The 72,089-nt window shown below is 41.0% G+C and overlaps 1 protein-coding gene across 2 annotated transcripts; it reads right to left on the bottom strand.

Moving 5' to 3' along the window:
• Window positions 1–22,006: 22,006 nt before the first annotated feature.
• PUB4 (RING/U-box superfamily protein with ARM repeat domain-containing protein) lies at window positions 22,007–62,378 on the bottom strand. 2 transcript variants are annotated; one of them, XM_010245618.3, is made up of 5 exons: window positions 61,673–62,378; window positions 41,874–42,151; window positions 29,869–29,985; window positions 22,933–25,002; window positions 22,007–22,487 (listed from the first exon to the last, which is right to left on the bottom strand). In XM_010245618.3, the coding sequence occupies exons 2-5, from the start codon at window positions 42,144–42,146 to the stop codon at window positions 22,428–22,430; spliced, it is 2,520 nt and encodes an 839-aa protein (XP_010243920.1). In that variant the 5' UTR covers window positions 42,147–42,151; window positions 61,673–62,378; the 3' UTR covers window positions 22,007–22,427. The 2 variants fall into 2 exon arrangements, with proteins under 2 accessions (XP_010243920.1, XP_088747423.1); XM_088891297.1 differs by having other exon boundaries at window positions 62,275–62,295.
• Between the last annotated feature and the right edge of the window lie 9,711 nt (window positions 62,379–72,089).

The raw sequence follows: 72,089 nt of genomic DNA, 5'->3' as shown, positions 1-72,089 counted from the left end.
AGTGGCACTGTCGATTTGTTCATCCTTCGCTGAAAGTTTTGAAGTCTTTGGTTCCTTCATTGAGTCATCTTTCTATTTTGGATTGTGAGTCGTGTCAATTGGGGAAACATCATGTTGATAAATGTATGTTCAGTCCTTTTTTTTTTGTTCATTCAGATGTTTAGGGTCCTTATAAAGTAATGTAATACAAATGATATAAGTACTTTCTCATTTTTGTTGATGATTATTCAAGGATGGCGCGACTTTATTTACTGAAAGAAAGGAGTGAATTGTTTACCATTTCCCAAAAATTTTAGGCTGAAATTCGCAACCAATTTGCTGTCTACATTAAAATTTGTCGTTTCGATAATGGCCATGAATATTTCTCTACATCATTTCAAGAATATTTGGACCAACATGGGATTATCCATCAGACTTCATGTACCTCACCCCACGACAAAATAGGGTGACTAAAAGAAAGAATCGTCATCTTTTGGAAACTGCTCGATCCCTCATGCACCACATGAATGTACCCAAACCTTTTTGGAGTGATGCAGTGCTTACTTCTTGCTTCCTAATTAACCAGATGCCCATGTCTATCCTTAATGGTCATTCTCCATTCACCACTTTGTTTTCTACCATGTCTCTGTTTTCCCTTTCTCCTCAGGTTTTTTGGTGTGTTTGCTTCGTTCATAATCTGGGACCAGGAAGGGACAAGTTAGATGCATAATCCATTAACTGCATCTTCATTGGCTATTCCCGGATTCAGAAAGGGTATAACTGTTATCAACCTAGCTCTCAACGTTCCTTTTTGTGTGTTGATGTTAATTTCTTTAAGTCTACTCCATTTTTCTTGGGGTCAGGTGATGTTTCTTCCTCTTCCAGTTGCAGATTTTGTTCCTCATGTTCTAGATGTGACCAAATCCTTGCCTCTGGTGCCACCACCTGTTGAACGACCGCATATTTGTCAAGTGTATACACATTGCCAATGATGCGTAATTGCTACACTAGAAAGTGCACTAGCCGCTCAAGTAATAAAGTGATGAATAGATTATTGTTTCCCACAAGGACTTATGTAGCAACTACTAGTAGTATATCAATCTACTCTTATTTGATTAGTCGAATTGTAAATCTAATGCAAATCTGAAATCCTAACTACAAAACTATCTCTAAGGAATTGGATCAAACACCTTGCATGCAAGTTGAGAAGAAAAGCTAATTAAGCACAGAAATGATTCAGAAATTAGTTCTCTAGGTCATTCGAGTAGATTAGGATTCAGCCTTGGTTTGGTGAAACCCCAAGGCAATGAACAGCCTCTCTCAAGCGCATGTTCACTCTATGCATGAGTGATGATTCTTATATCTCTATCAAGAATCTAATCCCCATGCATGCATTAAGATCTAGCAATTCTAAGGCATCATTTTAGCTAAATGAACACCAACCGAATTGTGCAAGTTATCTCTAAACTCACACTCAATTCGGTTCTTGATTAGCATATCCAAAATTCTAGAGTCTTTCTCAAGCACTCTAAAACTTCCAAGAATGAAGAATAGTTCGGTCAAACTGAATTAATGTTGCCTGAATTCTTTCTCAAGCAATTCAGATATTATAAAATCAAGATATGGAGTTACAAATCTGAAATTACAACACAACAATTCAGCTAGCAGTTCTACAATAAAATTCCTAATCAAGAAACATCAAGATTGCATCTACTCTATTTGAATTTACATAGAAAGCTAATTACAGAATTCATGTTTCAATTATAGCAAGAAAGAAAAATTAATGGAGAAATTACACATAATTCCTAACTGAATTCGATTACCAAATGTGCAGAAATCAAGGAAGAAACAACCTAGATCTCCAATGGCTTCTTCTCCTTTCGAATTCAGCTTCTTCTTCTCTTGAAGCTGCTTGAATTTCCTTTCTTCTCCTCTCTTGCGCATATCTCTCTCTTCTCCCTCCAAGAATTCGAACTCAAGGTTTGAATCTCCCCAAAGGGCTGAAGTCTCAAAGTTTTTTAACCCCTTTTTCCGTCAAAGAAACCTCTTTAAATAGTTTTTCCTTCAGCTCTCCAAGAATTCTAGAAGTTGCCGCCCCTAGCCTCTCTTGAACCTTCTAGAATTTGCTGCCCCTATCTTCTCTTGAACTTTCTAAAAGTTTCCGCCCCTAGCATCTCTTGGGCTGCTCTTGAGCTACAAATGGGCCTCCTCCTTGCTGGGCCGAATATGCTCCCTTGGAGGCTACGGCTAGGCTCTCTCTTTGGGCATCTCCCAAAGAGTGTAGCATGGGCTGCATGGGCCAAATGACCATCTCTTGACCTCTCAGCTGGGCTTTTGTTCCAACTGGGCTGAATTACCTTCAATTTAGCTCATTTTTTCTTGTTTTATGCTTTCTTTCTCCTGAGTTGGTTTCCCTTGAAAATTTCCTGAAATAAAGCTAAAATGGGGTAAAACTCACACAAACTAGCATAAAAACCATGCATAAAGCCTCATAAAATATGTGTAATTTGTGCATTCATAAAATACCCCCACACTTAAGCCTTTGCTTGTCCTCAATCAAAGACATCAACCATAAACTGATCATCCCCCCTTATTCTCACCATTTACCGGATGAATTTTTAGGAGGAAAATGCATTGAGTGGTCGGGAAACTTGTATAAGTGTTCTGCTCCATTCCTATGAACTACCATTCTTATCACATACATAAGAGCTAAGGAAGGGGAGAATATGAGATTCTTCAAGTTCCAACTTTCACTCTCATTGAACATGTAGATCAGCTCCTTGACCGCCAAAATTACCCATCACTTTGAGCTAGGTCTCAAATCTGTAACTGCACCTCATTGAGTGTTCAACCGCATTTTGTCCCTTTGAACCTCAGCCGTCACTGATTTTTTTTCTTTTCTTTCCCCATTTTTTTTGGTGTGAGTGCATTTCATGCTCCATCTCACACGGGGTATTTTCTTCTTTCTTCTTTCTTCTTTTTCATTTTTTTCTTTTGGTGTGAGGGCATTTTATGCTCCATCTCACACTCTTTTTTTTTTCTTTTTGGTGTGAGTGCATTTTATGTTCATCTCACACTAGTCATAGGCTTGAGGCTGATAATAATACTCATATTCCAACTTGCTAGTTTTACTATTCAACTCGGAATAGCGGAGTCAATTGGACTTTGTCCTTTTTCTTTTGCAGTTGTTGAACATCATGCATTAACAGTACTTGGCTTCGGTTGTGGAGTCTTCCATGGACCCCTGTTTGCTGCTTTTCCAGCAAACAGCACACGATTCTATCGTGAAAACATACCCAGACGTAGACTTTCTATCATCTGGATCCGACTAGAAATCGGTATCAGTATACCCCAGAATTTGTAGTGAACTACCGTCGAATACCACACAAAACTCTTTTGTCCTTCGAAGGTATTTGAGTTTGTTCTTCATAGCAGTCCAATGCTCCTGTCCTGGGTTAGCCTGGAACCTGCTTACGACACTCACCGCCAGAGCAATGTCAGGGCGAGTGCACAGCATGGCATACATGATGCTCCCTACGACTGAGGCAAAGGGAACGTCTTTCATGCCCTCAATCTCCTCATAAGTCTTGGGAGACATCTTCTTGGAGAGAGTGACTCTGTGCCTGAAAGGAACGCTTCCTTTCTTGGAATTCTCCATGTTGTACCTTTTGACAATTTTGCCAATGTAAGCAGCCTAGGATAATCCAATTATCCGCTTCGATCTATCTCTATAGAGTCGAAGACCCAGTATATAGGAGCTTCTCCAAGATCTTTGATGGAGAATTGTTGCAAAATCCATACCTTGACCGAAGTCAACATTCCTACATCATTCCCAAAGAGTAGGATATCGTCCGTATACAACACCAAAAAGGTGACCTTATCCCCACTGGACTTCCTATAAACACAGGACTCATCCGGATTCTACTCAAAGTCAAACGATTTGACGGCAGAGCCAAAATGGATGTTCCAACTCCTAGAAGCCTACTTAAGTCCATATAGGGATCTATTAAGTTTACATACCATGTGTTCCTGACCACTAGCAATGAAGCCTTGCGGCTACTGCATGTAGATATCTTCACTAAGATCTCCATTCAGGAACGCAATTTTGACATCAATTTGCCAAATCTAGTAGTCATGGTATGCTGCTACAGTTAGCAGGATCCTAATGGATTTAGGCATGGCCACCGGCGAAAAGGTTTCCTCATAGTCGATGCCTTCTTTATGAGTATACCCTTTTGCCACCAAACGAGCTTTGTAGGTCTCAATCTTGCCATTGGGAGCCCTTCTTCCTCTTATAGATCCATTTGCAACCAATTGCTTTTACTCCGGAGGGCAGATCTACTAGAGTCCAGACTCCATTGGCCTCGATTGAGTCCATCTCAGCTCTCATGGTCTCCACCCACTTCTGGGAATCTATGTCCAGCATAGCTTCCGCGTAAGTCACGAGATCCTCCTCACAAGTCAAGGCTTCCACCAGATAACTATCCTAGTCATAACCGTAACGAACTGGTAGCCTGGATACCCGAGTGGATCTTCTAGGTTGGTCACTACCTGGAACTTGTGGCACATCTCCCACTGCTCCTGAGCTCTCCTCATCAATAACTATTTCCAGACGATGGGTGTCTAGGCTGTAATCAGTCTCTAAGAACTGGGCATTTTGACTGCAGAACACTTTCTGCTCACTTGGGTCATAGAAAAGATAACCCACTGAATCCTTTGGGTAGCCCACAAATAGGCAACGACTGGTCTTTGATTCCAACTTGTCTGCACTCGTTCTTTTGACGTGCGTAGGACAACCCCAAATCTTCAAGTGTCTGGCACTTGGTTTATTTCCGGTCCAAAGTTCGTATGGAGTTTTCGGAACCGATTTGGTTGGAACCCGATTCAGCATGTTGATAGCAGTCTCTAATGCATATCCCCAAAAGGATGTGGGTAATTTCGAGCATGTGAGAAGTGACCGGACCATGTCTAACAATGTCCTATTCCTCTCTCTAAAACACCATTAAGCTGCGGTGTTGTAGGAGGAGCCAACTGTGATATTATCTCGTTGTGCATATATGGAAGGAAAACAAAAGGCATTTCTACTAGCACAGGCAGACGCCATGTGGAAGGCTTCCAAGAAGATAAGGGTAACCGAGGGAACACCACACAAGCATGCTGAGGAAGAGATGGCAAGAGCAAAGGACGACGCCGAGGCCACTAACAAAAAGATTGTCACACAGAAGTGGCCTACCGATGAGGGTAAAGACACAAGATCCCCTAAGAGGGTAGCAGTGAAGGACCATCAGGCCGAGGGGCCCTCTAGCATCCCTCGGAAAGTTGTTCTTCGCTCCACTGAGTCACCCCAAGACTAGGAGTCTCTTGTTCATCGGTTCATCTTCCAGCCAAATTGGAGTGTCAAAGAAGGTGATAGCCTATCTATTGCAATCGTTGGCCGACAGCTTGTAGTAGGGATGGTCCTCCCTAGAGATCGCCAATCATGGACCCAACACTCCATCAACTCTGTCCGTGACTCGCTTCTAGACAAGGTGGCCAAGGTAAGCATCATTATTTTTCAATATCATTATTGAATGTACCAGGACTTTAGTGGGTCTAACTTGTGCTTATGCATATGGTTTCAGCTTCCGTCGACATCTACGGTAAGGTCAAGGTCTTGATCCAGCAACTAACATAGGCATAGAAGGACACTGATCATTCCAAGTGTGACACTACTAAGGCCTAGGTAACAAGGAAATTGGCCAAGGCCAAGATGAGGAAGGAGTACGATCACCAGAAAAGGGTCGAGGCCGAGGTCACGACCAAGAGGGATATGGTGAAGGACCTAAAGGTGCCACAGGAGTCCATGGAGTGAAAGCTTGAGGAGGCATCCACCAAAGTCAATGCTAACTACAAGGCCTTGGACCAACACAAAATGGACTTAGTTGACTTTGCCTCCCTATCTTACTTGGAGGGATTCGAAGATTGCAAGATTCAAGTGTTGAAGGTCTTCCCATATTTCGACGTCAAGCTATTGGATCCCTTCAATCAGGGCTAGAAGATGGTCAAAATTATTGAGAAGATCGAGGTCCAATGTTGTGACATTCTACACCAAGCAGATGGACAAGAGGTCACTGTCACGGGGACTGAGACTAGGGCCGAGGGGCAGATTGGGATGCCCAACCTTAAAAAACTTCTTCTTGATAATGTTTGGGCCTACATGCCCTTTTGATGTTCTATCTTTTTTTTTTTTTGTAAGGGTCGTGGTGCCATTTTCTAATACTTGTATGAAACACTCATTAATACAAGAGACCTTTTTGTTTAAGTGTATCCTTGCCATTGTACTTAGTGAAACAAGTAGTTAGTCTAGGCTCTTTGCCATCAGCCGAGGTGTTTAACCCAAGTCGAGGTTAGTTTAAGGCCCTTAACTACAAATGTTCAATCAAGTAGCCGAGGTCCCAAGGTCTCATGTCTAGCTGAGGGGCCTGCCAAGCATGTAACCTTGAAAAGGTTGTATGCCATGAGCCAAGGCTGACATCTGGGGGGACTCTAGATACATAAAGGTTTAGAATGGACACACAAGTAGAGATATGATAAATGGAGAGGAACATTTGCTTTCATTGACATTGTTTGTGTACAATTTACTGAAGGGAAGAGAGATCCATCGTATGGATGCCCAAATCTTGTGGAACAAAGGGGCGAAATTCAAAAAAAAAATTCTCTCCCTTTCAATTGGGAATCGCATTCCCAATTTAGAAAATCATATTTTCAATGATCAATCTTGAACCATAAACTGAACCAGATCTGAACCAAAAGGAGTAGGAGAGGATTATACCTGACACGGAGAAATAATATCTCCCAACAAAAGTGTTCACGCCCAAAGAAGGATCCAAAGACTGCTCACATTGAATATGGCGCAGTGTAGGATGGAGCAGAATCAGCAGTGTTCTTCTCCAAGAACTTTGTCCTTCGCAAAAAACAGCAGGATGGCACGTGAGCACAACTTCCTATCAATCCTTTCACAAAAAAACAGACGTCAAGACCGAATCTTGACTTCTCCCACAACTGGAGATCGAACTGGATGTCTGGTAGCTGCAGGAAGGAGGCGGCAAGAAAGATCTTTTGCTGGGATTGCAAAAATCTTTCTTCTCTGATTTCAGCTCTCAAGAGAATGTGATTATCTTCTCTGAAAAGACTGCCGCCCCCTCCTTCTTTTGTAAACCCAAAGGATCAGCTCCTAATCCAATTAGTAGTTGCTTATCCAAATCATATCTGGATCAGACCTCCATTTAGGTGATAAGGATAAACCCTTATCTTATCTACAGATTAGATCAGCCTTCACCTAATCTCATTACGAGGTTTTTAGATCTGAATCATATTCAGATCTGGACTCTCTGAGTGGATAGGGTTAAGACACTATCCTATCTACCGATCCATCTCAGACATCGCCCATATTTAACATATAAAATAAGTCCAGTTCGAAATGGGCTTTAGGCCCATTAAGCTTATGTGATCACTTAACCTCCCTAACTGCTACCCAGTTGGGCTTCCTAGTATGGCGTGGGACTCAAGCATTGATCTACACATCAGCCACATGGGTTCGGCCCAGCCTTTGTTACAAGGCCTGGCCGAATACACTATTATGGACAGTTCACCCCCTGAAACCCATCAAATGGGCTCTATGGGCCCAACACTTACCCTAAGTGGTCCCTGGGCCAAGCCACCTTGAAACACCCAGGGACTGTGGGCAGATGCAAGATTAGCCCATCAGGTATTATCCTCAAGGGTCTTACACTTAACCTCTCAGCCTATAATGATCATACACTGCCCAACAAGAGAGGACCTCTCCCTCGGCTGCAAGGAACAGTGTTGCACTCTCTACTTATATGGATCTCAGGAATTAAAACATTTTTGCAAACCTTTTAGAAACCATAATATATATACTTTTATATCTCATATAAAATATACTTTGCAAAACAAATCTCAATGATTGAAATCGACTGCTAGCAGTCTTGTTTTCCATCAGTGAGAGTGCATCCCCGATCATTACCTTTGTCCGACAAAGGGACCGATCCTGTCACTATGTTCACCCACTCAGATGAATTCTCAGACTGTCCCAACATACCTAGGTTTTGACCCCCGCTAAGGATCTCACTGATTGGTACATTAAAGACAGCCCAATCCAAAACCTAGTGCAATATCATAATCGAGTCTAGGGGTCGGGTGTAACTTTCCAGTTTTTGCCCATCAATCTCCAAGGTCTAGGGCAATACTAGAAATCTGGTTCAGTTCAAAGATTTAATTAATCCTACACTGTATGTGCCTAGGGTCTCACCCTGGCAGCAGAGACAGGCCACCCCAACTGACTTGGTGGCACAACAGTGTCAGCCTTATCAGGATAGGTCTCCCCAGACCGATCCACTGGCTATGAACATTCTAAACTAACACGAGTCTCATTAAGTGTCCAAGTTAAGGGTATTACACAGAAACATACCAAGGGAACATGAATCAAATATGCACTTTCATTCATTTACAATAAACTCATAAAGTACATCATTCTGATTGAAGCTAAGGGCATACAAAATTGTCCAACATTTACATCATTGATAGCACATTTGGAGGTTTTTGAGTTCTAAGTACGAAGTACCGGTCTCCCGTCAAGGTATTCTAGTTGAAAGGTGTCCGGTCCCACCACTCATCTAATTCTATTAGGCCCTTTCCAATTAGGGTCGAGCTTCTCAACGCTAGGTTTAGGAATGGTGATTTTCCTAAGGACGAGGTCACCCTCCTTAAAGTGATGTTCCCTAACGTGAGAGTTGTAGTATCGTGCCACTATTTGCTAGTAGGCGGCAACTTTGATCCGAGCATATTCTCAGACACTTTTCTAGCAGGTCGAGGTTGTTCTAGAGTTCTTCACTGTTCTCGGGCTCATTGTATGCCTCTATTTGAAGCACCGACTGGCCAATTTCTACTAGGATGACAACTTTTGTTCCATAGGCCAAGTCAAATGGGGTTTCTCCCATGGTTGTCCAAGGTGTTATCCTATAGGCTCACAACACACTAGGTAACTCATCTGCCCAAAGTCCTTTGGCCCTGTCCAATCTGGCTTTCAGTCCGCTTAGGATGGTTCTGTTAGTTACCTCAGCCAAACCATTTATTTGAGGGTAGCCAACCGAGGTGTACTGTTGCTTAATCTCCAAGTTTGCATACCATTCTCTAAACTTGGAGTTATCCAACTGTGGGCCATTATCGGTGACTAAGCATGTGTGGAATGCCAAAGTGGCAGATGATGCTCTTCTAGAATAAATTTTGTATGGTTCTTGTCATGATAGTTGCTAGGCTTCAACTTCTACCCACTTGGTGAAGTAATCGGTTGCCACAATGAGGCGCCTTCTATTTCCCATAGTTGGAGGGAAAGGGCCGAGGGTGTCCATTCCCCACTTACCAAAGGGCTAGGAACTACTAAGAGCTAAAAGGGTTATGGTAGGATGATGGGATATGTTAGAGTGTCGTTGGCATCAGCCACAGTTTTGTGAAATAGCCCTGCTTCACAGATAATTGCCCTAGAGGTCTTCATGAATTTCTCTTAGAACATACTCCCCCTCGTCTAGGTGTAGACATTTGAGATATGGCAATGTGAAAGATCTTCTATAAAGCTTGTCCTCCAATATGAAGTACCGAGCCAATTGGCATCTGATACTTCGGGCTTCATTCTTGTCTTGTGGTAGCTGCTCATACCGCAAGTAGGCAAGTATTGGGTTCATCCAACAAGGCTCATTTTGAATCAGCTACACCTGCTTCTCTTCAATGCTTAGGTATATTAGATCTTCTATGTATATTGTATGGCCAAGGGCCGATCCCGAGGAGCTGGCTAGCTTGAAAAGGGTGTCAACTTGGGAGACACTAAAGGCCTCAATATGCTCAAGTCCAATATCTTTAGCTAAAAGGAGGCCGACAAGAAAGGATTTGTATTCGGCTTCATTGTTTGAGGCAAGAAAACTGAATTGAAGTGCATACTCCAACTTGCTATTGTATGGAGTTAATAGGATGAGGCCAGCTCCGCTTCCTCTAGTGTTAGAGGACACGTCAACATACAAAGTCCAAGTGGGTCGAGGTTCTTCCTGTACTAGGCATTGTTGCAATTGAAGGTGCATTCGACTAAGAAATCCGCTAGCGCCTATGCCATGATTGTAGGTCTAAGATGGCAATGGATATCAAATACTAACAACTATATATCCCACTTCCTCATCCGATCCAAGGTCTCTAGTTTCTACAATATTTGCTTTAGAGGCTGATTGGTTAGGAAAAATATGGTGTATGCTTGAAAGTATGGTCTCAACTTTCGGGCCGAGATCACCAGTGCGAAGGTTGTCTTCTCCATGTAGGATACCAAGTCGCACTGTCATGAAGAACTTTTCTAGCGTAGTACATTGGCTTCTACAACCCCCTGTCCTTTCAAACCAGTACTAAATTGACTACCTCATTCCCCATCGACAAGTACAGGTAAAGGCTCTCTCCTGGATTTGGTTGATAGAGCAATGGTTGTGAGGCCAAGTATGCCATTAGTTCATCAAATGCTTTCTGACAATCCTCTAACCATTGGAAATCATTCAATTTTTTTATGGCCCGGAAGAAGGGAGAGCACTTGTCATCCAATCGATACATGAACCGATTGAGAGTTGTACTTCGAACCTGCGACTGGTAAGCTTCTGTCTCCCAAATTGACAACATTGGTTTCATGTCGAGGATGGCCTGAATTTTCTCAAGATTAGCCTCAATGCCTTGTTGAGTAACTACGAAACCGAGGAATTTGCCCGAGGTGACCCCAATTTGATGGGGTTGAACTTCATGTCATACTTTCTTAACATGCTGAAGGTTTCATCGAGGTTAGCAATGTGTCGGCTTTCCTTGAGGCTTTTTACCACCATATCATCAACTTTGGCCTTAACATTTTGGCCAATCTGATCCTTAAAAATATTGTTCACCAATCTCTGGTATGTGGCCCCAACATTTTTCAATCCGAATGACATCAACTTGTAGCAGTAGTTGCAATACTTAGTGATGAAGGACGTCTTCTCTTAGTTGACAGGCTGCATCCTAATTTGGTTGTAACTTGAGAAAGCGTCCATAAAACTAAGGAGTTTGTATCGTGTGGTGGCATCGATCGGATGATCTATTCTTGGTGAGGGAAAGTTATCTTTGGGGCAGGCCTTGTTGAGACTATGAAATTAATGCATATACACCACTTTGTGTTAGCCTTCCTAATTGTGACCACATTAGATAACCATTTAGGATAGTGTACCTCTCTGATGAAGTCAACGTTGAGTAACTTATCCACCTCCTCTCTAATCGTTTTCTAGCGCTCTGGTGTAAAATTCATCTTCTTTTGCCAAACTTTCTTATAGCCGGTGTCCACGCTCAACCAGTGAGTAATGACCAAAGAATAAATTCCTAACACATTAGTGGCAAACCAAGCAAATACGTTAACATTGGCTCTGAGGAAACTTACCAGTTTAGAAAGGTTGTGCCAAGGGAGGAGAGACCAAACATGTATAGTTTTCTTGGGTCTCGGGCTTGATATAATCTAGGAACAAAGATGCAGTCTTCAAAGGATGACCTCGGCTGGAGAGTTCATCCTTGAAGTCAAGCCCTAATACCAATAGGGCTTCTTTGTTCTTGCCTTTTAATGTTGCAACATAGCACTGTTTGGCGACCTACTGGTTTCCTCTAACCATACCTACACCGTGCACTATATGAAATCTCATGGCGATGTGGTATGAGGATATTGAAGGGAAGAGAGATCCATCATATGGACGCCCAAATCTTGCGGAATAAAGAGGCGAATTTCAAAAATTTTTCTCTCCCTTCAACTGGGAATCGCATTCCCTATTTAGAAAATCATATTTTCAATGATCAATCTTAAACCGTAAACTGAACCAAATCTGAACCAAAAGGAGTAGGAAAGAGGTATACCTGATACAGAGAAATATTATCTCTCAATGAATGTGTTCACGCCCAAGGAAGGATCCAAAGACTGCTCCTACAGAATATGGCGCAGTGTAGGATGGAGCAGAATCAGTAGTGTTCTTCTCCAAAAACCCTGTCCTTCGCAAGAAACAGCAGAATGGCATGTGAGCACAGCTTCCTATCAATCCTTTCACAAAAAAACTGATGTCAAGATCGAATCTTGACTTCTCCCACAACTATAGATCAAACTGGAAAACATGGGCGGCAAGAAAGAATTCTGCAGGGTTGCTTAATTCTTCCTTCTGTGATTTCAGCTCTGAAGAAGATGTGAGTATGTGTGTCTTCTAAAGGCTGCCGCCGCTTCCTTCTTTTGTAACCTTAAAGGATCAGCTCCTAATCCAATTAAGAGTTGCTGATCCAAATCATATTTGGATCAGACATCCTTTTAGGTGATAAGGATAAAACCTTATATTATCTGCAGATTACATCAACCTTTTCCTAATCTCATAAGGAGGTTTCTAGATCTGAATCATATTCAGATCTGGAATCTCTAAGTGGATAGGGTTAAGACCCTATCCTATCTGCTGATCCATCTCATATTTCGCCCATATTTAACTTATTAAATTAGTCCATTTCGAAATGGATTTTAGGCTCATTAAGCTTATGTGCTCACTTAGCCTTCCTAACTGCTGCTCAGTTGGGCTTCTATGTATGGCGTGGGACCCAAGCATTGATCTACACATCAGCCACATGGATTCGGCCCAGCCTTTGTTACAAGGCCTGGCCGAATACACTGCTATGGACAGTGCACCCCCTTAAACCCATCAAATGAGCTCTATGGGCCCAACACTTACCCTAAGTGGTCCCTACGCCAAGCCACCTCGTAGCTCCTTAGCCTGAGCAATCGCTCCATTGTTGTCACACAACAACGGGATGGGTGATGTGCTGGACAGAACTACTCCCAACTCGTGAACGAACTTCTTCATCCACACGGCTTCTTTGGCAGCCTCACTTGCGGCAATGTACTCGGCCTCGATCGTGGAGTCTGCAGTGGACCCCTGTTTGTTGCTTTTCCAGCAAACAACACACGATCCTATTGTGAAAACATATCCAAATGTAGACTTTCTATCATCTGGATCCGATTGGAAATCGGCATCTGTATACCCTTGGATCTGTAGCGAACTACCGCCGAATACTAGACAAAATTATTTTGTCCTTCGAAAGTACTTAAGTATGTTTTTCACAGCAATCCAGTGCTCCTGCCCTAGGTTGGCCTGAAATCTGCTTACTACACTCACTGCCTGAGCAATGTCAGGACGAGTGCACAGCATGGCATACATGATGCTTCCTACGGCAGAGGCATAGGGAACGTCTTTCATGCCATCAATCTCCTCAGAAGTCTTGGGAGACATCTTCTTGGAAAGAGTGACTTCGTGCCTGAAAGGAACATTTCCTTTCTTGGAGTTTTCCATGATGTATCTTTTGACTATTTTGTCAATGTAAGTAGATTGGGATAATCCTATTATCCGCTTTGATCTATCTCTATAGAGTCGAAGACCTAGTATATAGGAGGCTTCTCCAAGATCTTTCATGGAGAATTGCTATGAAAATCATACTTTCACCGTAGTTAACATTCCTACATCATTCCCAATGAGTAGAATGTCATCTTCATACAGAACCAAGAAGGTAACCTTATCTCCACTGTACTTCCTGTAAACACAGGGTTCATCCGGACCTTGCTTAAAGTCAAACGATTTGACAGAAGAGTCAAAACGGATGTTCCAACTTCTAGAAGCTTGCTTAAGCCCATAAATTGATCTATTATGTTTACATACCATGTTTTCCTGACCTGCAACAATGAAGCCTTGCAGCTGCTACATATAGATATCTTTAGTAAGATCTTCATTCAGGAATGCAGTTTTGACATCCATCTGCCAAAACTCATAATCATGGTATGCTGCTACAGCTAACAGGATCCTAATGGATTTGAGCATGGCCACAGGTGAAAAGGTTTCCTCATAATCGATGCCCTCTTTCTGAGTGTACCCTTTTGCTACCAGACGATCTTTGAAGGTTTCAACTCTACCATCAGGGCCCTTCTTCCTCTTGTAAATCCATTTGCAACCGATTGCTTTTACCCCGGAAGGCGGATCTACTAGAGTCCAGACTCCATTGGTCTCCATTGAGTCCATCTCTGCTCTCATGGCCTCCAACCACTTCTGGGAATTTATGTCCAACATAGCTTCGCGTAAGTTACGAGATCCTCCTCACTTGTCAAGGTTTGCACCAGGTAACTGTCCTGGTCATAACCATAACGGACTGTTGGCCTGGATACCCGGGTGGATCTTCTAGGTTGGTCACTACCTGGAACTTGTGGGATATCTCTCTCTGCTCCTGAGCTCTCCTCATCAAGAACTATTTCCTGACAATTGGTGTCTAGGATATAATCAGTTTCCAAGAACTGTGCATTTCGGTTGCAGAACACTTTCTGCTCACTTGGGTCATAGAATAGGTAACCTACAGAGCCTTTTGGGTAGCCTACAAATAGACAACGGCTGGTTTTAGATTCCAACTTGTCTACACTTGTTCTTTTAACATGTGTTGGACAACCCCAAATCTTCGAGTGTCTGACACGGTTTCTTTCCGGTCCAAAGTTCATATGAAGTGTTCAGAACAGATTTGCTTGGAACCCGAGTCAGCACGTAAATTGCAGTCTCTAATGCGTAACCCCAAAAGGATGTGGGTAACTCTGAGTGTATGAGAAGCGACCGGACCATATCCAATAAGGTCTTATTCCTCCTCTCTGAAACACCGTTAAGTTGTGGTGTAACAGGAGGAGATAATTGTGATACTATCCCATTGTCCTTTAAGTAGTCCCTGAATTCGTCAGAGAGAAACTCGCCACATCGATCTGATCAAAGGGCTTTAATTTCTCTCCCTAACTGTTTCTCGACCTCTTGTCTGAACTCTTTGAACTTTTCAAAGGATTCAGACTTGTGTCTCATTAGGTATACGTAACCATATCGTGAAAAATCATCGGTGAAGGTGATAAAATAAACGTGTTGATTCCATGTCCTAACACTCAGGGGACCACATACATCAGTATGTATAAGGTCAAGTGGGATTGTACATCTTTCAGGTTTACCGTTAAATGGTCATTTCGTCATCTTGCCTTGTAGGCAAGGCTCACAAGTGGAAAGATCTTCTACAGCTAGAAAATCCAAAGGACCATCCTTTATCAACCTTGTGATTCGGTCAACACCGATGTGGCCAAGTCAGTAATGCCACGGGCACGTGGGATTAACTGTATCACGGGCTCTATCCTTCGGGACTTCAGCCGACGTAGTTTCGGTTATGTTGGTTTCAAGAGAATGATGTAGAACATAGAGACCGTTCTCTAGTTCCCCGTATGCGATGAATTTGTTATTTCTTTTAATAGTAATCGTATTACTAAAGAAGACAGAATAACCATCTGCACACAGTTTTGAGACAGAAATCAAATTTCTTCTTAAATTTTGTACATAAAGGCAATCTTTCAGTACAAAAGTTCCTTCTCTAAAAAGTAACTCCACGATTCCTATGGCCGTGGCTGCAACAGTTGCAGTAGTCCCCAAGTAGAGTGTGACTTCTCCTTCACTCAGCCTTCTGCTTACCTTGAACCCCTGCAGTGACTTACACGCATGAGTTGAAACACCGGAGTCAATACACCAGGACGCAGAAGCTACCAATAAGTTGGTTTCTATAACACAAGTTTTGAGATTACCTTTCTTGGATTCCAGGTAGGCAGGATAGTTCATTTTCCAGTGGCCGGTCTTCTTGCAGAAGTGACAGGCATCCGATGCCTTGTCCTTCCTCTGCTTCTTGGGTTTGGCAGCCTTCTTCTGGGGTTTTCTCTTTGCTTTCCTTTTCTTGCCCGATTTGCCAGTTTCAGCAAGCATGGCAATGGGCTCATCCTTTTTAATCAATTCTTCGGCCCTCTGCAACATATTGCTGAGTTCCTGCAAGCTAACGTTCAGCTTGTTCATGTTGTAATTCATGATGAATAGATTAAAGGATGGAGGCAGAGAGTTGAGAATAGCATTGATCTGTGTTACCAGATCCAGCCCGGATCCAAGAGCCTCTAGTTCATTGATATAACCCATCATCCGGAGACAATGGTCGTGAACCTATTGGCCCTTGGACATTTGCGCGGTCATGAACTATTTCAAGACCTTCTGCCGAGTAGAACGATTCTGCACTTTGTACATTGTCTTGAGACTGTCCAATACGTCCTTACCAAGTTTGATCTGATCGAACTGCCTTTGAATTGGGTTGTCCAAGGAGACAATGATATAGGAGCGGGCAAGGGAGTTTTTCTCCACCCATTCTTGGTATTCTCTTCTCTAGGCCTCAGAAGCCCTATCTCCCAGACGATCCAGGGCAGGATTCTTAGCTACCTTATCCAACTTTTCAGAGGTTAAGACCAACATAAGGTTCCTGTACCAGTCAGCATAGTTTGGGCCATTCATCTTATTGTCATCAAGCAGCTTTGCAAATTGTCCGTTTGTCATTTTCTGATAAAAGAGCAAACATCAGTCCACAACCTAATTTGATTCATGTTCATTACATAGATATGGATTTTAATCTACGCTCCATTCTCATTTATTCATCTCTGAGATTTCCCTCATTTCTTAGAGACGGAGACAACGAGTTGTCTCTGGAAATGTGGGAAATCACATAGGGTGGATGGAGCCAAGTGTTTCAGCTGCATAATCCCACCACCTTTCTGTGAAGGATCATATCCACTCATCATATGAGCTTCCCCTTTGGCCTCTGTCAGACAAGGTTCAGAGCCGTTTTCAGGTAAACCTTTCTGTCCAGTGAGTGCTTACCCATCATATTCGTGAACGCCAAGGTACCGTGAGAGAGTTCCCATTTTCTGGTGAAGCCCCTCCCACATCGGTCTATGACGCCCCTATCATCTTATGAAACACTCGAACAAGCCCAACAGCAAATGGATAGCCCATTTTCTGGTGCGTTTCCTCATTACTGAAGGACTCATCCTCATGCTAATGATGGAAGGCCTTTAGAGAGTTCATCATATGAATCTCCCTATCACATGCACTCATATTAGCTAGAGGGAACAGTCAATTACGCCCTAGTTTGATCTAGGTCAAACCAAAGTAGCTCCCACTGACTTTCATAAAGTCAGATTTCGGTGGGCCTAAATCGATTAGGGTTCCGCATGTAACCTCTCCATGAGGTGTGGGGCCCACCATTGAGGAAGGTCATCCAATGACCAAAAGGGACACCATGGTAATGATGTGCATTCAACCATGGTGTGCGCAAGAGCCATTGTCCATTGAGCATGGGCCAAGTACTTATGGCCCATGTACGTGGCACATCACACCTCCATACATCACATGGAAGGATAAATTGATCCAATCAATTAGTTATCTGTAAAGCCCATTTGAAGCCCATTTTGAATCCATAATATTAACCATTAATATTATCTAAGTATATGGGCCGAATTAGGGTTGATGGCTTCGGCCCATATAACTTTATCCGTAGAGTGGGCTTTTAGCAATTTTAACCATTTAAAACTGGGCCTTTACAGGTTGGGCCGAATTAACCATTTAATTAAATATCAATCCTCAGGCCCATAAGTGGGAAAATTAGGGCTGACTTTCAGCCTTGATTGAACCCTAGATTTGGTCCAAATAATTTGAACCAATCTTGGTTTGAATGGGTCTAGGGTTTGATCTTTAATTAAATCTTTAATTCAAGAAAATAATCTGAAATTAAACACTAATAAAAGAAAATCAAGAATCAATCGAACAGGGCTGTTCACACAATCCATCCTGCAAAACAGAGGTTAGATCACAGTTTGCAGTTTCATAAACTGCAAATCGCAGATTGCGATTCTCCCATCTACGAAATCTCCTTCCTTGCGCCGCCATCTTCGATCCAAAATAAAATAAATAGAAATCCTAATTTCTATTAATAATTACATCATATCAAATACCTATACATTCAGTCTAAAAAATAAAAATATATATATTTTACAGACCAAATGTAATAAAAATAATCCATAATCTGCAAAATCGCAGGTTCCCTGCGCAAATCAAGACTTCGATCTCCTCTTGTACGAACAGCCCATAAATTAAGAAAACCATAAAGAACAATTCTAAACAATAATCAGATTTATATAAAAATTAATTTCAAATTATTCGCCCATAATTTTGGGAACAAATTTCCTAAAACCCTTATCTGCGCAAATCGGGTAGAACGCCTTCTGCCAATTTGCGCAGGTTCAGATATGAAACAAATTGGTTCAAGATTTAAACCATGGCTCTGATACCACTGAAGGGATGAGAGATACATCGTATGGACGCCCAAATCTTGTGGAATAAAGGGGGCGAATTTCAAAAATTTTTCTCTCCCTTCAATTGGGAATCGCATTCCCTATTTAGAAAATCATATTTTCAATGATCAATCTTGAACCTTAAACTGAACCAAATCTGAACCAAAAGGAGTAGGAGAGAGGTATACCTGATACAAAGAAATATTATCTCTCAATGAAGGTGTTCACGCCCAAGGAATGATCCAAAGACTGCTCCCACTGAATATGGCGCAGTGTAGGATGGAGCAGAATCAGCAGTGTTCTCCTCCAAGAACTCTGTCCTTCGCAAGAAACAGCAGAATGGCACGTGAGCACAGCTTTCTATCAATCCTTTCACAAAGAACTGATGTCTAGATCGAATCTTGACTACTCCCACAACTGGAGATCGAACTGGCAAACTTGGGCGGCAAGAACAAGGAGGCGGCAAAAAAGAATTCTGCAGGGTTGCTTAATTCTTCCTTTTGTGATTTCAGCTCTGAAGATGATGTGATTATGTGTGTCTTCTAAAGGTTGCCGCCCCCTCCTTCTTTTGTAACTCTAAAGGATCAGCTCCTAATCCAATTAGGACTTGCTGATCCAAATCTAATTTGGATCAGACATCCCTTTAGGTGATAAGGATAAACCCTTATTTTATCTGCAGATTAGATTAGCTTTCTTCTAATCTCATTAGGTGGTTTCTAGATCTGAATCGCATTCAGATCTGGACTCTCTGAGTGGATAGGGTTAAGACCCTATCCTATCTGCTAATCTATCTCAGAATTCGCCCCATAATTAACTAATTAAATAGCCCAGTTCGAAATGGGCTTTAGGCCTATTAAGCTTATGTACTCACTTAACCTTCCTAACTACTGCCCAGTTGAGTTTCCTTGTATGGCGTGGAACCCAAGCATTGATCTACACATTAGCCACATGGGTTTGGCCCAGCCTTTGTTACAAGGCCTGGCCGAATGCACTATTATGGACAGTGCACCCCCTGAAACCCATCAAATGGGCTCTATGGGCCCAACACTTACCCTAAGTGGTCCCTGGGCCAAGCCACCTTGTAACACCCAGGGACTGTGGGCAGATGCAAGATTAGCCCATTAGGTATTTCCCTCAATGGTCTTACACATAACCTCTCAGCCCATACACTACCCGACAAGAGAGGACATCTCCCTCGGCTGCAAGGAACAGTGTTGCACTATTTACTTATATGGATCCCGGGAATTAAAACCTTTTTGCAAACCTTTTAGAAACCATAATATATATACTTTTATATCTTATATGAAATATACTTTGCAAAACAAATCTCAACGATTGAAATCGGCTGCCGGTAGTCTTGGTTTCCATCAGTAAGAGTGCATCCCTGATCATTACCTTTGTCCGACAAAGGGGCTGATCCTGTCACTATGATCACTCACTCAGTTGAATTCTCAGACTATCCCAACATACTCAGGTTTTGACCCCCGCTAAGGATCTCACTGATTGGTATATCAAAGACAGCCCAATCCGACACTCATTGCAGTATCATAATCGAGTCTAGGGGTCGGGTGTAACATTTCAGTTTTGCCCATTAATCTCCAAGGTCTAGGGCAATACTGGAAATCTGGTCCAGTTCAAATATTCAATTTATCCTACACTGTATGTGCCTAGGGTCTCACCCTGGCAGTTGAGACAAGCCACCCCAACCGACTTGGTGGCACCATAGTGTCAGCCTTATCAGGATAGGTCTCCCAAACCAACCCACTGGCTGTGAACATTCTAAACTAACACGAGTCTCATTAAGTATCCAGTTTAAGGGTATTACACAGAAACATACCAAAGGAACATGAATCAAATATGCATTTTTATTCATTTACAATAAACTCATAAAGTACATCATTCTGATTGAAGCTAAGGGCATACAAAACTGTCCAACAGATATGACGGCCTTGAGTGCATGAAGAGTTGATCAGTCGATGATGGCGTTGTAGGGTGAGCGAAGTTTCATGACCAAAAACTCTATCATCTCGATAACGTGTTGAGGTTTTGTCCCTATAGTTAGAGGTAGGGTAATTCTTCCTTCTGGTCATATGGATGCCTTGAAAAGTCTGACCAAAGGCACATCAATAGGTTGAAGCCAACCTGAGGTCAACTGCATCCTCTCGAATGCCTTGTAAAATAAGACGTCGATTGAGGAACAATTATTTGCAATGATCCTTCTGACTTTGTAATTGGCAATTATCATTGAAGCTACTAATGCATCATCATGGGGTGTAGAAACTCGCTTCAGGTCAACGTTAGAGAAAGAGATGAGTTCCTCTGGCCTTTGTTTTCTCGATGTCCTGTGCTCAACATGTAGCTGTCGGGCATAGGCCTTTCAGGCCGACGTGGTCACACCTCTTGAAGATGAGCCACCTGAGATGACTTCAATAACCCCCCAAGGTTTTTCTAAGACGAGGGTCGACTAGTGTTGCTGACGGTGATGCTAGAATTTCACCGTTGACGTAGTCTTTCAGGTGTCCCTATTGGATGAGGGACTCAATCTCATTCCTGAGGTCATAACAGCCTTCAGTGTAGTGGCCAGTGCCATGGTGATACTTGCAATCATAATCCGACCTAAATCTGACATAGAATATCTGAAACCGTCTCCTATGTCCTATCCTCGTGAAGACAAAAAACTGTGGACAATATATGTTTTTTCAGAGATCACATCTGCGCTCCACACAGAACGCCCCACAAACACCCCCACATGCGCATCTCAGCATGCATTTGAAGAGTTCACATCTGCAACCCACAAGGGGGTGCCCCAATGTTCCACAGCACATCCCCGTCGTGTATTGGGAGCATCTACCAATGATGACATCATTGGAACTGATACCATCATCGGGAAATGTTCCCAATGCACGGCGGAGATATGATGTGAACTTGCATTCCACACATCTCCCCAAGTTATCAGTGGCGGAAATGCTGTGGGGCGGCGGTGTGAATTCGTTTTTTTCACGTGCCTAGATCTTGTTCTCAAGGATCGGCTCTTTTTTTCACTACATACATTGTTACACAGTAAACAACTCTTAGTTTGGCTTCGAATTCCTTGTGGTAGGCTGTAATCTTTTTTTTTTCCTATTCCTCAAGCACGAGGAAACATAACAATGAACAAAACTACTTGGCAGTTTAAGGATCGTCTCTGATACTTAGGCAAGTCCACAAGGTATAATCAAGGTTCAAGAATTGAGTATTCATATACAATTTACAAGCACAAAGAAACAGAACAATGAAGAAAGAAAGCTAAATTGGCAGTTGATGGTCATGGTTTGTCCCTACTGGTTAGTGAAGTCGAAGACTCGAGGTATAATCAAGGTTCAAAGTATTGATACGCAATTAGAATAATACTCATGGATGAAAAATAGTCCAGCTGCCAACCTTTAAACCTGAACATGTCTAGGAAGGCTATTAACCATCAGCTATAGCCAAATGTCCAGTAATTGGCGTACTGGGGACTGAAAAGTTAAAACCAAGATGCATCATACACTACGGTGCTGATTAAATCAGATTTCCTCTTACAAATTTGGTCTTCACACCCACCTCACAGAATCACAGCCCTTGCAGCCGTGTCAGGAAATCCGAACTCGGTGCTGATACATATCGATACTTTGAAGTTTCAACCTTGGGTATAATCTCTGAAATGCATCTTGTGCCTTGCAACTAGGCGCATAGAACAGATCTTAGATGTTTGGTCAATGGTCACTAAATCGCCTGATATTCGTGTATTATTATATGAATGATTAAATTTGTTATCAGAAAATTTATAGGGAGTCTAGTTACAAAAGAAAGCAGTCTCTGAGTATAGTGTAAATAAATGTACATCAAAGGCATGGAAGAAACTTGAGAAACCCACCGCCAACAATAGTAACCACATAAAAAAAGAATATCTATCACTTTCCAGAGCTCACATCAGAGACTGCAATCTTTGACCGCCTGACATAAAACTGTAATGGTCTACCATATACACATACAAGAACTTGAGTTCACCCGATCGTCCCCTTTTCACGAATTGGTTTTTTACAAGCAAGCAACATCCCAACAGTAATTCCGACGTGCACTATTTACCATACTGGAATTCACACACTATATAAAACTTACCTCACAAAGTTGGTAACACGAATTAACCCCGTCCTGCATTTCCATGCCTCTGGTTCCTGAAGTAGCTAAGAAGTGCCTGTGCCTACAAGGAATAGGGAATTGAAACTTATAAGGGCCACTTTATTCAACATCAAGAAGCTTGAAGAGGGATAGATAGATGACAATGTGGTGAACAAATAGAAAAAGGAAAATAACTTATTTACTAATTCCACATGAATGTAGATGTGAAAAGTAATAGATCATACTATTAGATGTGACTCAAACTAATACTAATGCTAATAATAATAATAATAATAATAATAATAATAATAATAATAATAATAATAATAATAAGATGATGATGATGATGATCAGCACCACCTAGAACCTTACAGTTTTAGTCATGCTTTAAATCAGTGTTAGCAATCTCTATACATGAGGTGGCATACCATTTGAGCAAATCATCAACCTGGGCTTGCCAAATTTTGCACATCTGAGATGAAGAACTACTCACTTTACAATTGGGTGATAAGCAGATCCAATCATACCTTTTCTTTGGCCCGTGGTGTGCCCGATTGTGACAGTGCCACTAATGGTGGGACTGCTCCCTCTTGAAGCACCAAGCTACAAAACTTATGGCTGTTTGTGCAAAGCTGTAGGAGTGCTGCAGCCGCATTTTCCTTTCCCCTTGCTGAACCCAATTCAACCACTTCAACAAGAACGGGAATTCCTCTCTCCTGACCAATAGCAACCCTCCCCTCTTGAATTGTGGCAAGGTTGGCCAAAACAGCAACCGCCTTATCTACCATTCCAGCTGCTGGGTCCATCAGCTCAACAAGATATCTTACTGCACCAGCCTGCACAATCCGAGCCTTATTCTCATGATAAATAGACAGATTAAACAAAGCTGTCGCTGCATCTTTCTTTCCCCGAGGAGTCCCATTGCCTAATAACTCCACCAGAGGCCTAATAGCCCCAGACCTTCCAATCTTGACCTTATTCTCTTCAATGACTGAAAGGCTAAAAAGGGTGGCAGCAGAGTTCTCCTTTGCCTCAGGACTTCCTGTCTCAAGCACATGAATGAGGGGATCAATGGCATCTGCATTTGCAATTGAAGTTTTGTTGTTGTCATTGATTGACAAGTTGAGAAGTGCTGTAACGGCATTCTCTTGGGTCTTTCTATCCGCTGAGTGAAGCAGACCAACCAACAAACTTATGGCCCCACATTCTGCAATTATAATCCGATTATCCATGTTGTGCTTAGCAAGAAGGCGTAGTTCAGTTGTGGCAGCTCTTTGTACATCAATGGAAGTGTTCCTCAAGTCTTCAACCAACCTCTTAACTTCAGTTTCAACTCCCAAAAGATCAGCTCTTGTGCCAATAGCTGGAGAAGAAACTATCCTTGGAATAAACCTATCAGATTGCCGTCGCCAGATGGTTTGGCTTCTAGATCGTGTTTCCGCTATTCGGGATGGGAACTCTGGTTCTCTAGGTGGAACCAAGGCAGCTGGAGCTGGAGGTTCTGATGACACTTCGCCTGAGGCATCACTGCTGTAGTGGGTCATATCGCTGGACACACGTGAGATCTCATTTGCATCTGCAATTGTTCCTTGGGCACAGTCTGTACTGGACACTGTGCTGGAGACTGAAGGACTTCGATTATGTCCCTTAAGCTTCTCATCAACTGCACTATCTTCAGGTTCTTTTCTTGATGAGATCGAAGATTGGCCAACTGAACCTAAATTCCTCTCTTCTGAGTTGATCCCCCTATCATCAGAACCTATTAATGACATCCTACCAATATCCAACCCAAACCCATTACTACCACCACCACTAGTCAGAGCACTCTCTGATGCAGATTGAGGATGTGAAGGGGAAGTCCTCTCTAGATGTGTTCCATTAGATGAAAAAAAGTTCTTATGTGGTGAACAAGTAGCCCTAGCAGATTCAGGTGACTTTGGATGGTTGCTTCTGGTGGGAGTACCTGAATATGGAAGGCTATATGTATCTCTGGAACTGGAATCTGCATGTGCAAGAAGGGCTGAAGGCTGGCTTAAGCTCATTGATTTCGCAGGGTCAGGCAGCTTCACATTATTTGACTCACACCAGTTTGCAATCAGTGCTTTAACAGTATAATTTGGAATTAAATTGGTGTGTGCCAGAGTCTGCCGAGTCTTGGGGCAAACAGTGAGACCCAGATCAAGCCATCTTTTTATGAAAGCTCGCTCATAAGTTTGTCCTGATGCCACAATCACGGGGTCTGTCATCAATTCAAGGGAGAGAGGACAACAGAAATCAGGAGGGATAGTAACTCCATTAGTATTCTGGGACTGCATTATCTTAACAAGACGGTCATGCATGTTGGTGACGAGAGCAATCATGTGATCTATGTATGCCACCTCTTCATCCTTTTCAGCCTGTTCTGCATTCACCTTCACCTTTTCAAGGGCCACAGCCTCCATTAGAAGTTCCTGATTTGATGTCAAGCTTAGTGAGTCTGCAAGTTTCACCAGTTTCTCAGAGCTTGGCATGGAGTTGTCCACTTGATCTCTAATAGCTTCTTTAATGATCGTTGACATCTGTTCATATCCTATACAACGAAGCTTCTGAATACAATGCTGCAACCAGTAATGACCAGTGTCAGAAATTAAAATGAGTTATTTCATAATATGGAACAGTATAACCAGTAACAAATGCACATGGGCATGGAAATCAGAACCCAATGCATGTCCAGGAGTCTGATTCAAGCATTCAGCAAAAAGAATTAAGAATGACTCGTGAACAAGTTTATAGAAAAGTATAACTATAAATTACTAAAAAGGTCTATATTTTTTTTCAAATTCTAACATTATATATCTATGAGAAAGGTCTAGAACTCATTTAAAAAAAAGCGGAATTCCTTGTGTATATTAATTATTCATTTACACCAAACAAGCAAGTAGATAGAGGAGAATGTTATGTTGAATTGTCCATCAAATAAACAAGTTTATTTCTTGTTATTTTCTTCCTTAGCCCTGCAAGGGATTTTCTGTAAATATCCTTATTTCTGTAAGATAGGGCTGTACTGATCAACCCTAACCCTAGCTCTCTGTTCTGCAATTTCAGCAAGAGAAGTCTTCCTAGAACTCTCTTGGAAATCATCTGTTTGGAGAGAAACTCGGTTGGTTGTCACCCAGGCCTGTTTTACTCTCTCAGAAATTTTCTTTGGGATTAGACAAAGTTTGGAGGAGTTCTGATCTTCTCTCCTGGGTGACAGCAGTTTTCTTCTTCTGTGGACTGGTTCTTTCCCAAATAGCCATACAAGCTTCAAACATTAAACCTTTGGTTGCTTTTGCTTCAGACTCGGGAGTTTCAATAGATATACTACATTCGTCTTCAAGCTGCTTATCTGAAATTTCTTGGTAGCCAACTTGAACTGCACAGAGTAATTCCCTCTCCGGAAATCTTCTCATATCAGGTTGGAGATTCTCAATGTCTTCTCAATCGATCATTATTTATATTGGAACCCTAGTTTTTGTGCTGCCCTAGGGTATCTTAACCTTTCAGTTACTGGATAGGAGTTTGTAATCTGTTCAGGAGGGTATTTAATCCTCTCCTCAGTTCAACAGTCCTGAAACTCTCGGGTTTGGACGGTCAACACAGCACACAATCCGGTTGGTGTTGTTCTGGGTTGATCTTGGAGGATTTCGATTCCTCTATAGAGTGGCATATCTCTGCCGAAGTTGTTCGACCATATACTTCTCCTGGACCAGATTCCATTGCTGTTTGTCTGCATTACTTCTGTCTTGACATTTAGACCTCGTTTTTTTTTTTTTTTGAGAAAGTTGTGTGTTTGGTTGCTATGATACTACTTTCAATATTTAAATTGTTGCTGATTTAAGTGAAGTGGTTAATAACTTTGAAATACAAATACCAGTGCTGCTACATTACTCCCTGGGTTGCTTTTATTTATTTATGATGGCTGTAAAAGACAGATATTATTCCTGTGAAGTTCCATTTCAATTTCTTTGTTGAGGGAAATGGACTCAAATGCTATTTGAATGGGACTGTATGCAAACCTAATGAAGCAAACAGTAAAGCCTTTACACAATGAAAGCTGGACAACAGAAATTAGCATCCTAGATTCTAAGCTCCATTTTGCCTCACATTGGTGTTTCCATGAGGAGACTGAAAACGGCCTATGAGATGTATTCTTATTTGAAAAAGGTTTATCATCAGTCCAATATGTCATGGCAATACTAGATTGAATCAGAAATCTTTGCTTACTGCCAAGAGGATAAAAAGATACAAGCATACCTTGTAGGCTTTATTGATCTCTGGGCTGAATATGAACTGGTTCACACTGATCCATCTGATCCCACAGAGTGTGTCAAGTATCTGTAGAAGCATTTTGAGAATAGAAGGGTGAACCAGTTCCTTATGAGGCTGAGACCTGAACATGAAATAATCAGGTCAAATATTTTGAGTAGAGGCATTCTTCTAGATTTAGACTCTATTATGGGAGAGTTGTTGAGGGGAGAGACTAGGCTCATAACTGCTGCAAACATAGAGGGGAAGCAACTTGATTCAAGGACTGATACTGTTTTCATTGCACACAGGAGTAAGAAATCTGGTGGAAAGGGTCCCTTCAAAACCCAATGTTATGAATGTAAAGGGTTTGGACATATAGCTTCACATTGCAAAATGAATCTTTGCACCTATTGCAAACAACATGGTTATATCATTCTAGATTGCTCAATTTGCCCACCCAAGGTTCCCATGAAGAAGAAAAAGCCACGAGCTTATCAGGCGTTTGAGGGACAGAAGTCCGACGCCTCTACTTCCAAAGATGAATCTTCTACTTCCTTAAATAAGGAAGAAATATGACCACCAGTATCCTTTGCTATCTCATTTGCCTTTTCTACTATTGGACTATATGGTGAGTTCTCTGGTTACTATTCTTCCTCCTCTCAAGTTTGGATAATTGATTCTGGTGCTACGAATCATATGACTAGAGCCTACCATGAACCATCAAACAAGCTTTCTAAGACCCACCATAAGCATATTGTCATTGCCAATGGTGAGAAACATGACATCATTGGGAGCAAGAGTCATATTTTGAAAAACTTAAATATTTGTTTGAGTCTGGTTTTATTAGAACTAAAATTTCCTCTTTGAAAACTTTTGATACATCTTGTGTTCCTTGTTGTTTGAGTAAGAGTCATATTTTGCCATTCACTCACAAAGCAGAACATGTTATTTCACCTTTTGCAATTATACATAGTGATGTTTGGACTTCATATGTTATTTCTCAATTGTGATACAAATATCTTGTATTGTTCATTAATGATTATACCAGGTACACTTGGATCTACTTTCTCAAACACAAGTCAGAAGTTTTATCAACCTTTCGGTTGTTTCATACTATGGTTTGAGTTTGGTTTCAATCAAGTGTGCAAGTCTTACATTCAAATTCAGAGAGAGAATACAGTGATGGAGAATTTCTGGTTTATTTGAAACATCATGGCATACAAGTCCAATGGTGTTGTCCAAGTACTCCTCAGCAAAATGGTGTGGTGGAACGAAAGCATGGCCACGTTCTCAGTGTTGCGAGGACTCTTCTACAAGAGTCACATGTACCTCCCACATTCTCATCAGAAGATGTTTGGTTCCCCTCCCCCCAAATCTTTCCCATCTTCATGTTTTTGGATGTTTATGTTCCATTCATCTTACCCCTTGTGAACATTCAAAGCTTTCAGCTCAATCCTTTATCTGTGCTTTTGTGGGATATAGTCCTAACCACAAGGGATTTCTTTGTTATGATCCTTTTGCACGTCGTATTGTCCAGACACTCCTTAGCAAAATGGTGTGGTAGAAAGAAAGAATGGTCACATTCTCAACGTTGCGAGGACTCTTCTTCAAGAGTCACATGTGCCTCCCACATTCTGGGTAGAGGCTGCTAGTACGGCTATGTATCTGATTAATTTATTCCTTCACGGTTCTTGCTAACATGTCTCCTCATCAGAAGATGCTTGGCTCCCACCCAAATCTTTCCCATCTTCATGTTTTTGGATGTTTACGTTTCGTACATCTCCCCCTCGCGGTCCATTGCCTGTGTTTATGACCCCTTCCGGTCCAGATCCTTCGCCCATCTCAGACAATCTTGTAAGTGACACTCCAATTTCAAATTCCTCAATTGTTCCTCCTGTTCCTTTGTGTCATTCTACTCGTATCTCTAGACCACCTAACTGTTGTACATCGGATCATCCGCTATGTTTAGGGCACTTTATCCATGGTCTATTCTTCTCTTCATCCTCTCCTGTCTAACTGAGGGCCTATGTTGATGCAAATTAGATTGGTTGACCCAACACATGCCATTCCACAACTAGATGGTGTGTCTTCATGGCTGGCTCTCTTATCTCATGGAAATGCAAGAAGCATCAAACTGACTCCAATTCCTCTACAGAAGCAGAATATAAGGCAATATCCAAAATTTGTAGTGAAGTTGTTTGGCTTCAATCTCTATTTAAGGAACCAAGTCATGCCCCTCCTACACCAAGTCCTCTGTATGCAAACAACACTAGTGCTACAAAGATTGCCTCTAACCCAGTCTTTCATGAAAGGACGAAGCATATTGAGGTGGACTACCACTTTATCCGTGACTTGTTTCTTGCTGGCCCCATCTCTCTCCCTCATGTCGCCTCTAATGTGCAGGTTGTTGACATCTTCACAAAGGGCATGACAAGATCCAAACACTTATTCCTTGTGAGCAAACTGATGCTCATGCCCTTGCATCAGTTTGAGGGGGAGTGTTAAGAGTTACATTGATGCATTATATTAATGTAGCTCATGTTGTATTGTATCCCAGAATTCTCTCTTGCATCAGTTTGCCATTATATTGCATGGCTATATCTTCAGGAGTCATTTTGAACAAAGTTAAGCCATTTGGGCTTTGACTTCCTCAGCACTAGTTTCTTCAGCAGCAGACAACATATTTTACCTAGATGTTAATTTTGTCAGTTCAGCAGCAGGCAAGTCAACATCAGCATATAACAATAAACACTTTTTCTCATTAGGCAAATTTACTTGCAGACAGTTTCCATTAGTTTCAACTCACGATATATTTGTTTGCAAAGCATTGTGAGTTTGAGAAAGTGTTAGGGAATGTGATACATTGTAATAAAATGTGTGAGGTACACAATATCATTGTCTACATATCTCAACATATTTTTAGGTGCTCAAAATCAGCTAGCGTTAGCTGAATGTTATGCATTGTAATAGTTAGTTGAAGTTTCCAATATTACAAGTAATAAAATCAGCTATTTAAACCCATTTGTGTTGTCCTTCAATATAAGATTTACACATATACAAATAGGAAAACTGTTCTTTTACCTATTCTTCATTTTTTACACCAAGTTGGTAAAATGATGCACTGTCTAGACTATGAATACAAGAAAATATGTTTGCTCCATAATACATAGATTTTCTTTTCATTTGTTACATACCTCAAGAGATGCTGAACTCAAATCAGCAAATAGATTTTGATGCAAAGACTTCAGTATCTGGAAGACCTCCAATGCAGAAGCCTGAATTCTTTCCAATATTGATTCAATTTGTAAAACCTGGATCATGTCAGAACCAGAGCCTTAGAACATGCACAATTTATTATACATGAAGAAACAAAGAAAAATACTTTCCAACTACCAAGCACACTACATGCCTAATCAAATGTCCCATACATCAGAGGAGAAGAAATGAAGATCATGTTACAGGAAATTTGTACCTCTCATGATCATGGAGTAGAAAGCTAAGAACAGATTTATTAATGCAGATATTAGTCCCTAAACAGATCTGATTTGGTAATTTTTTACAGCAGAAACACCTAAACTAAACAGAGGAAAGAGATCAAAGAGAGAAAAAAACATTCAAGCAATGGGCTGAAATTTTCTGCTAAAAATCGGTAAATTATTGAGACCTCCCCTTTTCTTTTAAGTGCTGATATGCCATCAACTTTAGTAACTGAAAATGCTCAAGTGATCTTTAAAACTTTTCAAAAGTCCAATTCACCCTTTTATGACACCTCTTCGTATATTATAAGGATAAAAACATCCTTGTTGTAATTTTTTGAGGCAAATTTTTCCTATCATAATATTTAGGTGGGAGACAAAGGAAAAAATAAAATAAAAATTAGATGGTAGAACTGTATTTAGTGTTTATAAATGAGGGTACTTACATGAATTGGAAGTATATTTAGATGCAAAACTAATACACATTTCTTTCACAAAGTGGCTAATGCTAGAGATAGAGTTTCAGCTATTAAGAAGTTGACATGGAATGAGAGATGTGGTGAATCTGATTCAGAGATTAAAGCAGTTGCAACCTCTTTCTATAAAGAACTTTACAAGGAAAAGTGGGAGCTGAGACCATTTCCCTTCAATCTCTCCTTTAAGCAACTGAGTGAGACCCAGAAAAGTTGGCTTGAAAGGCCTTTTACAGAAGAGGAAGTCAGTGCAGCAATTAAGAAGCTTGAAAGTGATAAATCACCTGGGCCGGATGGTTTTACCAATCTGTTCTACCTGAAGTGCTGGGACTTTGTGAAAGAAGATGTGATGAAGGTGTTCCAGGAGTTTCATGCAAATACGTCCCTACAAAGAAGTCTAAATGCCACTTTTATCTCCCTTATTCCAAAAATTGAGGGGGGCTGTGAATATTAAGGAGTTTAGGCCTATTAGCTTACTTCACAGTTTCTATAAAATCATGGCGAAAGTCTTGGCAGAAAGAATGAAAGGGGTGATAGGTAATGTTATTTCAAATAATCAGAGTGCATTTATTCCAGGCAAACAGATGGTAGACTCAATTTTAGTTGCTAATAAGTTAATTGACTCAAGGAGAAGACAGGGTATTCTGGGGGTTGTTTGTAAGCTTGACATTGAGAAGGCCTATGACAATGTCAATTGGAATTGTTTGGATAGGGTGTTGGAATGCATGAATTTTGGACAGAAATGGAGAAACTAGGTTAGTGTTTGTACTAAGACCTCTAAATTCTCAATCCTAATTAATGGGCAACCCATTCTCAATCCTCTATCACCCTTGCTGTTTATCTGTGTTATGGAAATCCTCACTCTTTTTAGTAAGAAGGCTGCAGAATCGGGATTATGGAATGGGTTTGCTATCTCTCCAGGTAAAGAGAAAGTTAATATTCTTCAGTTTGCTAATGATACCCTCTGCTTTGTGGACGCATCTCTGCCTCAGTTGGAAACAGTTCTTGGAATTCTGAGTTGGTTTGAAGTGGTTACGGGTCTCAAAGTCAATCTGAACAAAAGTAAGACCATCCTAGTGGGTCAAGTTGTAAATTTGGAAGATTGTGCAAAGATAATGGCCTGCCATATGGAGCTCCTTCCGGTTAAGTATTTGGGGTTGCCACTTGGGGCAAAATGTTCCTCTTCTTCAATCTGGAGTCCAATCATTGAGAGAATGGAGAAGAGGTTGGCTCTTTGGAAGGCTAAAGATTTATCTTTTGGTGGTAGGGTTACATTGATTAAGAGCTCCCAGTCCAATCTCCCAACACACTTTCTTTATCGCTTTCCAATTCCAAATAAAATTGCAAAGAGGTTGGAGCAAATGGATTTCAATGCTGCTCTTCTTAGCAAATGGATATGGAGATTTGCTTATGAGAGAAATGCTTGGTGGAGGTGCCTCATTGCGGCTAAGTATGGCGTGGATTGGGGAAATTGGAAAACTCTCGATCCCCTTTCATTTGGGGGTAGTTCTCTATGGGCTGGTATTTCTAAGATCAGTACTATTTTCATGAACGGGGTCAAGTTTAAAGTTGAAAAAGGGGATAGAATCAAGTTTTGGAAGGATTCCTGGTGTGAGGAAGGCCCCTTGGCTGATGCTTTTCCCCGGCTGTTCCAAATTGCAGTGAATCAAGATTCTTCAGTTGCTGATAACATTAGTACCGCTGGGGGCTCCTTCTCTTGGACTCCCCTATGTAGGAGGAATTTGCTAGACTGGGAAGTGGAGGAGTATGTAGGTCTGATGGGGCAGCTTCAAAATCAGAGAATTGATACGAGTATGGAAGATGAATGGACTTGGAAGTGGAATGCAGATGGTAGATTCACAGTTAAATCCCTTTTCCTTAAGATGTGCAGCTCAGGTCAGGAGAACTTCCCGGATGGGCAGATTTGGAACCCCACCTGTCCCTCCAAGGTTAACTTCCTGGTTTGGACAATGGTTTTGAATAAATGTCTAACTAGGGTCAACTTGGAGAGAAGGGGTATTCAGATTCCTGATCCCTCCTTTTTTTATACAGCATGGGTGCTGAATCTATAGATCATCTGTGCATTCACTGTCCGATCTCCTCTTCAATCTGGGGACATTTCTTCAAGAAATTAGAGGTGTGTTGGGCTATGCCTAAGTCTGTGAAGGAGCCGTTTATGAGTTGAAGATTGGAGGGTCTTAGCAAGAAAGGCAGGCTTGTTTGGAATAATATTCCGCAGGCTGTTCTTTGGTCCATTTGGATGGAAAGAAACAATAGAATTTTCTGTAATCAATCTAAAAGTCCAGATGAGATTGTGCAGAAAGTGGTGGGGAAGATTTGCTCCTGGGTGTCGGTGAATGAGGAGTTTAAAAGTCAGAATGTTTATCTCCTTCTTTGTACTAAATCATGGATGTTCTTGTAATATGTTGTGGGCTCAGGAAGGCCTAGTTGGTCTGACTCTTGTTGTATTTGGCTTTCTCATTGAATAAAATTACTTTATCTTTTTCCCAAAAAAAAAAATCTTAATTCTGCTTCCATTAACAAATCCATGTAGTTTCATGGTCATAAAGGGGTACAACTTCTTAGGAAAACCCAAGGGATGGTATAAGCATTTTATGGAAACCCCTAGAGAGGTATAAATAATTTACCCAAAAAATTATTCTTATTGCTTTCTCTGCTGAGCAGCAGTGTTATAAAGACATAATAAAAATATACTTATGTGAAAAAAGGACAAGGTAGGGCCCTACAAACTTCAGATCTTGTGGTGGGCAGTGGGCTTTGTGCGGTCAAGGGGCTCTGGGTGATTTAGTGAAGAATAGGGAAGAGGAAGCAAGTTTACAGCTTGCTGTCCACCAAAGTCTGAGCAAGAACTTAGAAAGAGAAAAAATTAAATAATAAAGAGAAAATTTTCTGGTAACAACCATAGCTCACTAAACTAAACCTTATTTCCCTTTACAGACTCCAATCTAGACTAAGAAACTGATCCAAATCAACTTATAGTTGCTTTAAAACTAAGGACTCTTAAGTCTCTAAAACTATAATAACACTTTCTTTATGTTACTAAAATTATTTGAATGTAAAGGCACAAGAAAGTACTAAAAACAGTAAATTGTGAGTTTATTATTGAATAGCAATTATGGAAATTACTATATAAAACAAGTCCAGAATGTAAAGAGACTGGACCGAATGGGCCCTAACAATCTCTCATGTGAAATCCTTTATTTTACCTTTTATTTTATGTTGATGGGCCTCACTTAAAGGGCCTGTTATTTGTTCTTATTTTACTTTCTTTATGTAACTGCCAAGCTGGCCGCCCACTTATGGGTATACTTGTCATCATCAATTTTTTAGACATTAACAAAAAATAGGGTTAGAGGAGAAGGGTGATTAATTCGACTTCTTCTTCTCTTCGCCATCTTCCTCTCTTGTACAGTTATTCAGATCTGTTCTATTCTGCTAATCACTAAATTTAATCTTGATATTAGAGGACTGATTTACATCTTGGTATCAAAGCGGGTTCAGTTCCTCTTTCTTCTTTTTTTTCTTTATTCCTGTACACTCTAAAATCAAGAGAGTGTATGGAGAGATAGGTTCTCTATAGAAGGGTTTGGAGAGTTTAGTTCTGACCAGATTTTGCCAAGAAGTGATGCTGTTTTGCTGCTGCCCAAAACCCTAGCCGACTGGAGATTTTCGAGTTACCAGGAAAGGTGAAGCTTGGGTGTGGCGCTCTGTGCTTGGAAGGTGTCTTGTGACTACTAAAGGAGGGCGGTTCGGGTTTGGAAGAGTTTGGGTTACTCTGGTAGGTGCGGCAGTGTCTTCTCTCTCCCGCCCATTTGCTGGACGGAGCAAAACCCTAGTTTTTCAAGCACCCAAGTTCTGGTTTGACTTCAAGTAAGTTTACATAGTCAAAATTTTCTGTTCTTTGATTTTCGTTTGATTAATGGAGACATACGAAAGTGAGTTCAAGCAGGTGCCAGCTTCTGGACCTGCTCCAGTAGATTTCGTTTTGACAGGTGTTACCACAATTAAGCTAGATGGGACGAACTATCTTGCTTTGGCCCAGTCTCTTTACATGGTATCAAAGTTGGAAAATGAATGTCTTTATCAAGTCTTCATTGTGAATCATGTGAGCTGGCAAAGCATTGTAGACAGTCCTATTCAATTAGCAATAAAAGATCATTTTCTCCTTTCCATATTGTTCACTCGGAAGTGTGGGGGCCATATCACATGCCAACCATGGGGGGTTACAGGTATTTTATCCTTTTCATTGATGATTACTCACGTTACACTTGGATTTATCTCATGAAATCCAAGGATGAAGTACCAGCTATTGTGAAAAATTTTCATAAACTCATCCTCACCCAGTTTAATACCCGTATCAAAATATTCCGCTCTGACAATGCTAATGAGTATTTTGAGAGAACCCTCTCCACCTATCTTGAAACTTTTGGGGTTATTCATCAAAGTTCTTGTTCCTACACTCCACAACAAAACGGGGTGGCGGAAAGAAAGAACAAGCATGTGATTGAGGTTGCCAGATCCCTTTTATTTGCATCCCATGTTCCTATAAAGTTTTGGGGAGATGTTCTTACTGCTACCTTTCTGATCAACTGTATGCCCTCCCGGGTCCTTGGCTTTAAAACCCCTTTTAGTCTTCTCTTCCCGGATGAGGATCTCTTTTCTCTTCCTCTTCGTGTGTTTAGGTCTACTTTCTATGTGCATATTCATAGTCACCAAAGGCACAAGTTTGAACCCAAGGCTCATAAGTGTGTGTTTCTGGGATATGCTTCCACACAGAAGGGTTATTATTGTTTTGATCCGGTTCGTGGCACCCGCTTTGTATCTCGGGATGTCACATTTGCAAAGTTAACTCCCTTCTTTAGTATTCCTCCTGAGGGGGAGAAATCTGATGAGTACTTTGCTATGTCTCCAGCTGTTCCGCTTCCCATTCCTTGTGAGTCCGATCATGGGGTGTCCACCTCTTCCACTAGACCTACCCCTGATGTCCCTGCTCCCCCTCCTGCTTCTGCTCCTGCTCTCCAGAGGTGGTACCAAAGGCGGAGATTCAGACATGTGCAGGTTGTTTCCACTCCTTCAAAAGAGCATCTTGCCACTCCCATCATTCCTGAGGAAACAAGTCAGCCCTCTACTGACCCATCTCTGACTGTTCCAGACCTTGACCTTCCTATTGCTCTTCGCAAGGACAAGTGGAAGTGTACAGCCCATTGTATATCCAAACACTTATCTTACAGCCTTCTCTCCCCTTCCTACTACTCTTTTCTTGCCTCTGTTTCTTCCCATGTGATACCCAAGTCTGTACTGGAAGCTTTATCTCAAGCTGAATGGAGGGATGCTATGATGACCGAACTTGATGCACTGCATAAGAATCATACATGGGACATTGTGGACTTGCCGGAAGGAAAGGAACCAGTGGGTTGTAAATGGGTATTTACTATTAAATATCACTCTGATGGCTTTGTTAAGAGGTTTAAGGCTCGGTTGGTTGCTAAGGGTTACACCCAAATGTATGGCATTGACTATCTGGAGACATTTGCTCCTATAGCTAAGATGACTTCAGTCAGGGTTTTACTTTCTCTAGCAGCTACTTTTGACTGGCCCCTACACCAGTTTGATGTTAAGAATGCCTTCTTGAATGGATGGATAACTGCATGAAGAGGTCTATATGTCTCTACCTCCAGGAGTGTATGGGAAAGAAATGAAAGACAAGGTGTGTAAACTACACAAATCCCTTTATGGTCTCAAACAATCTCCTCGGGCTTGGTTTGAGAGATTTCAGGCTGCTCTTGTCTCCTTTGGCTACATTCAAATACAATCTGATCATACACTTATCTTGAAGAGAATTAACTCTCTGGTGACCTTCTTGATTGTTTATGTTGATGATATTGTAGTCACGGGTAATGACATTGAATGACATTGAAGAGGCCAGTAAACTAAAAGCATTTCTCAACTCTGAATTTGACATCAAAGATTTGGAAGATCTTCGGTATTTCTTGGGCATTGAAGTTGCTCGATCTAAGAATGGTATATTCATATCTCAACGCAAATATGTCCTTGATCTTCTTGCTGAAACTGGTAAACTTGGAGCTAAACCCATCTCCACTCCCATTGATCCTAATCATAAGCTTTCTACCACAGATGGTGCACCTTTGTCTGATAAAGGAGTGTTTTAGAGATTGCTTGGGAAGTTGTTATACCTTTGCATGACCCGACCAGATATTTCCTATGCAGTAAGTGTTCTCAGTCAGTTTATGCATTCTCCCAAAGATACTAATCTAGCTGTTGCAGAAAGGATTTTGTGCTACTTGAAAGGTACTCCAGGGAAAAGTATTATATTTGCTAAGCATGGTCACATGAAGCTGGAAGCCTTTACTGATGCAGATTGGACAGGATGTATTGATGACAGAAGGTCCACCTCTGGTTATTGTGCTCTGGTTGTTGGGAATATTGTGTCTTGGAGGAGTAAGAAACAATCAGTAGTTGCTAGATCTTCAGCTGAAGCAGAATACAGGGCAATGGCTCATGGTGTGTCAAAATTACTATGGCTACGATCCCTTCTAGAGGAGTTGGGGGTGGACTACGAAAAACCAATGATGCTGCTCTATTGTGACAACCAAGCTGCTATCAACATTGCACATAATCCTGTTCAGTATGACAGAACTAAGCGCACTGAGGTTGATAGGCATTTCATAAGGGAAAGAGTCTCTTCAGGAGAAGTTTGTTTACCATTTATCACATCAGAAGAGCAACTGGCTGATATCTTAACCAAGGGAGTTCCCAGGGGGAAATTGACACACTATATAAGCAAGCTGGGCATGATTGACATCTATGCTCAGCTTGAGGGGGAGTGTAAAGAGACTGGGCCGAATGGGCCCTAACAACCTCTCATGTGATATCCTTTATTTTACCTTTTATTTTATGTTGATGGGCCTCACTTAATGGGCCTATTATTTGTTCTTATTTTACTTTCTTTATGTAACTACCAAGCTGGCCGCCCACTTAAGGGTATACTTGTCATCATCAATTTTTTAGAGATTAATAAAAAAATAGGGTTAGAGGAGAAGGGTGATTAATTCGACTTCTTCTTCTCTTACCTCTTCTCTTTGCCATCTTCCTCTCTTATACAGTTATTCAGATCTGTTCTATTCTGCTAATCACTAAATTTAATCTTGATATTAGAGGACTGATTTACATCTCAGAAGTTTATCATAAATAGTAATTCTGAAATAACAGTAAACTTCTAGAAAACTTAAAAATTCTATTCCTAAGATACCTACAAAGTCAATAAAAGAATCGTATCTTAAGTAGTTCCTGCTTCTGGTTTTACCAATTCTTCTCGCATAAAATTCCTTTAAGATGAAGAATGAGGCCAAAAGACTTTTTCAGGTCATTTTTTCCTTCTCTTTAGATCTGTTGGATTCTATTTGGGCTTCCAAAGAGGCTTAAATAGATTTAACCAAGTGCATGCTGCTGCATCAATTTTCCCCCTCTAAACAACTCAAACCCATGATATGCTTATTTCAAGACAAGATGTAATAATTTTATTGCCTACCATTATGTTCTACATCACGATCATATAACCATGAGCACTTTGATAGGCAAAACATGAAATGCATTCTATCTTTGAAATTACCTAGAATAAGTAACCAAGAATCACTGCTCCACTTTAAGGTTTGTTTTGTTAACGCATGTGGATATCTTCCCAGCTTGTAGAGGACTTAGGCAAGGTGACCCCTTATCCCCTTTCCTTTTTACACTATTAGGAGATGTCTTCAGTAGGTTAATGCAAAAGACAAAGAGCAGCCAATTGATAAATGGGTAGGAAGTCAGAAGAGATGGTATGGTAGTCACCCATTAATAGATTGAATATCATTCTTTTTTGTGAGGGGAGTGACTCTAGGTTACGAACCTGAGGCTAGTTTTACAAGCCTTTGAAAGAATCTCCAATCTCAAGGTCAAGGTCAATGTTGAAAAGAGTTGTTTAGGCAGGGTGAACTTGGAGCAGGGGGAGGTAGAAGACCTTGCTAGGATTGTAGGTGGTGAGGTATCTTCTTGGCCCTTAAAATACTTGGGACTTCCTTTAGGTGCTAATGCAAGAAAACATAGCTTCTGTGCCCCAAATATAGAAAGATTTTCTAAGAAGTTGACATTGTGGAAAGAGGGATTACATTTCCCCAGGAGGCAGAATCACTTAAGTAAAATCCACTCTACACAACCTTCCAGTTTACTTCCTCTAGGTCTTAAGGATTCCTAGGAAAGTGGGAAAACAGTTGGAAAAGATAAAGAGAGACTTTCTATGGAAACCAAGGGAGGAGAGAAAGGATCATTTGATTAATTGGAAGGTGATCTGCAAGAGTAAAAAACAGGAAGGCCAAGGATTAGGCAATTTAGACAAGAGGAATTTGAACTTGCTTGGGAAATGGTTATGGAGATTTCTGATGAACATGATAAGTTGTGTGGCATAAGGTAATTTTAAGCATTCACGAGCAGACAGACAATGGTTGGGATGCTAGAGTGTCTACCAAGGCAACTTGAGCTTCCCCTTGGAAGGCTATCAATGCCATTCTTCCGAGTTTTCTCTCTTGTATCGGGTTTGACATTTGTTCTAGTAATTTTGTGAAATTTTGGGAAAATACTTGGATGGGACAGTCTCCTTTGAAAGACCAACTTCCTTCATTGTATGATTTATCCTCCTTCAAAGGGGAATTTGTGTCAAAATTTATTGCACCTTCGGACTCCCATTCTGGTTTTGATTGGGAGTTGAGATTTCAAAGAGGCTTAAGGGACTGTGAAGTTCCAACTATTCTTAAGACTCCTTCAAAATCTTGAAGGGGTGTTTCTAAACCCCCTTAAACCTGACTCTAGGATTTGGACCCCATCCCCCTCTGGCTCTTTCTCTTGTACTTCTTTTTTTGAGGTCCTCTCCTAGCCATCTGTAACCACACATCAGTTCCCTGTGAAAGAGATTTGGGGCTTTCTGTTGGAAGGCTATGTATGAGAAGATTAACACTTGTGACCTTACAAAAGAGGAAACCTAATTGTTGCCTTTCTCCTTGGTGTTTACTTTGCAAAACTAATGGTGAGACATGCTATCACTTGTTAATCTCATATCCTCTTGTTTCTTGCATTTGGGATTGGTCTCTGTCTCTATTTGGCTGCAAGTGGCCAAATCCTCCTAGCATGTCAAATCTATTTGCACCGTCTGTTTTCAGGTGGCCAAAGAAGAGGGAAGGATTTTGTAGAAATGTACTAGAGCAACAATACTATGGACAATTTGAGAGGAAATGAATAATTGAATTTTCAAAGAAAACAAGGAGCTCTAGAAGCAATAATAGAGTGCATCACTACTGGAACTGCTTTGGAAAATGGGTTAACACAGACCTGTTAGCTTGTCCTTTTCGTTTGAGTGATAAAACAGGTTCTACATTTTAACTTTTCATTAATTTTTTATTTTCATATCATTTTAATGGGTCCTCTATTTTATATAAGTCTCTTGGGCACTATGCACAAGAAAGGTCTCAACTCATAAAAGTATTAATTTTAACCAGTGTTTTCAAAACCGGACCGGACTGGATAGTTGGACCGAAAAGACCAAGAACCGCTCTATTTCACCCCAAAACCGCTTTTTGGCCAAAAACTATTGATTTGGTCAGCAAACCGCTAACCCGGGTGACCAAACCGTCAAACCATCCACCAGGACAATGGTTTTTGGCCTTTTTCTTATTTTTTCTATCAGAGAGGGCTGTCCATTCAGACCAGATGGTCAGACCGTTCGACTAGGGAACCAATCCCTAGAATAGTTCCCTATCCGGTTTGGTTTTAAAAACCTTGATTTTAACAATATTATTAAATAATTTATTAAAAATGCATTTGTACAAAATTAACAAAAAAATAAAAAAGAATAAACAAAACAAAATACAACATTAGAACACGGGCTCTACTTGCAATATATGAAACCCATGTTTAAATCATAATACTATTAAAACTATCAATTAATATTTTTTGTATTTAAATTTCTTATTTTTATTAGTGTTTATTAAGTTTGATTTTTAAGTGCAATTGAAACGTTTTTAATTTTTATTATGTTTTGTTAACATTTATTAGTTTTAAGTGGAAGTTTAGCGGATTTTTAAATAATATTTTATTTTTGTTGTTTTATGTTTGATTGCTTAACCTCAACCTATTTACTATTTGACATATTAATATTTTACTTTATTATGTTGTATTACTATTCCCCCCCCCCCCCTTCTCTCTCTCTCTCTCTCTCTTAAATGCCTTTTTAAAAGTAATAATAACATGCATTAAAATAAGAGGCCTTGGAAAACCCAAAAGTATCCCTCTCTCTCTAATAGTGTACAGCTTTATTGATCTAATCAAAATAGACAATAATTACTTTTTTATATTTTAAAAAATAGAAAAAATGCAAAAATGGAGAAAATAGATAAATAGCTTCTCTCAAAGGGGAGACATGCTGACATGGACCGTCCTATTTTATTATATATATATATATAGAGAGAGAGAGAGAGAGAGAGATGAAATATTTTTCTACTCTCTAGGAATACACAGCAACAGTACATGCTTGACCATCAGTACAGAAGGTTGTTGGGGATGCTCCCAACCTTACTTTTCACATGATACTCTGTGCAGAGATGACCCTTTGTTATTATAGAGAATCTCATTGCACGATCACTCACTATGTAAGGGTCACATGATTATTTTGTGTACTTTGTGAATGTTACTTATAAAGTAATATAAACCATAAATTACTTAAAAAGGAAAGAAAAAGAAAAAAGAAAATAGTGACTAAGATTATATTAATTCATCTATGCAGTGTAAAAGGAATATATGTATTACTTGAAAACAATATATGTATATGACAAATTAATTAACTTATTCAAAATAAGTAAAATCAGTAACACCTAAAGGGATAAGTAAATATGCCAAGATCCACACCCCCCCCCCATCAATTGATCTCCAAAACAACATATTTAACTTAATGAGGATCATTGAAAGATTAGATATTTGCACTGCACAACCCAAAAAAGGTCAGCAGAAAAAAAAATACCAGAACAAAAAAAGGCTAAATAACTAAATAGTGGGAATGGTAGAAAATATCCTTAAAATGGGAAGATGTCACATGCATTTTAAAATTCACAAAAAATGACTGGATATATCTGAAAAATTGGCATCTAAAAGTATATATAATCAATGCAAATATAAACAGAAACATACAAAATAAACTTTACTCATCATTGGATGCCAGCTTTCAATAAGCTCCCTAGCTTCATCAACAAACCCATCCAGCTCTTCAAATGTCTTATTAAGAATTTCATCAGAAGCTTTGTCAGAATCAACAATTCCATCAAGTATGGACCTCAGTAGCTTCAATATCTCATCTAACTTCTGGTAGTACTTCTTAACTGGTTCAGAATCTACATTGTTAGAAGAAAGATGACCAAGACGAGAGATATTGTTGAGGAGTGCCTTTAGATATGATATCTCCATAACACCTGGTTCAAAACATTATTAGTCTCCTGGTAGTTCAAGCATATTAATATTAACACAAATATATTAGTTCAAATGCCCTGATTGAAACATTAGTCGCAATGTAAGATTGAAATTAATAACAAGCCATGCAAAATAGATGAACCCACCAAAACATCCCTTGATTAACAATGCTCCAATAAAGACAATAAGAAAAGATTAAAACCTCACAACAAAAACCGATTAAGCATCTTCTTGGGGATGGGATGAGCCTAGTGTGATTCTCTCAACTCCCCTGATGAAGAGATCATCTGTTTTGTAGTATTATTTGTCTTTCTCTTATGAATAAAGCTTTATGTTCTGCAACATTTAAGAACATAATCAAGTGTGGTTGGAATTAGGCAAGTTTGATAACATTTGATGAACCTCGGATCTCTGAAAAAATGGCTTTTCAGAGGTCTCTGGTCATTTGGTGTTATTCCCCAAACAAAAGTCTCAAAACCTCTTACCTCTGTAAAAACATCCAAACCACTGCAAAGGATTCATGATTCAAACAAATGATCATTTTTAAAATACCCAGGCTGAAGTCCCTCATATTTTTTTTGATAAATAACAGATTTTAGTAAAAATGAAGAAAAATATGTCTAGGAGAGAGAGAGATTCCCTCTCCTCATTACGTAAACATACAAAATTACAATTGAGGCCAAAACAGCTGAACCTATTGACCCCTTGCTTAGAGAAAGTATCAGCCACACCATTTGCGCTCTTGGAACCCATTGAATTATTATCATCATATCTCTAGTTAACCACCTAATCTTTTTTTAGCATTTCTCTATGAGCCCAAATTGCATTTTTTTCATCCTTCAAACAGCTAATGACCACCTATGAGTCACCTTCAATAATCAACCTATCCAGATTCTTTTTTGTTTTTGCCTTTTGAAGTCCATATAATACAGAAAAAAGTTCAGCCCTTATGGAATCCCCAAAAACAGTAGGACCCGAGAACAATACTAAGATACTACCTTCCTTGTCCTAAAGACCCCCCCCCTACATCTAAGGGACCCGATTTACCAAAACTGCTCCCATCAAAGTTTAACTTCATGAAACATTAAAACTATCCTCTGGTGGTTCCCAATCCTTTTGAAGCAGACACTAACCCCAATTCTGACTTATCACATCATATAAATAATGTAATAACAATTTCAAGGATTCTACCCAATGAGTCACCCTTTCCGTAATGCATTCACAATTGCTTCCTTCTTTCTTTATCATTAAGAATCCTTGCATTTCTTTCTTCCCACACCAACCATAGAACAGAAGCCCTTCTACATCTCCACATAACTCTTCCTCTTTTTCTCAGTAACCTATAGGTGCCATGCAAAAACAAACTAGATAAGCTCATAGCAAAAGTCCACCTGCATCCAAATAGAGAAAAAAACATTTCCAAATATGGGTAACAAATGGACAGGAGATTAGTAGGTGAAAACCAACCTATTTTTTGTATTAAAAATCAAAATTTATTAAAATAAAAAGGGAGAAGACAGAAGAAAAGGTGAGCAGAAGTAACCCAAGAAGAAGGGGAAAAAAACCTAAACCTATCTCAACCCAACATTCTAGAACCCATCAAGCTGCCTCAACTTAGAAAAGACCCCCATTACAACTAACCCAATCAGAGCATAAAAGTAATAAAAAATAAAAAAATAAAAACAGAAATCTGCCCTCCTCACCCAATTTGCCATCCCAAATTTCCACAGAAGCAATACAGTAACCCCAACTTATACTTTGATCATTCCAGAGAATCTTCAGTGGCTTAAGCAATGCCTACCTTTCTCTTACCAACCTTCTTATCTTTTTCCACCTTACCAGGCCAAGACCAAATAAACCCCCTTTTAAGCTGGAAACAAATTTTAAAACCTGAACCATATGATGAAATTTTTTTATTTCTGAAACATCTCACTGTACTAGGAACCTCCAAAAAAAAAAACTATCAACTACAAGTAGTCTTGTTGATCCTTTCTAACTCTAATTTCACATTTCATTCAAATGGTTGTTTGGATACCTCCTTACCCTCTTCATTACCAGCTTCCCAGTAGAGACATGACCTTAAACTACCTTGAGCACCATTGATCTTGTGGCTGGAATCTTCCACTTCATTTATCCTTTTAAATTTTTCTAAAGGACACATTTCTTTCAATTCCTTGAAGGTTTTTCTTGCAAATCCCCCCCCCTCAATAAAACACAACCCAAAGATCATGCTCACCTCCACCTCAGTATTCACCACTTTCTCCAAATATTTAGATACCATGAGTCTCATCTATAGTAAGCTCCTCATCTGTTTCAATTTCTCCACCTCTGTATTCACCGCTCACTCCGCAGCTCCCCGCCTCAAGAGCCCCAGCATCAGGCAAGAGTCGACCCCGCGTAGTTCCAAGCCATGCAGCAGAAGGTCAACGGTATCCTAGCCATGATGGAGATGTTGGGACAATCGGAACACGCCCCCCAAGCTATTCAACCTGCCGTGCAGGCGCCTACTATAGTCGATCCTTGCACCGAGGACCCCAGAAAGCGCCACGCAGACAGGCATAGGGATCAATCTGACCGCGAACAACTGCAACCATTCAGAAGATCTGACTCCCCAACCCAGCCTCGTGTGCACGACGCCCGCAATAGGTCACATCACTCTACCAATCGAGTACTGGCAAAAGAAAGGCTCGGCCAACATCTACAGCAACTGACAATCTTGATAGCCGAACCCAGCTCGGTTCGAGACCAACCTGCGATCCCAAAAGGGGGAAAGTCCGCAAACATGGTCTCGGCCGACAAAGACACCGATATCAGAGAACTAAGAAAGCGGCTGGCCAAACTGGAACGCAGCCAAGCGAATAGAAATTCAACTCCTCCGACGGCCCGACCCTCAGAGCAGTACCACAGCCAACCCGCAAAGGAACCTGTTTTCATCCAAGAGATCGTCGATGAGCTTCCCCCAACCGATTGGCGACCTCCTCAGTTCAAGAAGTACGATGGAGCCTCGAACCCCAACGATCACATTGAGGGGTTCAAGGCGATAATGATGTTGCACGGCTCCTCTGAGGATCTTATCTGCAAAGCCTTCGTTGCCACCCTCCACGGAGTCGTCAACCTAGTACACCTCCCTTCCGCCACAATCCATATCCTCCTAGGAGCAATTGGAGGCATAGTTCCTGGCATAGTTCACCACCAACCAAAGGAACTAAAAGATGTCGACCATCCTCATGCAATTATGACAGAGGAAATGAGAGACCTTGAGGGAATACTTGGCAAGGTTCAACGTCGAGGCCCTTCAGATCCAAACTCTAGACCAATTGGTAGTTGTAACAACCATCATGAACGGGTTGCGCTCCTCAATGTTCAGCTTCTTGCTACAAAAGAACGCTCATGAAGCATGCGTGGAAGTAAAATAACGCCGAGGAAGCCCAGACGCTACAAAGGAGTGAAGAGGACCAACATGATCAGAAGCGGAAGGACCATGATGAACGCAGATCGGGCAAAGACAGCAAGAGACGGGACCGCCGACCAAACTGTAGACCGAGGACCCCGCCACGAACGTACAAAATTTACTCCCTTGAACGCGTTGCAGGCCAAAATATTGATGCAGATTCGCAACCGCAGCTTTGTCAGGTGGCTCGAAAAAATGAAGACCCAGGGGAACAAGAGGAATCGGGACAAGTATTGTGATTTCCACCGAGACCACAGCCACGACACCAAAAGCTTCCACAACCTTCGCCACCACCTGGAAGACCTCATCCGATGCGGATACATCCGTTGGGTCATCGATATCAAAGAACATAAACTCAGAGAAGAGTCGCACCGCACCAACAAGCCCGCAGCCTGAGCTCCCCCGGTTGGGGTCATTGCCGTCACCTTGGGTGGGACGGCCCTTAGAAGGGAAAACTAGGCAGCGTTTGTTTACGATACAAACGCCGAACCAGGGTATTTATGCACCCCGGTTCGCGTTCGTGAGCGTTTGTTTGAAACATAAAAAGGTAATGATTATCAAAGTAAAATTGCATTTTAACACTTTTGTACTCTAAAAAGAGAGCATTACTGTACCTATTTTTTGGATACAAATTTGTATTCATTTGATAATTAACTTTTTGACCAAAGTTGAGGTATTGGAGCATAAGATAATTGGAGCAATTAATGATGGGCCCACACCTTTGCACCGATTTCAAACAAACAGGATGAATGCAAAACGGTTTAAAATGTGAACCGTGTTTGCATTAATGAACCGAAAAATGGGTAAATATGTAGTGTACATATTTGCGTTTGCATTGCAACCAAACGCAACCCTAGGCATGGAAGAACTACTCGGAAGAGATGGAGCGCCAAGACTAAGACGTACTGACGACGATCGACACCGAGCACTTACGACGACTGGGTTGTATAAATAATCTTCTTCAACGGCCGAACTCCATGCTAACCAAAAGACAAAGCACGACGGAAACCTCGTCAAAGACCCGACTGACCTATAACGGCCGAGGCCCGACAACCATCACATGAAAGACCCGACCAACCAGACGATCAAGGCCAAAACAAGCCCTCAACAGGCACCGCGGGAATGACGTCCCTACCACAATGGCAAGAGGATGGCCATCGAACATCGCACGCCCTCCCGACTTGCAACCGAAGCAGAGATAACTAAGGACCACGGCTAGCCTAGTCAAAGAGCACAAGGCTCTCCAAGACCAGGTGCCACTAAGCTCCCCGACAACGTTGAGAGCTCGGAAGCACCTCGGCCAAAATGAGACCAAAGCCACAAAGCCAAAAACCTCGGCAAGGCCAAGACCTTAGCCAACATGAGACCAAGGCCACAAAGTCGAAGTGTTAGATAGTGTATGCCCTTAGCTCCAATCAGAATGATGTACATTATGACATTTAATGTAAATGAATAAAGTACATATTTGATTCATGTTATCATGGTGTGTTTTTGTGTAATACCCTTAAACTTGACACATATGAAACTCGTATTAGTTTAGAATCTTCACAGCCGTGGGATATACCTGGGGAGATTTATCCTGCCAAAGCTAACACTGATGTGCCACCAAGTTGGTTGGGGTGGCTTGTCTCAACTGCCAGGGTGAGACCTGAGGTACATGTAGTGTGGGTTTTCATGAAACCCTGAACCGGACCAAATTTCCAGTATTGCCCTGGACCTTGGAGATAGATAGGCAAAACTAGAATGTTACACCTGACCCCTAGACTCGATTATGATACTTCACTAGGTGTTGGATTGGATTATCTTTGATATGCCAATCAGTGAGATCCTTAGAGGTGGTCAAAACCTGGGTATGTTGGGACAGTTCGAGAATTCATCTAAGTGGGTGATCATAGTGACAGGATCAGCCCCTTTGTCGGACAAAGTGAATGATCGGGGATGCACTCTCCCTGATGGAAACCAAAACTGTCGGCAGTCGATTTCAACCGTTGAAATTTGTTTTGCAAAATATATTTATATAAAGATATACATATATATTATGGTTTCAAAATGTTTGCAAAAGGTTTTAGTTCCCGGGATCCATGTGAGTAGAGAGTGCAGCATTGTACCTTGCAGCCGAGGGAGAGGTCCTCTCTTGTCGGGCAGTGTTTGATCATTATGGGCTAAGAGGTTAAGTGTAAGACTATTGAGGGTAATACCTAATGGGCCAATCTTGCATCTGCCCACAGTCCTTGGGTTTTTATAAGGTGGCTTGACCCAATGACCATTTAGTGTAAATGTAGGGTCCATTAAGAGCCCATCGTGATGGACTCAGGGGTTCATTGTCTCCTACAGTGAATTCGGCCAGGCCTTGTAACAGAGGCTGGGTTGAACCCATGTGGTTGATGTGTAGATCAATGTTTGGGTCCCACGCCATACAAGGATATCCAATTGGGCAGCAGTTTGGAGGATAAGTGAGCACATGGACTTAATGGGCCTAAAGACCAATTCGAACTGTTTTAAATAGATTAATTAAAGAGGGGTGGTTCTGGGATTTAGATCAGTAGATAGGATAAGGGATTGTCCCTATCCACTCAGAGAGTGCAGATCCAAATAAAGATTTGGATCAAGAAACTCCTAAGTAGATTAGGAAGGCCGATCTTTATCTGCAGATAAGATAAGGGATTATCCTTATCTCTTAAAGAGAGTCCAGATCCAAATACAAGATTTGGATTAGGAAACTCCTAATGGGATTAGGAGAACCTCTCTTTAAGGCTATAAATAGAAGAGGGTGAACCCCAATTCATCCATCATATTACTGATACAAGAGAGAAGACAGCATACATTTAGACTGACACCATCTTCTGCTCTTACCTTCTCCTGCTATTGCCGCCATTGCCAGTTTGATTTGTACCTGTAGGAGCGATCAAGAAGGGTTCTTGATATCACCTTTTGGCAGAAAAGGTGATCTGAAGTCGTGCTCACTCACTCTCCATCAAATTCTTGGTGAAGAATCAGGTTCTTGCTGAAGAGCCATCCTGCTGATTCTGCTCCACCCTACGCTATGTCATCTTCAGTGGGAACAGTCTTTGGTAATCTCCTTGGGCGGGAACACCTTCGTTGGGAGTTAATTTTACTCCGTATCAGGTACATCCCTCTCCTACTTTTTGGTTTTAGATCTGGTTCGGTTTAGGTTCAAGATTGATCCTTGAAAATGCAATTTTCTAAAATAGGGAATGTGATTCCCACATGGGAGAGAGAAACATTTTTGAAATTTCGCCCAACCTACCTGCAGGGTTCAGCCATCCATATGATGGATCTCTCATCCCTTCACAAAGACCCCGACCATCTAGCGTCAAGCCCAAGACTGAGGCCAACATAAGGCACCAAGGCTACAAAGCCGAAGACCTCGGCAAGCCCAAGATCTCAACCAGCACGAGACCAAGGTCATAATGCCGAAGACCCCAGCCACAGCATCAAGTCCAAACCCTGACCTATGGGCTCTACCGACCAAACTAATTCCAAAGCGGAGCAACTTAGAAAAACAAGAAACAACACAAAATGTGCTCGGCAAAAAGACTAAACTTCCATTACTCAAGAAGCTAATAAAATGATTATAAGCCCAGAATATTGAGCTGTGTACAAAAAAGAGCATGAATCCAAGCCAATTATACTATTTGCAAGGTTCACCTCCTCGAGGGTGGTCGCGTTGTCTTTCGAGGCAGACTGCTCAGCTAGCGGCACCTCGACATCAAAGGGTTGTATTGTTCCACAGCCACGGCGATCTCTGGGTGCTCGCGCATGACCCTCCTTTGGCAGCGAGCAAAGCCGGTCTACTAGGAATCTATAGCAAAATCGTCGAGGGCAATCTAGAACTCCTCGGACTCCTTGTATTTGGCAACTACCTCCTCGGCCACCTTTTGTGCCTTGTCGTGGTCCCCCTTGAGCTCACGAGCCCGGCTCTTCAAATGTCACAACTCTTCGTCCTTGGTTGTTTCCGCTTGCTTCAGCTCGACCATCTCCGTCTACAGATGGGAGAAATCGCCCTCCCGAGCCTCGACCATCTAACGAAGGGCACACATTCGATCAACCAGCGTCATCACCGCACAGACAGCCTACAAGAGGAAAACAAGTCAATGAGAGCGGCATATCACACTAAAGAACGAAAAAGGGCAGTTCAAACATCTTACTGCGAAGGATTCCCGGATGGCCACACTCTCTAGCACATCCCAAGCCAGTTGCTCAAACACGCCCTCAGTCTCCAAAATGTCCTCCGTCCAGACACACCAACTCGGCCTGTACACATCGGCCCCCATCTTTGCCAGACTTGAAGGGGGGACCTCGAGGCTTCTTCGCGGCACGGACCATGGTGGAGACCTGTCAGAGCTGACGTCCACCATATCTCCCTCAATCGGCCTCAGCCGCATACCCTCAATCAGCCTCAACTTCTTATGCAGCCGAGGGTTCATGACCTCTGGGCAGCGCTACTACTGAGCCACCCCAACCTGGGTCGCCGCCCTCCTCTGCGCAACAGCCTGCATGCGCCTCATTCTCTCCTCGTCCACAACATCCATATCTACCAGAGAAAACCAAGTCAACCAAAAGCAAGGAAACAGAGCAAAAGGAAACTCACTAAAGCAGGAACAGACCAGTCGGGGGCCCCATCAGCCCGACACGGATCAACATGGAAAATGACGTGTACTCCTGCACGTCTATTCTCATTATCCTCCTGATGACTGCTAACTCTTCCCTAGACAGCTCGATCTCGGTCGGTGCCCTCCCCCTAGTCCTCGGGATTAACAGCTCGACAGGGAATGGCCAATTAACAGCTCGACAGGGAATGGCCAATCTCCCGGACAGTGCATGAAAAACCCTTCCTTCCAATGTTTCACCAAGGAGGGGACTCCAACGAGCACCTTATTTTGTAACCGAGCCGAGAAGTAATAATAACCCTGTTGGTGCTTCTTCAGGTGTAAGAAGTATGTGAACATTGGCAAGGTGACGTCCACGTTGTGAACTAAGCAGTAATAAAGAAGGTTGACCAAGTATCTAAAGGAATTGGGCATCAATAGGATTGCCTGGACACGGTACCACATTAGCACCGTCACAATACCCTCGCTTAGGAAACCTCAACCCGGCTATCAGGCTGTGCTAGTAAACGCAAAGCTCTCCTGACCGAGCCAAGGTAGCCCTCTCACCAATGTCGGGGCAGCTCATACTCCTCGAGAATGCAATAAAGGGTCCTAATTTGGGCCAGGTCTCCAAGTGTTAACCTACAAGGCGAAGACACGAAGCAACTATCGAACCGCATAAGAGCGTCGAGCCCCTCTTCTAACACAATGTCCACTTCGGCCTCATTGATCTCCTAGACCTCGACCTCCCAAAGGGTCGCAGCCTCCTCCGCCACGGAACCCTCACCTTCAAGCCCATCAACCTCGACCTCGCGGGCCTCAAGCGCAGTGGCTTCAGAGTGAAACCCCGACTCGAACTCACTATCAAACACGCTACAAGATGAAGAAGAAGAACAAGAAGACGAGGAGGAAGATGAAGACATCTTACCGAAGAACTACACCGTAGAACACCTAAAAAACCAGCCGAGGACTAACACTTGTCGAGCTCCTATGATCGCCCACTCAAACTGGCAAAGTAAAATGGCTCGCCACCTCCCCTTTTAGAGGGGCGACCAACGGTCCAGATCAGCTCAAATCAACAGCACTAATTTGATGTCGCACTTCGCACGCGCATGACCTCGAGAAGACGAAACAGCACGTTTCAAAAGTGGTACGAGCGTTAGACAGTGTATACCCTTAACTCCAATCAGATTGATGTACAAATACAATTATTGTAAATGAATAAAAGCACATTATTGTTTCATGTTGATATTGGTATGTTTCTGTGAAACTACCCCTTAAACTGGACACTTATGAGACTCATGTTAGTTTAGAATGTTCTCAGCCATTGGATAGACTTGGGGAATTTATCCTACTAGGGCTGAAACTGATGTGCTACCAAAGAAGTTGGGGCAGTTTGTCTCAACTGCTAGGGTTAGACCCAAAGCACATGTAGTGTGTGTTTGGATGAAACACTGAACCAGGACCATTTTCCAATTATGCCTTGGACCTTGGAGATTGATGGGAAAAACTAGAAAGTTACACATAACCCCTAGACTTTATTATGGTACTACACTAGGTGTTGGATTAAGCTGTCTTTGACATGCCAATCAGTTAGATCCTTCAAGGGTCAAAACCTGGGTATGTTGGAGTAGTTTGAGAATTCACCTAAGTGGGTGATCATAGTGATATGATTGGCCCCTTTGTCAGACAAAGTGAATGATAGGGTTTACACACTCTCTAATGGAAACCTGAACTGCCAGCATTGAATTTCAACAGTGTTTTGAAATCTGATTTTGCAAAATATATTTATGATATATATTAATGTTATATGAAAATGTTTGCAAAAGGTTTTAATTCCTAGGATCTATCCGAGTAGAGAGTGTGACACTACACCTTGCAATCAGGGGAGAGGTTCGTGCCTATCGGGCAATGTTTGATCATTATGGGCCGAGAGGTTAAGTGTAAGAGACCATTAAGGGTTGATTACTTGATGAGCTTTATCTTACTTAAGTCCATTATCCTTGGGTTTTCATAGGATGACTGAATTCACGAATCACCTAAGTATAAATGTTGGGCCCATAGTGATGTGCTCAAGGGTTCACTGCGTTTAGTAGTGAATTCGGCCAAGCCTTTTCACAGAAGCTGGGCCGAACCCATGTGGACTATGTGAGATCATTGTGTGGTCCCACGCCATACAAATCAGGCCTAAGTGGGTCAAGCAACACTCTAGAATCATGAGACTTATAGCTGATGGACCTAAGGCCCATAATTAATATGACTAATTAAGTTGCCACATGACAGCTTAAGTTGTCATGTGACATGGGGCGAATATGAGCTTGGATCTGGGTATGGAGAACCCAATCTTATAAGAAGATAAGGTATATCTCTAATTAGAATCCATATCTGATTTAGATCTGGATTATCTCCTAGTTAAATTAGGAGATAGCTCCATAAGAGATTATAAAAGTGGAGGGAGCGGACCAGTCCAAGACAGCTTCATATTTTTGCAGTTTCCGATTCTCTCTACACCCTTGTCTCCCATTTTTTCCCAGTTCGGCATTAGCTATCAAGGACTGATAGAGATCAGATTTCTTCTGATTTTTTCAAGAAAAATTCAGAGGAATTTCAAGTTCACCTTCCCCAGTTCAATCCAAGCAGTTGGAGTACAGTTTTGCTGAAAACTGTATTGTTGAATCAACTTCACCTATACACTATGCCATCTTCAATGGAGGTTGGTTTTAGGACTGATTTGGGCATGAACTTCCACCTTGGGATCTGCATTTGTGGTATTCATATCATGTACACATCTCCTTAATTTGGTTTCAAATCTGGTTCGGTTCAATGTAAGAACGATCCAGAAAATGCAGTTTTTCAAAACATAGGGAATTCGATGCCCATAAGGATTAGAAATTTTTTGAAATTTCACCCAACCATCTAGCATGGTTCGACCATCCATATGATGGATCCTAACCTTTCCATCATTTTGGAACGGCACCCTTTAAATACCCCTTCGCACTATCTCTTCGACTTGGACCAGCACTATATCAACTTGCCCGTCCCAGCTAGATCCTTCTCTATCCTACTGAGTTGAACATCAGAGTACCTACCCGAGGAACAACTCCTCGGGCCTCTAACCTTTCTCTTGGTTGCAGATCTCAATGCGCAGCTTCATCCTTCCACTTCAGCCTCGTCCAATTAACAGGATTATCTAATCGTGTCCTCGATTCAGAACACCTCGAATTGGACAGCATCAGCTTTGCATACTAAACTAGATGCTTTGCATAAGAACAGTACCTAGGAAAATGTGGACTTGCTTGAAGGGAAGGAACCAATTGGTTATAAATGGGTGTTCACTATCAAGTATCATTCTGATGGTACTATTGAGAGGTTTAAGGCTCGGTTGGTTGCTAAAGGTTACACTTAGATGTATGGTATTGATTACCTAGAGACTTTCGCCATCATGGCTAAAATGACTTCAATTCGGATTTTACTATCTCCAACTACTACTTTTGATTGGCCACCTCATCAATTTGATGTTAAAAATGCCTTCTTCAATGGAAACTTACATGAAGAGGTTTATATGTCTTTACTTCTAGTATGATCTCAAAATAGTCTCCTAGAGCTTGGTTTTAGAGATTCGGGCTTCCCTTGTTACCTTTGGTTACACACAGACTCAATCTGATCATACTCTATTTATTAAGAGGAGAGATTCCTTGGTGACCCTTCTGATTGTTTATGTTAATGACATTGTGGTTACTAGTGATGATACTCGAGAAGTGGTTAATCTCAAAAGGTTTCTTAACACTAAACTTGAGATCAAAGACTTGGGTGACTCAGATATTTCCTAGGAAGTGAAGTTGCTCGGTCTAAGGATGGTATCTTCATTTCTCAATGTAAGTATGTCCTTGATCTACTTGTAGAAACTAGCAAACTTGGTGCTAAACCAGCTTCCACTCCTATAGACTTAAATTACAAATTCTCAGCTATTGATGATGAACTGTTGAATGATAAGGGAGTGTTTCAGAGACTGCTTGGGAAGTTATTATATCTTTGCATGACTCAGCCAGATATTTCCTATGTAGTGGGTGTCATTAGTCAGTTTATGCATTCCCTTAAGATACACATTTAATAGCTATAGAGAGGGTTCAATGTTATTTAAAAGGTACTCCAAGGAAGGGTATCCTGTTTGCCAAGCATGGACACATGAACTTGGAAGCATACATTGATGCTAACTAGACTGGATGTATTGATGATAGGAGATCCACCTCAGGATATTATGTTATGGTGGCGGGGAACATTGTTTCATGGAGTAAAAAGTAGTCTATAGTGGCTAGATCCTCAACTAAGGCAAAGTACAGGGCAATGGCACATGGAATCTTAAAACTATTGTGGCTTATATCACTTTTGGGAGAATTGAGCATTGACTATGAGAAGCCAATGATGCTACATTGCGACAACCAGGCAACTATCAACATTGCACATAATCCTGTCCACCATGACAAAACTAAGCACATAGAGGTTGACAAAAATTTTATACAAAAGAGAGTTGCTTCAGGGAAGTCTGCTTGCCATTTATTGCTTCTGAAAAACAATTGGCTGATGTTTTGCAAAAGGTGTTCCAAAACGGAAGTTGATACATTATATAAGTTGGGCATGTTCGATATCTATGCTCAACTTTAAGGGGAAGTGTAGGGAGACTGGGCCAAATGAACCCTAGTGCATTATTTTTTGTTATTCTTGTTTCTTACACGTGTTTGTCTAATCATGGGCTTCATTCTTATGGGCCTGTAAATCCTTTTTTTATTTTTTTAAGTGAGTTTGTGAGCTGGCTACTCACTTAAGGGCAGAACTAGAATTATCTCTAATTAAGAAAGATTAATGAAAGATTAGAGAGAGAGGAGAGAAAACATCAAATTTCTTTCTCCTTCTCCCTTCTCCAACTTCTTCCTTCTTTTTCTGCAGTTTCTCTTCTATCTTCTCTTTCTTTTTTCTTGCTGAAATCTGAGATTACTTGCAGGATTAATGGACTTAATCAAATCTAAACCCATCAGCCAGTCCAGGAGATAGCCCATCAGGCCCACACTGAAGTCCAAGACCAAGCTGAAGGGGTCCTAATTCCAGAAGGGGAGAAGGCAATAGTAATAGAGTACCCAAAGGGGAAGACTACAGACTTCAGCCAAGTCTACACTAGGAGGTTCCCACTCCACATCAGCTGATCTGTTAGAGCTTGGACATGAGCTATCATTAGTTAGTTACGATTTTGTAATAACAAATATAAATAGTGAGAGAAACTCCTGCATGGCCGGAATGCAGATATTTCCTTCTACAGGAGGTGTGCTACCCCAAAGGAGCACCCGGGGTAGGCAGTAACCTACCATTTGGTATCAGAGCCCCATGCCAAACGCCAAGTCATCTACAGTCAAAGACAAGGTCGACCAACTCAAAGTCAGTCTTCATCACTTTGAAGGAGATTAAGTAAGCACTAGCAACAGTGGTAACTCAACTCGAGAAGCTTTCCCCAATGGCCAGTCATGGAGGTCAATAGGAAGCTTCCAGCAATGAAGGATTCAGGTGAAGTCCAGATGTACCCATCAAGTTCAATAACCTGAATTTTCCCCATTTCTCAGGCGAGGATCCTCTATCATGGTTATTCAAAGCTAAAAGATGGTTTGAATACCACGAGACTCCAGGGTATCAAAGAGTCCTGATGGTTCCAATTTACCTGGAAGGGGATACGATTTCCCAGTTCAGTGGTTTAGATCCTCTCATCCCCAATGTAGTTGGGCAAATTTCACTGGGGCACTCTATGCTAGGTTTAATTAAGGAAAAGTTAAACCATCTGGACCCCATAGTTGTCAAGGCGACGCCTAGGCAACAAGGCGCCCTTGGAGTCTCGCCTCGCCTAATCGCCAAGCAGTTTTCTATGGTGTGTTATAACAAACTTTTATATTCTTAATTTTTTGAGGTTATAATTATAAAATAGATATTTTTAAACTAAAATACTCATTTTGTGTGTATATACTAATTCTTTTTGTTATTTTCTTATTTGTTAGAGTTTAATCAACACAAACATTGCTAAATGCTGTATTGAACCTTCAAAGACTTCAAAACCTGAACCAATAAGTAAGAAAGAACATAAAAGGTTCTCCAATCAACACATTTTCTTCTTTTTCTTTACTAATTTTGTGTTTTTATATACTAATTTCTTCTTCTTCCACCTTTTCTTTTCTTCTTTTCCTATAACAGAAATAGGGGTTCAGCCCCTATATTCTTTGAATTTTCTTTTCTGTCTTCTTTTTCTTGTCATGAATATGTTGATTTTCTATACTTCAACATGAAGGTTATACTTTTCTTATGAAATTTATGGATATTTAATAAGGAAATATGATTATGGAACCCAGGGAACCCTAGAATACATGTTTTTACTTGAAAAAAAATCCACCACCTAGGTGACTAGGAGACTAGGCGCCCCCCTGTCGCCTAGCCTCGCCTTGGCACCTTGAAAAGTGAAAACTATGTTAGACCCAGAGCTTTGCTCCCATTTATATCTTTTAAGGCTTCCACAATTTCCCCAACCTCAAACTCCCCTCTCAATCCAATTTGCTGAAAATTCCCTCAACTTACTTGCCAACTCCCTAAGAGACATCAAGCTCTAGAATCTCGAAGTATATAAATTCTTGTATTGTTGGAGAAACACATGGTTTCTTCATACTTTTGATACTTTCTAGTAGTTCTATGCTACAAGAAGAAAACCAGCAACTATTCTCTGGATTTTCCCCTAGATTCAGAGCATACTTTGTTGGATTTTGAAGCAAGGCTACCCATCGACCTCATCTTCTATCTAACATCACTACGTAACTAACCTTGCAAAAACAGCATAAATTAGGAAGCTTCTGGGAGCCTTCCCTATTTATGCCTCCTGGAAAGTAGCAAGAAGCCTGTGCAATAAATGGGTTATGAGAGAAAGTCATCAAAATAGTCAAACTCACAATCATATTAAAAGTAAATGGATATTAAGAACCAGTACATTATTAGTAACCAAAATAACACAAAAACAACTAAATAAAGCAGGGATGAAAAGAGACTCAGCAAAGAAAAGAAAATTGCAAATAAATAACAGAGAAGAAGATTAGTTTTATCAACTTCAATTGGGATCTTCCAATAACTGGACTATCGTCTAGTCAAGCGCAGAACCAAAACTAGTAAAATATACATCAGATGTTGCAGCAGCAGGAGTCATCCTCAATTCTACACTTCTGGATAAACTGCACATAATTCAGGAATTTTCATATTTCCCTTATCCCGATCCACTGCCACAGCAATTGATTCAGAAACACCTCAAGTTTCATCTGTAGATGAGACAGAAAGCAGTAACCAATTTAGCTCTTATTCATTTGAAAGTTTTTGATGCATCCTGGGACAAGCTGCTACTAACATCCCTAGTTTATCTTTCTATTGCCAGCAAATTTGGTCAGAATGGGAAAGGCCTTCATCTATAAGCCTTGTTGGATACTTGGACCCATTGATTCCTTGTGAGATCACCATCATCATCCGACTTCTGTAGTCTTAATACTTTCATTTTACCCATACTGGGGGAAGTAATGGTAGATTTTTTTTTCATTTGGGTGAGAGGACCATTTTTTTCTAAACTTGAAAGTTGGACTCAATCTTTGTCACTAATTTACAGGTATGGAGGGAGAGATACATCAATATAAATTTCAGGTAAATAGAGAACTTGGGGAGATTTTAGGAGATTCTAACAAGTTGGAAACATTAGAGATAAAGGTCTGTAGGTTCTGTTATAATAGCTGATGAAGGAGGGAAAGGAGGCTATGAGGGTTTACAAGTGACAGAGAGACAAAAAAGAGATAAAAGTGTAATTCCATTTCCTAATTGATAGGATGAGTTACTAGAGCTTGGAAAGGATTATGAAAACCTTACATGAAAATACTCATCTAAAAGAGAGAAAATTAAATAGAACTTAATAGGAGTCTTCTTGTTCCTTCTCTTCTAAAAGGAAAGGATTTATAGGAGATAACAAAACAGGATTAATGTAGCCATCTACCCAACCCCACATAGTTAGGATAAGGCATACATGATGAAGATGATGATGAACAGAGAATGTAGGGATTTTATTGTTTTCAGGTGGACAGCGATTTAATAGTGAACCTTTTGGTTTTCAATGATATGTAAGGTGTCCATTATAGAGAAATTAAAAGAAAGGATAGAGGATATTGATCAAAAAAGAATAAAGGAAAGAGGATTGAAGAATGACAACTCATTATTCTATTGGGAAGTGTTTCATGGAAGCATTAATACCTTTGATCTACTTCAAAGGAAGAGACTAAATTGGTGATTGTCCCCCAACTGGTGTGTTCTTTGCAAGTTGAATGGTGAGACTGTGATTCATCATCTTATCTCTTGCCTGTTTATTAGCTTTCTTTGGGATTGGTTTACTTCTCTCTTTGGATGCAGTTGGTCTTCTCCTAATAAGTTGGAGGGTTTGTTTAGCCTTACTAGCATTAGCTGTACAAAAAAGAGGGGTAGGACCTTGTGGAAATGCACTAGAGCAGCACTAATTTGGACTGTGTGGGAGGAAAGAAATGCAAGAATATTTGAAGAGAAGGAACAAAGCAAGGAAGCCTTGGTTGAAATTATAACATTGATAGTAGCTCATTGGGCAAAAAGTTTGAAGCTGTTTTCGGATTTCAAGATTGAAGATTTCTTCAGAGCTTGGGGTATCATTGCTGCATCCTCAACTACAAGACAAAGATCTGTTGAGGTTTGGGTCTCCTCCAATAAATGGTTGGAAGAAACTGAATTTTAAAGGTTGTTGGGGTAACCCAGGCCCCTCAGGTATTGGGGGACCATTAGAGATGAAGAGGGGAACATAATTGCTGCGTACTCTAGCCCTGTGGAGCAGGGTGATGTGGCAAGATCAGAGTTTTTAAGTGGCTAGTTAAAGGGGAGGGGTGGCATGGCACTTGAGGAATGAATTCAGAAAATTCAAATGGCTACCACAGATTCACAGGACATGTTAATCCGAGTGAAATGAGTGAGGAGGACTGCTAATAGCTTGGCAGGTAGCTTAGCCAAGCAAGGGGTACATAGGACACATGTTTTGGGCTCAAATGTAGTACTGATTTGGGACAGCTTCTATAGCTGGTTCTTTTCACAACTTGCTGTAATCATGTTTCTCTCATAATTAATGAAATTTTTCTGTGTTGTTGATCAAAAAAAAAGAATGACAACTCATTAGGAAGGGATAGGTTTAAGTGGGAATCAGGAGATTGATTAGAAGGAAAAAGGGAGCAACTCTTCAGCGAGATAGGAAGGATTTGTAAGATCAAACACATGGGAAAAGCTAATAATTGCCTACTATAATTTTTCCTTTTCTATTTTTTTTTTATCAACAACACTTTCATTAAATCATCAGTAGAAAATTTACAAGTGGAAGACAAACACACTTATCTTCCAAGAGTCACAAAGAACTTTAAGAAATGAAAAGAGAAATTACAAAGATACAAAGACACCAACGTTACAGCTTAGCCCAAAACAAAGAATCCCTTTCTGCCCCTTGTTTTGCTAAACCATCAGCTAGGGAATTAGCTGATCTTTTAATCCAACATGTCTTAACTTCCATCTCCCGCACCAGCCATTTGAATTTCCTCTTCTCATTATTATACTTCCATAAATCATTTTGATCTTTAGTCAGCCACCCTATCACCACCTCTGAATCCCCTTCAATTATAAGTTTCTTGATGTTCAATTCCTTAGCTTTCCGGGCTCCTTCCATAACTGCACATATCTCAACTCTAAGGGAGTCACCCACTCCAATTGGGCCTGAGAACATAGCAGAGATGACCCCATTTTCATCTCTAAAAACACCCCCCCCGATCCCCGATTGTCCTGGGTTTCCCCTACTGCATCCATCAAAGTTTAATTTCAAGAATCCACTAGGTGGGGGGGTCCAAGCCACACTCATTACTGACTTGGTCTGCGTGCAATTTGCAATTTTTCCTTTTCTATTTCTCTACACATGTTAGTAAGGAGAGGCTAAGGAGGTCTGCATGATTATTGATCTCACCCTTCTCTCTTACTATTATAATACTGATAAGAGATCCTTCTTTATTTATCATTTCTTGCTTGACTGACATTGAGAGTTGGCAAACAGCAAGTAAAGTTTCCAGAATTAGTACTAGTCTATTAGAACCTGTGCAGTGTTTTGAAAAGCATAGAAGGCTTTTTTTTATAATATAAACATGTATGCATCTAGCATCTACAAAATGTAAAACAGTAAAAGAGTCTTATGCCTTGAGGCTCACCATAAGCCTCTAGTCTGGGGAAAAAGAGGGTGTAGGGGCTGTGGAGAGGGGGGAGTGATTCTGCAGTGGCATTAACCAAAATGAGGGTATCAAGACCAAATTACCAAAAAATTTTGAGCTGTTAGAGATCAATACAATCTTCATTTACCAGGCAAGGAAATTGTGAACTATAAGCAAAATGAATTTGATTTTATCTTGTTCAATGAAGAACCCTCTCAAATGGTTTTATTAATGAGGAATGAGGCTAAGCAAAGACTTAATAAATCAGCTGTGACCAGAGACGAAATACCACTACAACTTGGAGCTACCCAGGATAAGGAACTGCCATGGTTAAAGGGATATTTGTGTGTGATGTGTGGAAAAGAGGAAGACCGTGATTCATCAATTAAAAAAAAAAAAAAAAGGAGGAAGATTGTGGACATCTATTATTGATCACCACTTGGACAAAAACATCTTGCACCTCTTCCATTTTCAGGATACATTCGAGATCGCTGCAGACACTTCAAAGATGAAAAGGAAAACCTTATGAAGCGTCACTTCATTTGTGGCCCTTTGGGGTGTGTGGAAAGAGAAACAAGAACATATGAAGGCTACTTTCAATAATTACCATAATCTGCATGGATATCAAACTCAAACAATGTAGATTGGACGGTGTTGTAAAAAATTCTCAAGACATGGTACAGATAGATTTAGAAAGAGACAAGGACAGGATTCCTTACACTGATTATGTCACTTTTTGCATATTTTGTCTTGTTTTTATTGCTCAAAAGACTCTAAAATATATAATTGTACATATTTTCCTTTAAATTAATCAAGTTTCTCCCTTTCTAATAAAAGAAGACTACGAAAACCCCACTTCCTAATAATATGAACCTAAGTTCAAAGTCAACAAATGGATAACAAAAAATCAGCTTCATTGCCTAAAGGAAATCCAAACCAAGCCAGCTAAGTCCCTAATCGTAAATGAAAAAGGAAGCATAAATACGGAAACAGCCATGAGGTTTTCTAAAACCAAGAACCGAAAGAAAATCTCAACAGATCTGAACATGTATCTTAAAAACAATAAGCAGCATCATGAAGTTTTCAAACGAGCGGCCGATCAAACGTAAAATATAAAAGAAAAGGGGGGGGGAGAGAGAGAGAGAGATTGTATACCCGATTTCCAGTTGAAAAAGCACCGATGACAGCTCCACTAGCTTACCGATGGCTTATACAGATCTAAATACTCTTCAAGTCCTGATCAGGTTAGCATTTCACTAACCCCATATGATGTGTGGGTCTCTGTGTCACTTGTATATGTGTATGTGTGTGTGTGTGTGAGAGAGAGAGAGGGAGGGAGGGAGGGAGGGAGAGAACGGGACCCAAGGACTGATTTTCCCAATTGTTTCTCGAATAACCAATTCGAAATCCGACTCTCCACCCTTCAAAAACCCTCAAACTGATTCTCGAAATTAGAACTCTTTAAGCCGCGACGTTCAAAACCCGATCTGCTGGATTTTTGGTTTTCCCATGAACTTGACAAAGTTCGAAAAGCATTGAAGTGATTACAGCCAGAACAGAAAAGGGTCAAAAACTCGAAACTCGGCAATCAGCGAAAAAGAATAAAAAAGGCATCTTTTTCTCTCTCCTCTCTGTGCTTTTTCTTGTTTTTCCCTGTTACAAACCTAACCGTTTCGATTCAACGTAGCCAAAATGCAATTCCTTGAATAAATCAAAATTTTCAGTATAAACTAAACCCAGAAGCTTTCCCACTGCACCTTCAATTTGGAAGACTTTGTTTTATGACTCTCCAAACCACTTAGACTTCAACCACGAACCAGCCGCTCCGCAGGGTCTTTGTTTGTTAAATACAAATCAGGCAAAGAAACTGCCAAGAATGCCACCACCTTTTATTTATTCCTCTTGCAACCACTCCCTTTATAGAATTTGAGAAAACATATTCAAACCTGTACTTATTATATTTATAATAAACAAATATATTACCATATCTGCCATTATGAATGAAAACATTCTGCTAAAAAGACATGGATGCATGAACGGTGCAATCTCTGCAAGTAAAAAATTGTGTGGTTTAATAGGTTACCATGGCATGTGGTTTTCCTTTTCTTTTGATAACATTGTTATTACCACAGTTAATATTGATTTTTTTTGTTTTATTTTGAATGTATAATTTATTATATCATCATTTACATTTTACTCATTGATATTGTTCAAGTCGATTAGGCCAAGCTAGTTAGGATGAGTTGGTTGTAACTTGTAACCATGCAATCGGTTCAATGGCCTAGCTAGAGAGCAAGAGAGTTAAAATGCTCGAGTGTGAAAAAAAGAATACTTCGCAGCATGCACAAGTAGTGTGTCCCAATTTTGTCCTCGACTGAGGTTCTTCTAGGGGCACTCCACACTCTTCATGCAAGAGGCAAGAGGCAGGATGAGGTGAGTTCTATAAACCTTATGTGTTTTGATGATAACAAACTCTTTGAAAGCACTAACGATATAACTAAGTGTGTAGCAAATTTTTAATAAGCTTCTTTGTGCTAAAGAAGTATCAAGGCTAGAATGCTATCAAGGATGATGTGGAAACTTTGTTGAGTTGGCTACTTATGTTTCAAAGATATTTACACCATCATCATCTCTCCAAGTTGAGGAAACTCCAAGCAATTCTAGCATCAAGGCTACTGAATAATTTAAATGTTTTTGGACCTACTCAAAGGATACCCACTACAACATCTCACTGAGGGGAATATTGCATCAAGTTGTACTCAATTTATATTTATATTTTAAGATCTTGTTGTAATAAGTTGTATGATGAACTCACTAAATGCTAAACAAAACTGATATAATTAACATTAGAAACCATCAACTTAAATGGGTTTGGTTCATAGACTTCCATGAGCTTTGGTGGTGCACAATCTGGTGCTCCCTGTTAGAGGACAGCTCGAATGCTGGGCTAACAAGGTCAATTGGTCAAGCTGCAAGAAGACAGAAGTTAGAGTACCCGAGGTGGGCATTCTGATGCTTAGGTTAGCGATGAATGTTGGGTTCTAGAGAGCGAGAATGCAATAGTGCTTGAGAGATAAATTGCGCATACCGTCTCTAATCAATGGGATGCCATTATATAGGTGCTGGTTGTCGTGGGCTTCACGTAACGCATCCAAGATCACCGACCCATCTCTTTTGAAGGTGGTTTAATGCTCAAAGTCAATTTTTGCATGAAGCTATAGAGATTATCTGATTATCTCCGAATTGGGAAGGACAGGAGCTAGTTCCATCGACAAGGTGACGTGATCCCAAAGGAGTCGGAGATGATAACCCACTCGTGAAGGAGGTCGACTACCACGTCATGCAGGTCGCTGACTCGGTCTCGGTCATGTCAACAAAAGCAGGTCGCCTCTTAGACCGATTTGACCCTTTCAGGGGCATTCATAGGTTCGCCTGCCGAGGTGGTGGTGAGGTAGTTAAGGCAGGTATAATGTGTTTGAAATTTCTTACATGGTGTTGAGGTGTCATGTGACGTTTCTAAGGTGCCATGTGCCATGATGTCACTGGAGAGCCAAATCACCCCTCATCAATTTCCCCCACTCCCGAGCTCGAGGTCGGTTCAACAAAAGGAGTAGTTCATCGTGGGTCCTTGGCCCGAAGTGACTTGATCGGTCGGTCTATTATCAGATTGGTCTACTCACCCAAACCAATCTAGTGGGCAGGATGGTGTGCGTAGTAGGTTTAAATTTTGAAATGAGCGCCCAAATTCAAAATTCGAATTCACCCTCGGAAATTGAAATGGAACGCCCCTGTGTACCATCGGATTGGGCACATCTTGACCACCGGTTGTCCACACCCCTTGGTTATAAATAAGGGCCCCAAACCATCCCATTCACACCATTTTGAGCTTCTTGTGGAGGAGCAAAGTGAGGTCAGAGATGAAGTTTGCGGCAAGGTAAATTCCAGTTCGGCAAAGTCAGCTCAGTTTAGGCAAGGCCAGTCTCTTCCCCTAGTGTGTCGATGAGTCCTTCATTCTAAGTTATGTCTTCAAGTGAATCAGAGAGGGAGTCCTCCGAGTCCGCCTAAGTCGAGGTACCTCAACTCAAGAGCGCTTGGGGACCCATATAGGAACCTCAACCTCTCAACAGGAAACAAGGACAAAATCCCAATTCAGACCTACCGAGGTGAGTGGAGAGGAGATCATAAGCATGATCTCAACTTTCCAAATCCCACACACTTTTGGTTGCATTCATCCCGACCCAGACCAATTTAGAGTCACAATCAGGCCGAGATCTATGTCTTTGAGGAGGCTCTGATTGTCAGCCTAAGTTTTCCTCTTCATCCTTTCATTTGTGAGATCCTTAAGCATTATGGCGTCTTCTTAGGTCAGCAACACCCTAATTCCATTAGAATGATTGTAGGGGCCATCTCGCTCTATCACCACCTCAACTTCCCCTTGGACATAGATATCTTTCTTGAGACTTTGTTAGATTGAGAGGGTTTTTGATGAGCCCTACTATTATTATTTAAGTTATTGGCTTGGCTATAAACTCCAGAGCGACTTCCCAACCAAGGTGAGGCATTGGAAGACGAGGTTCTTCTTCCTTTCTTAGGAGAACAGCTGGCCTATGGGCACCACATGGAAACATGAGCCGAAAAGAGTCCTGAGATCCAGTTCAAATAGGCATTATGCAACAAAGTTCAACTCCTCATAGCTCGGCGGTTAATCCTCAATGACTTCTTAGCCGAGCCAATGCTTCTGCGAGCTGGTCTAAACCCCGTAGGTAGGTTGGCCTAATTGTTGTTGATTAATTTTGCATTATGAAATGCTCCTTTTTTCCAAACTAACTCTTTGTTTTTGTGTTCCAAATATGTCTAGTACTTCATCTATTCTAGCAGCTACTAAAAGGCATTCAAAGAAGAAGAGGAGGGCTAGAGACTCCTCGATCCGTTCGTCGGCCAAAGCCAGGTCGACTGAAGTCAAGTCGGTTGAGCGTGTATACGAGGTACTCAACCTTGAGGAAGGCAGGGACCCTATGTATGTCGGCCCCACCCATGTCATTCCAAATCAGACAACTTCCTCGCCCTACATCGCCGCCCCTAAGCATGGGGCCGATACTTCCAGTTCATAAGTTCCTCCATTCATCCCTCATGTGAATGTCTCGACAACCGATCAGATTCATGATCCTTTAATCGCCCTTCAAATGGGAAATGGGATCCTCCTTCTCAAAGATGTTCGGGCCTATATGGGGCTCGACCCCACCGAAGTCAACACCAAAATGACTCGGTGCATCTTGCAAGAGCTCCACTTCAAATGTTCGCAAGCCAACACTATGGGCCAGGTTGCCACTTCTAAGCATGTAGCCCACGAGATGAGGGTGAACATAGAGGCCCTGGAAGCTCAGTTGAAGGGGGCCCATTGCAATGACAAAGAGGATCATAAGCATTTTTGTGACCTTAGCATCGGCATGAACAGCGAGATGGAGGAAACCATAAGGACCATCGCCAATCTGACCAACGAAGTGCAAGCCCGAGAATAATAGCTTGAGGAATGGTGGACTAAGTAACTGAAGACATTCACCAAGCGACGATAGAACGGTTAGTACAAGCACAAGAAGGATGAGGCCGTTGAGCCCTCTCTAAAAAGGGGCTTTAAGCTATGTTGCGGCTTCCTTCAATCCCTTCACCCCAACTTTGACTTCGGCTCCATGTCAATTAGGTCGGTTCCTAATGAATTGGACCAGGTCGTCAACCAGGAGTCTCCGACCTGAGAAGAGGAGAGAGATGAGGACGGTGAGGATGATGTTGAGGCAGAGGATGATGACGAGGAGGCTGTCAACGGGGATGAGGCAGGCTAAGAGGACTTGTTGCTGGGAAACATGAGATTTTCTTCCTTTTGACTTACTGTATCCTAGGCATGTATGCTCGAAAAACTATTAATTTTCTGCCTTTTTTTTTGAACTTGTACTTTTTTCTATTGTTCAAGTAACGAGATTTCCCTTTTCTCAAATGCGCTATGCCTCCTTTGTACCATAGAAAAATGGCTAAGTCTAAAACGTAAGCCGAGATGTCGAAGTATGCATAGGCCAAGGTTCTAAGAGCGAATTGGCCTATTAAAAATTCGGCTAAGTCAAAACATTGTCGAGTTGCTTGGGAGTGGGCTGACTTGCATAGGTTGGTCACTTACTGTCAACGTGTTTTTAGGTGGCTTAAGGGTGCCTTAGAGCTAAAAGCGGTTTAGCTTGGCTTCCCCTTTTATTCTTTAGATGAAGTGCTCATAGCGTAGGTTTTCTTGAATAGGTCATTGAGGCAGGCGATCAAGTTTTGGAATGACAACTTCTCAGTCTGAGGTGGTGCTCCATACTTACAATAAATTTCTAAACTTCAAAGTACATAGGTCAGAACTTGAGTAATCCTCACACGTAGTATCTTCTCAAGTTGTCGATATTCCGCGCATGAGGGACATACCTCCCCTCAAGTGTTTCAAGCTCATACGTCCCTTCACCAATCACCTTCCATAATCTATAGGGCCTTCCCAATTAAGACCTATCTTTCCCGAAATGAACTCAGGTACCATAACATTCCCAAGTACCAAGTTGCCAATTCGAAATTGGCATTTCTTAACTCGGACATTATAGTACTAACCTACACATTGCTGGTATGCTAAAGTTAGGAAGTAGGCTAAGTCATAAACCTCCTCTATTAAGGCTAGATCGGTCATAACTCGTCGTTGTTCATCTCTTCCTCATATGCCTCTGAATGCAATGTAGGCACCTCGATCTCAGTAGGGATGATGACCTCGGTTCTGTATGTTAGATTGAACGGGGTCTTTCTTGTTTCCGTCTTGAGGGCCTTTTATCATATGACACGACTTAAACTGAGTGCCATATTTATTGAGCACGATCACCCACTTCGTCAATCTCCCCAACATCTTGGGCTTCTGCAACACTTGCCTCAGAGGTTTATCGGTAAGGATGATGATCATGTGAGTTTAGAAGTAAGGGCGCAATTTACAGGCTGCTAGGACTAGCAAGAAGGCCAACTTCTCTATATTAGGGTATCTGGTCTCGATGGCCTATAGGACTTTACTTACGTAGTAGACAAGTTGTTGCACTCTGTTCACCTCTCGGATAAACACTGAGATGAAAACCTTGTTAATGCGACAAGGTAGAGCTTAAGCTAGTCTCTAGGTTCTGGCCTCGTTAGCAAGGGCAGGGAACTAAGGTACTTTTTTATCTCATCAAACGTGAGCTAACACTCTTCGGTCAATTCAAAGTTTTTGGCTCATTTTGATTGCTTTAAATAATGGAAGGCAGCGCCCAACTTACTTAGACATGAATCGGTTCAAGTCGGCAATCCGACCTGTTAGCCATTGGACCTCTTTAATGGACCTAAGAGGTCACATATTTAAAACGGCTTGGATTTTCTTAGGGTTGGCTTCGATCCTCGTCGGTACAGTATATAACCGAGAAACTTGCTCGATGTGACTACGGGTGGCTAGGAGTACAACTCGGGTGGGCCCAGCCCAAGCCCGAACCGGCCCAACCCAAAATTTTACAAGGGCTGGGCTTGGATTTTCGGTCCTCGGGCTGGCCTCGGGTCCAAGAAGTCGGGCTTTTATATTTTATGGGTAAGGTGGGGTATCCCTTAGGTAGCCCAAACTCAGCCCAATTATATACATTTATACATATATGTGTATATATGTAAATGTTGCATACATATTTACATATATATACATACATATTTGTATATATAACATTTGTATAGATATTTTGCATACATATTTACATAGATACAAAAATATATGTATATATATTTGCATAAATACATTTATATATGTACAATTTTAGAGTAGGTTCATTGACCAACCCGAGTGCATCAAATTACAAGGTAGGTTGGGCTCGGGTTGGGAAAATTGGGCTTGACCTCAGGCTCGGGTTGGGCTCAGGCCTTAAGCCCAAATTATAGGGTCGGGCTTGGGTTGACCATAAACCCAGCCCAACCACCCGACATGCACCCCTAGGGGTGTCCACAAGTCGAGCTTCTCGCGAGCTATTCGAGCTCAACTCATGAAAAGCTTGGCTCGACTTGATTTAAACCCAGCTTCGAGTCGAGCTTGAGCTTAATATATAGGCTCATTTGCTAATTCAGCTGAGCTCGAGCCCAATGAAGCTTGGCTCGTGAGGCTCACAAACCTAATCGAGCCAAGTAGAATAAATATATATTTTTTATTATATGCACACATATACATATAAATATATAATAAATAATTTTTATTATATATAATATTTTTCTTCTTTGTGTATAACAGTAAATAATTCTTATAGTTCATATTTTTTGTATGTAAAATTAAAACATTTTTATATGTATAATAATAAATAAGTTTTATAATTCTTAATTTTTTGTATGTAAAATAAATAAAATATTTTTATATTTATAATTATTGAAGTTTAGAACAACAAGTCTCTTGCTCGAACTTGCAAGCTTTGAACTGAGCCAAGATCGAGCTCAAGTCTCTAGCCCGAATCGAACTCAAACTCAAGCCTAACACAATTTTAGCGAGTCGAGCTCGAATAGCCAAGTATTCGGCTCAGCTTGGCTTGAATCCATCCATCGACATAACACCGAAGACGCACTTGATTGGGTTGAGCTTCATGTTAAATTTTCTTAATACGCTAAAAATTTCAAATAGGTCAGCAATTAAACTTCTCGAAGAATTAGCTTTCACAACCATGTCATCTACATAAACTTCGATTTTATTTTCAATAAGTTCAAAAATACTTTGTTTACAAGTCAATGGTAGGTCACCGCGACGTTTTTCAAGCCAAATGGCATGACCTTATAACACTATAGGCCCATTTCATTTACAAAGGCAGTATTCTCCTAGTTGGTTGGATCCATTTGAATCTGGTTGTTACTAGAATAGATGCCCGTGAAGCTCAACAGCTCAAACCACAAGGTCACATTTACCAGACAATCTATCCTAAGAAGTGGGAAGCTGTCCATTGGGCAGGCTCTGTTCAAGTTGGAATAGTTTATGCGCATGTGCCATTTCTCATTAGCTTTCTTCAGAAGCATTGGGTTCGCAATCCAACTCAGGTATTCAACCTCTCTAACGAAGTCTACTGCGAGGAGCTTACCGACTAGGGGTGGCAAATGGGTGCGTTGGGTGTGGATTGAGTACCAACCCACTCGTATTGACCCATTGACCAACTGCCACCCATATTTATTGGGTATTAGTGGGTCATAACCCACCTTGACCCTAGCCCACCCTCACCCACCCATATGGCCCATTAACCCAATGCAAATATTAAGAAAATATAAATATTATATCAAATAAATCTATAAATATTAAAAAAATTACAGAAAAAGACAAAAATACAAAGAAATAATAAAAACACAAAATTTGACATAAATATGCAAACAAACAAAAGATAAAAAAAAAACAATAAAAATTGCATAAAATAAGAAAAAATTTAAAATATATTTTTCAAAAAAATAGAAGTTGCATAAATTACATAAATTGATAAAAAATCAAATAAATTTATATTTCAACTAAGAAATAAATTTATATTTCAACTATGAAATTATAAAAAGCAAAAAAAAATATATAAAAAATGAGAGTTGCGTAAAATACCAAAAATCATAAAATTTTCAAAATTTATATATTTCAATGAAAAATAATAAATTACAGAAAAATAATTAAAGTATATAAAATCAAAATGATCATATACTTCAACTAATACCAAAAAATAGAGAAAGTGATGCAATTTTGATGTAACTCGCGCCCATGCCATCCTAGATATGGCACAATGCCAAAATAAGAAGAGGGGAGAAGGAATAGTTAGAAGACCTAATCGGCGGTACCAACAACGGCGATAAAAAGAGTAAGAAGAAGAGGGGAGGAGAAGGAGGAAGTAGATTTGAAATCTAGATCGGTGGTATTGGCCAATAGCGGTGATAAGAATAATAAAAGGAAGAGGGGAAGAGGAGGAACTAGGTCTGAAATCTAGATTGGTAGTACTGGCCTGGGGCGGCGATAAGAATGATAAGAAGAAGAGGTGAGGAGGAGGAAGGGTAGAATAATAGATTTGAAACAGATATCTCATATTGACATCAGTGATGAGAAGACTTAGAAGAACAAAATCGGGATGAACATACCAACAACAACAAGATTAGTGATATTGACGACAACAAGATTGGTGGTATCGGTTATTGCAGCCACTAAAAGTTCCTTAAATTTTTCTAGCTTCTTTTTTTAATGCTTGCATCAAACCCTAAAAGCTAATTAGGTAGATGATTAGTGTTAACTTCGACCACAATGGTTCTTAGATTCGAGCATCGATCTTCACTGACTTCTGAGTGTCGTATCTGAGATCGACACTAGGACAGTGTCTTCCATGGGGTAAGCTCTTTCCTTATTATTCCCTGGGGGCAGCTCTAGGTCGACGTCTGCATCTTGCTTCCCCTTGCCTTACAAGGCCACCACGTACATTTGTGCGACTTCAACTGATTTCCTCATTCCACTCCAACTCCATAGTTGATTTAGAACTTCATTGTCAAATAGTAGGTGGACACTACAACTTTGAGGGTATGCAGGATCGGTTGGCCCAGGATTGCATTGTGAAAGAATGGTAGGATCCATCTAATGGACGCCATAAATTTTGCGGAATCGGTGGGCGAATTTCAAAAATTTTCCTACCTTCTCCCAACTGGGAATCATATTCCCTAAATTTCGAATACAATATTCAAGGATCCTACTTGAACCATAATCAAACCAGATCTGAACCAAAAGATAAAAGGGAGGAATATACCTGATCCGGAAAAGCAGTATCTCCCAAAATTGGTGTTCACGCCCAAAGAATGCACCAAGATCCGTTCCTGCTGAAGATGACACAGCTGTGGATGGAACAGAACCAGCAGGGTGCGTCCTACACACTGGACCCTTCGCAAGAATCCTCTAAAAACTCTGAACATCGAATCTTCTTCAGTCTTTCTTACAAGACTGATGTCAAGAACTGATTTCTTGACTTCTTATTGTTGCAAAGATCGAATCTTGCAATAGTGAATGGTGGCGGCAGGAGGAGAACTCCAGGGACGAAGATGGCTGAACTGCTTTTCTTCTCTCTGGAGTATGAATGAGATCTAATCTCAATTCGCGGGGAGTTTTCTTTTTCACCAAAACTCTAGTCCGAATTCTGATGTATTTTCTCTTGTTTTTCTCCTCCTTTCTTCTTTATTAAGAAACCTCCTAATTAGGAGTTATCCCAATCCAAATCTGTATTTGGATAGGGGATTATCTTAATCATATCTGCAGATTAAGTTAATTTACTCCTGATCTTATCAGGAGGTTATTAGATTCAAATCTAATTTGAATTTGGTCTCCTGGAGTGGATAAGGTTAAAGGCCCAATCCTTTTACTAGCATTAATCTCAGATTCGCCCCATAGATGGGTGATCATATCAGCGTAGCTCGAAATGGGCTTTTGGCCCATTAGATGTTCAGTGTTTAACTAGTTTCCAATCTGCCGCCCAATTGGGCTTCTTTGTATGGCGTGGGACCCAAGCATTGATCTACACACTAGCCACATGGG

This window comes from Nelumbo nucifera, chromosome 7 (assembly GCF_055504915.1).
Source record: "Nelumbo nucifera cultivar China Antique chromosome 7, China Antique-T2T, whole genome shotgun sequence".
NCBI classification, from domain to species: Eukaryota; Viridiplantae; Streptophyta; class Magnoliopsida; order Proteales; family Nelumbonaceae; genus Nelumbo; species Nelumbo nucifera.
Note: the sequence above shows the minus strand (reverse complement) of the source record. Positions and strands in the feature narration are given on the sequence as shown.

What these genes read in the sequence shown, in the direction of transcription:
- PUB4 (XM_010245618.3), bottom strand. Translation starts at nt 42,146, where the DNA reads ATGGAGATATCATATCTAAAGGCACTCCTCAACAATATCTCTCGTCTT. An exon ending in TGATGAGTAAAGTTTATTTT is followed by an intron (nt 29,986 to 41,873) that starts GTATGTTTCTGT and finishes GACATGATCCAG; the next exon opens with GTTTTACAAATTGAATCAAT. An exon ending in TGAGTTCAGCATCTCTTGAG is followed by an intron (nt 25,003 to 29,868) that starts GTATGTAACAAA and finishes TACTGGTTGCAG; the next exon opens with CATTGTATTCAGAAGCTTCG.